Source organism: Mustela lutreola, chromosome 5 (assembly GCF_030435805.1).
Source record: "Mustela lutreola isolate mMusLut2 chromosome 5, mMusLut2.pri, whole genome shotgun sequence".
NCBI classification, from domain to species: domain Eukaryota; kingdom Metazoa; phylum Chordata; class Mammalia; order Carnivora; family Mustelidae; genus Mustela; species Mustela lutreola.
In genome coordinates, this window is record NC_081294.1 from 163,215,326 (window position 1) to 163,287,414 (window position 72,089).

At 36.8% G+C, this 72,089-nt stretch overlaps 1 pseudogene; it reads left to right on the top strand.

The window, feature by feature from the left end:
* The first annotated feature begins 8,009 nt into the window (after nucleotides 1-8,009).
* On the top strand, nucleotides 8,010-48,805 carry LOC131831254 (large ribosomal subunit protein uL16-like; annotated as a pseudogene).
* Nucleotides 48,806-72,089: the final 23,284 nt, after the last annotated feature.

The window sequence follows — 72,089 nt, forward strand, 5'->3', positions numbered from 1 at the left end:
TCTTTTTTTTATTTTAGTTTAGATTAGTCTAGTTTATTCCTTTTTTTCAATTTTTATTTTCTAATATTCACATAGAGTTAAAATTCAAGGTAATCCCCTTTCCCCAATCAATGCCACCCCCATAGGTAAACCAATTCCTAATCCCCCTTTATCTTAGGAAAGTTGAGTTCTTTAACAAAGATATCAAGATACATCCAGGAGGAATCAAAACAACCTTCCTCACCCACACTGAGAATTTACAACCACTCTCCCATCTTTTTCTCCCACCAATATTTCTGTGTTTTTGTGTTTGTCCTGATAGTATATAAATCTTATACTCGGGATTCTTTTTGATGAGGTTCTTCCTTTATTTGCAAATATATATGCAAAAAAAATAATAAATATATGAAATATATATATTTTTTTTTCTTTTTTTTTTTCTCTTTTCAATACATTTAGCAGTCTTTTTCTTTGTCTGTTTTTGTTTCTATACTTCATAAATCTTACTTTGGGTCCCATTTGGGCTGAACCTTCTTTTTTATCCTACCTTTCATTCCTATCTCTCTCCTTTTTTTTTTTCTTTTCCTTTTCTTTTTCCTCTCATTTGGGTGGGGAACCCTGATTGCTCAGAAGTGTTTCAGGGTGCACCTTGACTGCACCACAGTCAATACATCCAGCTACACCCGTTCAGACAACTCTCACCAAAATGACTAGGAGGAGGAATGCCCAACAGAAGAAAAATACAGAGGATGGACCTTCTGTAACAGAGCTAATGGCTATCAACATAGACAATATGTCGGAAAGAGAATTCAGGCTAACATTTTTCCAAGCAATAGCTAGTTTGGAGAAAGCCATGGGTGAACAATGGAATTGAATAGGACCGAACTGAAAATGACCAGAGATTATGTTTTCAATATTAGGGAAGAACTGAAAGCTACCAGGGATGACCCTCACAATGCTCTCAATGAGTTCCAATCTAATCTAAATTCTCGCAATGCTAGAGTAACTGAGACAGAAAATGTAATTAGTGATCTGGAGAACAAACAGAGAGAGAGAAAGGATCAGGAGGAAGCCTGGAACAAACAGCTTAGAAGCCACGAAAACAGAATCAGGGAAATAAATGATGCCATGAAATGTTCCAACATAAGAATTATTGGAATCCCTGCAGGGGAGGAGAAAGAAAGAAGTCTAGAGGATATAGTGCAACAAGTTCTTCATAAAAATTTTGCAAATCTCGTGAATGGACCCAGCGTTCATTTACTAGAGGCCAAACGGTTTCCCCCCAAGATTACAGAATCTCAAAAGTCCTCGAGACACCTAATAGTAAGAATGAAGAATTATAATTGTAGGCAGGACCTCTTGAAAGCAGTTAGGACAAAAACGATCCTTACCTACAAAGGAAAGCCCATCAGAATAATGTCAGACCTGTCCACAGAGACCTGGCAAGCCAGAAAGGGCTGACAAGATATATTCAGGGAACTGAATGAGAAGAATGCAGCCAAGAATACTTTATCCAGCAAGACTGACATTCAAAATGGATGGAGAGATAAAGAGTTTCCAAGACTGGCAAGGCTTAAAGACTATGCAACCACCAAGACAATCTACGGAAAGAAAGTATTCAAAGGTAACATGATATCAATAAAAACGTATCTATCAATAATCACCCTCAATGTGAATGGCCTAAATGCGCCCATAAAATGGTACAGGGTTGCAGACTGGATAAAATGATAGGACCCATCCATATTTTGCCTATAAGAGACCCATTTTGAACCTAAAGATAAACCCAGACTGAAAGTGAAGGCTGGAGAAGCATCTTTCATGCCAATGGGTCTCAAAAGAAGGCCAGGGTAGCAATTCTCATATCAGATAAATTAGATTTTAAATTCAAGACTGTAGTCAGAGATACAGAAGGACACTACATCATTCTTAAAGGGACTATCCACCAACATGATCTAAAAATTGTAAATATCTATGCCCCCAATATGGGAGCAGCCAATTACATAAGAAAACTGTTAATCAAGATAAAGAGTCATATTGATATAAATACACTAATCATTAGAAATCTTAATATACCTCTCTCAGAAATAGACAGATCATCAAAGCAGAAAATCAGTAAAGAAACAAGAGCATTGAATGACACATTGGACCAGATGGACCTCATAGATATATACAGAACATTCCACCCTAAAACAACAGAATACTCATTCTTCTCAGTGCACATGGAACCTTCTCAAGAATAGACCATATACTGGGTCACAAATCAGGACTCAACCGATACCAAAATACTGAGATTATTCCCTGCACGTTCTCAGATCACAATGCCTTGAAACTGGAGCTCAACCACAAGGAAAAGTTCAGAAGGAACTCAAACACTTGGAAGCTAAAGGCCACCTTGCTTAAGAATGCTTGGATCAACCAAGAGATCAAAGAAGAAGTGAAACAATTCATGGAAACCAATGAGAATGAAGACACTTTGATCCAAAACCTATGGTATACAGCAAAGATGGTCTTAAGGGGGAAACACATAGCCATCCAAGCTTCCCTCAGAAAAAATTGAAAAATCCAGAACACACCAGCTGTCTCAACACCTTAAAGAACTGGAGAATCAACAACAAATCAAACCAACTCCACACATAAGAAGGGAAATCATCAAGATTAGAGCTGAGATCGATGAGATAGAAACCAGAGATACAGTAGAACATATCAATGAAACTAGAAGCTGTTTTTTTGAAAGAATCAATAAGATCGATTGGCCACAATAATCCAAAAGAAAAAAGAGAAAGCTCAAATTCATAAAATTATGAATGAAAAGGGAGATATCACAACGAACACCAAGGAAGTAGAAACAATCATCAGAAGTTATTAAAAACAGTCATATGCCAATAAGCTAGGCAACCTAGATGAAATGGATGCATTCATGGAAAACTATAAACTCCCAAAATTTAACCAGGAAAAAACCCACAACCTGAATAGACCAATATCTAGTAACGAGATTGAAGCAGTGATCAAAAAACCTCCCAAAAGACAAGAGCCCAAGACGTGATAAATCCCTGGGGAATTCTAACAAACTTTCAAAGAAGAAATAAGACCTATTCTCCTGAAGCTGTTTCAAAAAAAACTGAAGCAGAAGGAAAACATCCTGACTCTTTCTATGAATCCAGCATTATCATGATCGCCAAACCAGGCAAAGACCCTACCGAAAAGAAGAATTTTAGACCAATATCACTGATGAATATGGATGCTAAGATTCTCAACAGGATCCTAGCCAACAGGATCCAATGGCACATTGAAAAGATTATCCACCATGACCAGGTGGGATTATCCCTGGGCTACAAGGATGGTTCAACATTTGCAAATCAATCAACATGATAGAACAAATTAATAAGAGAAAAGGACCACATGGTCCTCTCAATTGATGCAGAAAAAGCATTTGACAAAATCCAGCATCTGTTCCTGATTAAAAAGCTTCAAAGTATAGGGATAGAGGAAACATTCCTGAACTTCATCAAATCTATCTATGAAAGACCCACAGCAAATATCATCCTCAATGGCAAAAAGCTTTCAGCCTTCCCATTGAGATCTGGAACACGACAAGGATGCCCACTCTCACCATCTTGTTCAACATAGTATTAGAAGTCATAGCAACAGGAATCAGACAACAAAGAGTAATAAAAGGTATCCAAATTGGTAATGAAGAAGTCAAACTCTCTCTCTTTGCAGATGACATGATTCTTTATATGGAAAACACAAAAGACTCCACCACCAAAACTACTAGAACTCATACAGCAATTCAGCAACATGGCAGGATACAGAGTCAATGTACAGAAATCAGTGGCTTTCTTACACACTAATAATGAAAATACAGAAAGGAAAATTAGGGAATCGATTCAATTTACTCTAGCACCAAGAACCATAAGATACCTGGGAATACCTAACTAAAGTGTTCAAGGATCTGTACTTGAGGAACTACAGAACACTCATGAAAGAAATTGAAGAAGACACAAAAAGATGGAAGACCATTCCAGGCTCTTGGATCAGAAGAATAAACAATGTTAAAATGTCTATATTGCCTAGAGCAATCTATACTTTTAATGCCATTCTGATCAAAACTCCACCGGTATTCTTCAAAGAGCTGAAGCAAATAATCCAATAATGTGTATGGAATCAGAAGAGACCCCGAATCGCTAAGGAAATGTTGAAAAATGAAAATAAAATGGGGGGCATGATTTCAAGCTTTACTACAAAGCTGTGATCACCAAGACAGCATGGTACTGGCATAAAAACAGACACATAGACCAATGGAACACAGTAGAGATCCCAGATATGGGCCCTTAACTCTTTGGTCAAATAATCTTCAACAAAACAGGAAAAATTATACAGTGGAAAAAAGACAGTCTCTTCAATAAATGGTGCTGGGAAAACTGGGCAGCTATAAGTAGAAGAATGAAACTTGACCATTCTCTTACACCATCCACAAAGATAAACTCAAATTGGATAAAAGACGTCAATGTGAAACAGGAGTCCATCAGAATCTTAGAGGAGAACATAGGCAGTAATCTCTTCGATATCAGCCACAGCAACTTCTTTCAAGATATGTCTCCAAAGACAAAGGAAACAGAAGCAAAAATAAACTTTTGGGACTTCATCAAAATCAAAAGCTTCTCCACAGCAAAGGAAACAGTCAAGAAAACCAAGAGGCAACCCACGGAATGGGAGAAGATATTTGTAAATGACAGTACAGACAGAAGGTTGATATCCAGGATCTATAATGAACTCTTCAAACTCAACACACAGATAATCATATCACAAGATGGGCAGAAGGTATGAACAGATACTTCTCCAATGAAGACATACAAATGGCTATCAGACACATGAAAAAATGTTCATCATCACTAGCCCTCAGGGAGATTCAAATTAAAACCACATTGAGATATCACCTTATACCAGTTAGAATGGCCAAAATTAGCAAGACAGGAAACAACATGTGTTGGAGAGGATGTGAAGAAAGGGGAACCCGCTTACACTGTTGGTGGGAATGCAGGTTGGTGCAGCCTCTTTGTGGAACAGTGTGGAGATTCCTCAAGAAATTAAAAATAGAACTTCCCTACGACCCTGCCATTGCACTCCTGGGTATTTACCCCAAAGATACAGATGTCGTGAACAGAAGGGGCATCTGTACCCCAGTGTTTATAGCAGCAATGGCCACGGTCGCCAAACTGTGGAAAGAACCTAGATGCCCTTCAAAGGATGAATGGATAAGGAAGATGTGGTCCATATACACTATGGAGTATTATGCCTCCATCAGAAAGGACGAATATCCAACTTTTGTAGCAACATGGACGGGACTGGAAGAGATTACACTGAGTGAAATAAGTCAAGCAGAGACAGTCAATTATCATGGTTTCACTTATTTGTGGAGCATAATAAATAGCATGGAGGATATGGGGAGTTAGAGAGGAGAAGGGTGTTGGGGTAAATTGGTAGGGGTTGTGAACATGGAGACTATGGACTCTGAAAAACAATCTGAGGGTTTTGAAGTGGCAGGGGTTGGGAGGTTGGGGTACCAGGTGGTGGGTATTACAGAGGGCACGGATTGCATGGAGCACTGGGTGTCGTACAAAAACAATGAATACTGTTATGCTGAAAATAAATTAAAAAAATAAAAATAAATACCTTAAAATTATTCACAGCCCTAAAACAAATAATCCTAAAATTTGCATGTAGCCATAAAGGATCCCAAATAGCCAGGGCATTGTTGCACAAGAAAACCAAAGCTGGGTACATCACAATGCCTGAATTCAAGCTAGTTTACAAAGCTGTGATCAAGACAGCATGGTACTGGCACAAAAACACACCCATCCCTCAACGCAACAAAATAAGAGACCCAATAAATGGACCCTCATGTCTATGGTCAACTAATCATTCACAAAGCAGGAAAGAATATGCAATGGAAAAAAGGACAGTGTCTTCATTAAGTGGTGCTGGGAAAATTGGACATTCACATACAGAAGGTTGACACTGGACCTTCTCTTACACCATCTACAATGATAAATTCAAAATGGGTTAAATACCTCAATGTGAGACAGGAATCCTTCAAAATCCTAGAGGAGAACCCAGGCAGTAACCTCTTCAGCCTCAGTCACAGCAGCTTCTTGCAACATGTGTTTCTAAATGCAAGGTAAACAAAAGCAAAAATGAACTACTCTTTCTCAAGATAAAAATCATCTGCACAGCACTGGGACCAGTTAATAGAACTTCTGATTGGGAGAAGATATTTGCAAATGATATATCCAATAAGTGATTAATGTCCAAAATATAGAAAAAAACTTATATACGAGAAACATAATATTCAGAAAGTCTGAATAAACATATATGTTTACCCAATGAATTAACCTTTAACTCAACTATTAAAACAGCTACACAAAGTATCAGAACTCATTTCTAAACTTTGTCCTAGGGACTTGCTGAGCTATTGATATTTTCACCTTATTCATGTCTCTGTGGACATTCTCAAGTGAGTACACATATAAAACAACAGGTATTCTACTTAAGCCACAAAGATGTCTTGAACTCACAATGGCTATTAGGTTTTTATGGAGTTACCTAAAAAGGTTAGAGATGAGAGAAAAGTGTATGCACTGTAGAAAAATATTTGAAGAAGCCTATTCAGAAAAATGACTTCATAGGATGGTGGGAGGACCAATATCAGCTCTCCAAACCAGTGTTTGTTAATATGCAAGATTATAAATGGTGTATGTCTTATGGTATTTTTTTTGTTTTATTTATCATTTAAGGTTGATATGTTTCTCCAAATTCTTAAGATGACTTTAACTAGTATTAATAAAAAACTGTGTTAATGAAGTATTAGAATTAACCACTGGTACATTCCAGTATTTAATTAACTACAGAAATTCAAAGGAAACTCTTATTTTCAAAGTCAATTTAAGGATATATATTTTTTTTATGTTTCATACTTTCATATAAATACATAATGAAATGTTAAAAAGTCAGTCAATTACTTACATACCTGTGTGCTTTAAAAAATAAAAATAAAAAAAAAACAAAAACAAAAACACGAAGCTCTCTAAATTTAAAACCATGATAGAATTCTTGAAAGAATTTGTGTTGCACCTTCTAATCTCTTATAAAATTGTAGTAAATGTGCTGAAAGGGGTATTTGAATCAATAGTGATATCTACAAGCATCAGTGTACTTATTTTCTTAATTTATGGTAAATCAAACTAAGGTCTACACTAAATGATACTATATTCATGTAAATGTGATCACTTTAAAATACTAATAATTCTCTTTGATGAAATATGTAGTAAATAAAAGAAATAAAATGAAACTGCAAATATGAGAATTTGTCTGAACCAAGAGATTATTAGAAAAATAACTGATTTCAAAACAGACAGATTGTCCCTGACTGATACAGCTCACAGGAGGTAAATGAAAATTTCCTGTAAGTTAAATTAACTCCTAAGATCATGATCTTTTTAAAAATGTGGGTTTGATGATATGCATTTTCCCCCTTCCCTTCTTAATCAAGATCCATACTGTTTTAAGTCTCCCTCACAAAACACATCGTAAAACTTTTCTTTAAAAAAATAAAATAAAATAAAAATAGACTAAGCCTCGCCTGTCATTTCTAGTAGTGCATTATTTTTGGCACCCCTTGCTTTTGCCTCAGGTTCCATTACCAGCAGGTAAAGGCACCCCCTCTCCGGAGGCCTCCCAGCCAGGCTCCAATGAGGAGCTGAAGGCGAAGGGCAGCGCCCCGGCGGCGACCAGAGGAGCCCGCAGCTGCCTGGAGCTGGGCATTGAACCGCTGCACCCTCTGGGGCCCAGAAGGAAGAGCCGCCGCTGCGGCCCCGGAGGCCTGGCGCCCGACAGAGACAGAGACGCTCAGGGCGGCAAGGCCGCCAAGACGGGCTAGGCCCTGACCCCTGACGGGGAGACCGCCTTGGAGGCCTCCTCCTCCTCCCCTCCTCCCCCCCATCTCCCCAGAAGCCCAGGGACGGGACCCGGCCATGCGCTGGCCCAGCACGGAAACCCGGGGAAACAGGAAGAACAGCTTTTCCTTCCGGCAGTCTTTCCGGCGTAGCGGCTTCTCCTTCAGCAAGAGCGGGGAAGCTGAGGCTGCGGGAGAGCGGCGGGAGGCCGCGGGCGAGCCTGGAGCGTCCCCTGAAGGCAGGGATGACCGGGTGTCCAGGGGCTGCACTCCAGCTTCTGCAGAGATGGGCGGGGACTCGAGGGAGCTGGAGTAGGTCTGGGCGGGGAGGGGGGCCGCACGGGAGATGTGTGGTGCGGGAGGAGGGGCTGCGGGGGCAACCCCCAGGAGTCCCAGCTCCAGGTCAGCCTGGTCAGCCTACACAGCCCCCACACATGGGGCCCAGACAAGTGCAGTCCAGAAGCCCCCTGGCGGAGGCGGCAAGGAAAAGGGCCCAATTATTTAGATAATCCAAGAATTTTCTCCAAGTTTGTTGCAGGGGTGCCAGATACTGGTTTTTGAGAACTTGTCTACAACCAGGGATCCAGGGATTGATTTCAAAGATGTACTTTTTTTCTTTTTTCTTATTATTTTTTTCTTTTTTTTTTTTTTCCTATTTTTTAAGCAACAAATTTGGTTCCCCTTCCTTCCCCACAGACCCTATCCTAAATCACTCTGTTACCCCATTCCAGCAGGTCCAGGAGAGCTTAAACACCTTCCTCTGCTGTGGTTCTCAATTGTTTTTATATATTTCATCAGTATTAATGTTTTTTTTTTTGCGTACTTTGCATCTTTATTCAAAAATATAAACTTTGTCAATCTGTGGACATGCCCTTATATGAAGGAGTTGGGTGGGCCCAAAGTGATAGGATTATTTCTTAACACAAATTTTACCTAGTTGTACTGCTTTCTGTATTTAACTATAGTATTAAAAAAATGTCTTTGGGACTCCTGGGTGGCTAAGTTGGTTAAATTTCTGCCTTGGGCTCAGCTCATGATCCCAGGGTCCTGATAGTGAGCCTTGCATCTGGCTCCCTGGCTGGTGGGGTGCCTGCTTACCCCTCTCCTGCTCCCTTTGCTTGTGCTTTCTGACAAATACATAAATATGATCTTTTTTTAATGTTAATTTAAAAATACATAAAAATAGGGCGCCTGGGTGGCTCAGTGGGTTAAGCAGCTGCCTTCGGCTCAGGTCATGATCTCAGGGTCCTGGGATCGAGTCCCGCATCGGGCTCTCTGCTCAGCAGGGAGCCTGCTTTCTCCTCTCTCTCTCTCTCTGCCTGCCTCTCTGCCTACTTGTGATCTCTCTGTGTCAAATAAATAAATAAAATCTTTAAAAAAATAAAAATAAAAAAATAAAAATACATAAAAATAAAACAAGATATTCATAACAGCAAAGGTCACAATCACGAGACCGTGGAAAGATCGAAGATGCCCTTCAACAGATGCATGGCTAAAGGAGATATGGTCCATATATATATAATGGACTCCTACGTCTTTATCAGAAAAGATGAATACTCAAATCTTATGAATAATTTTTGACTTGTAGTCCACTTTCTTTCATATTACTACAACTTCATATTTTCTGACTATCCTTTGCATGGGTTATCTTTTATTCATATCCTTTTATTTTTCACAGTATTGAAACTTCATCAAGTTACATTGAATGTCTTATAGTGTGTGTATAACTATCTATATCTATATCAGCTATAACTATTCCATTCTGACAACGTATGGTGTAACTAGGATATTTAATCCATTTACATTTAAGATAATTTCTGATAAATATGGAATACATTTTGCTATTTTGCCATTTGTTTTCTATATGTCATACAATTTGTTTCTTAACTTCCCCAGTATTTTGTGTGTGTGTGTGTGCAGTTGACTTTATTTTGTAGTGGTGTGGTCAAATTCCCTTTCTTTTCCTTCTTATATAAAAGGGAAATGTGTTTATGACCTTGAAGTAGAAATGGTCTTATTAAATAAGGCATAGAGAATGAACAAAAAAGCAGCACCGGGGTGGCTCAGTCACTAAGCATCTGCCTTCAGCTCAGGTCATGATCCCATAGTCCTGGGATTGAGCCCCTCACAATACTCCCTGCTCAGTGGGAAGCCTGTTTCTCCCTATCCCACTCCCCCTGCTTGGGTCCATCTCTGGGGGGGCTCTCTGCCAAATAAATAAAATATTAAAATGGTGAACAAAATATATACCATATTGGTAATCATTATATTTATATTATATTGTATTTTTAAAAATATTTTATTTATTTATTTGACAGGCAGAGATTACAAGTAGGCAAAGAGGCAGGCAGAGAGAGAGGAGGAAGCAGGCTCCCTGCTGAGCAGAGCCCAATGCAGGGCTTGATCCCAGGACCCTGGGATCATGACCTGATCCAAAGGCAGAGGCTTTAACCCACTGAGCCACCCAGGCACCCCAATATATTGTATTTTTAATTTAAATTAAATTTAATTAAGATATGGTGTATTATTTGTTTCAGAGGTAGTGTTTTATAAAATATATAGTAGAGATGGGGTAACTGGGTGATGGGCCTTAAAGAGTGTGTGTGATATGATGAGCACAGGGTGATAGACTCAACTGATGAATCTTGGAACATCAAAAACTAATGAGGTACCAAATGTTGGCTAATTGAACATGATAATAACAACAAAAAAAGAGATTTTCTTTAAAGTTATAACGGAGATTAAATATAATATACTACAGATTTAAAATTTGAATTTTAATTGATACTTAAATTTTATTTGTTTTAAATATTTATTTGAGTTCTAGTTAGTTAACATATTGGACAATTTTGGTTTCAGGGGTAAATTTACTGATTCATCTCTTAGTGCTGATCACAAGTGCCCCTCTTAATTTCTGTCACTCATTGAGCCCAACCCTACCCACTTCTCCATCAACCCTCAGTTTATTAACTATAGTTAAGAATCTATTTTCTTTGCTTCCATCTCTCTCTTTCTTACCTTCCCCTGTATTCATCTGATTTGTTTCTTAAATTTAATCACATCTATAAACTCTACTGGTATACCTAATTTCTCCTCACTTTAGGTTTTAATTTCTTCCTCACAAACTAATTCTTCATTTTTCACATACGGATTATTATTCTCATACATATGTCTTCTAATCTCTTTAGGAAATTTAAATTAAGTTTACAAGTCCATATTACATCATTTTATTTCAACCTGAAATAAAATGTTCCTTTCACACTTCCTGAAGGAGAAGGTCTGGTAATAAAAACCTTTCACTGATTTTACGCATGTCTTAGTTTCTTTATTTTTGCTTTATTTTTTTTTTTGGAGGATAATTTTACAGTTACAATATTTTCAGTTAACAGTTTTTTTTTCTGCCATCACTTTGAATATATTTTCCCTATGCTCAGTTCTCAATTTCTGCTGAGAACTCAGAAGATAATTTTACTGATGTTCTCTTTCACATGACAAGTTGCATTTTTCTTGCTGCTTGCAATATCTTATTTCATATTTTTATATTTTGTGTCAAAGTATACTTTTGTGGATCTTTCTGAAGGTATCCAACTTGGATTTTGTTAACTTTCTTGGATTGTATAATCATATCTATCATCATTATTGAAATTTAGCCAGTTCTTTCATTTAGATGATCTCTCTGCCTCTTTCACTTTAATATCCTTCTGGGATTCCTGTAACACATATATTGTTCTACTTCATGATGACCCAGTTATACCATTGGCTATCTTCACATTTCCCTTGTCTTTTTGTCTTTTTGCTCTTTTGCTTTTTTAACTTTTTGCTCCTCAGAATCTACAAATATGGGCCTGCCTTCATTTTCATTAGTGATTTTTTTTTCTGACTGTTCAAATGTACAACTGTATCTCCTTAGTATCTTTTTCACTGTAGGTTTTGTAGTTTTCAACTTTAGAATTTCTGATTGCCTTTTGTTGTTGTTGTTTTGTTTTGTTTTAGAATTCATATCTCTTTGGTGATATTCTCATTTTATATTTACCTGATATTTGAAACAAAATTCCTTTTGTTATTTGTCTGTGTTTTTATTTACTCATTTGATCATATTCAAGTTATTATTTTTTTGATCTAGCAATTCTCATCTTTGTGACTCAACTTTCCTAAAGGACAGTTTCTATCAATATATGTTGTTTCAATATAAGGACTAGGTTTTCCTACTTCTTTGTGATCCTTGTGATTTTGTTCTTGTTGTTGTTATTGGCCAAAAAATAGGCATTAAAAATAAAATAATTGCCTTCTCTCCCATTTTTTGCAGACTTATGTCCATTATTGTAGTGCCATGCAAGTAGTTTTACTGCCTTCAAACTCCTCTGTGCTCTACCAATTTATTTCTCCCCAAAACATTATGCTGACAGCTACTAAACTTCCCGTGTCTTCATACTTATGCTGATTCCAGAATATATTGTAGTTGGAATTAGACAGTATATGGTGTTTTCAGATTGGCTTTCTTCACTTGAAAATATGCATATGAAGTTTCCTCCATGCCTTACCATGGACTGATGAGCTAACGTCTTGTTAGCTTCCAAGATTTTGCAATTATAAATAAATCTATGATAAACATCTATGTAATGATTTTTTAAAAGTATTTTATTTATTTGTCAGAGAGGGAGAGCACAAGCAGGGAGAGTAGCAGGTGGAGGGAGAAGCAGATTCTCCAATGTGCAATAAGCCAAATGCTGGGCTGGATTCTAGGATTCTGGGATCATTACTGGATCCAAAGTCAGATACCCAACATCTGAGCCACCCAGGCATCATAAAGTGTAGTTTTTATGTGGATATGCTTTCATGTGTTGTGGACTACTGGATTGGGATGGTTAAGATAAGTTTATTTTATTAAGAAACTGTCAAACTATCTTCCAAAGTGGTTGTGTCATTTTGCAATCCTGCCAGTAAAAAATGATGACTTTTGTTGTGCCACATCATCATCAGCATTTAGTCTTATTGTTGCCTGGACTTTGACCATTCAATAAATATGTAGTAATATCTTATTCATGTTTTAATTTGCATATAACTAATGACATGCAATGTGAAACATTGTCTGCTATGCTTATTTGCCATCTACCTTCTTTAGTGATGGGTCTTTGGGATTCCTCTGTTTTCTCTTCTTTGTTTTTTAAATTTATTTTTAAATTATTTTCAGCATAACAGTATTAACTGTTTTTGTACCACACCCAGTGCTCCAAAAATCCGTGCCCTCCCTAATACACACCACCTGGTTCCCCAAATTTCCCACCCCCACACCATTTAAAACCCCTTAGATTGTTTTTCAGAGTCCGTAGTCTCTCATGGTTCACCTCCCCTTCCAATTTCCCCCAACTCCCTTCTCCTAATTCCCCATGTCCACCACGCTATTTGTTATGCTCCACAAATAAGTGAAACCATGTGATAACTTATTCTCTATCCTTGACTTATTTCACTAAGCATAATATCCTCCAGTCCCATGATGTTGCTACAAAAGTTGGGTATTCGTCCTTTCTGATGGAGGCATAATATTCCATATTGTATATGGACCACATCTTCCTTATCCATTCGTCCATTGAATTACATCTTGGTTCTTCCCACAGTTTGGCGACCGTGGCCATTACTGCTATAAACATTGGGGTACAGATGGCCCTTCTTTTCACTACATTTGTATCTTTGGAGTAAATACCCAGTAGTACACTTGTGGGGTCATAGGGAAGCTCTCTTTTTAATTTCTTGAGGTATCTCCACATTGTTCTCCAAAGAGGCTACACCAACTTGCATTCCCACCAACAGTGTTAGAGGGCTCCCCTTTCTCCGCATCCACTACAGCACATGTTGTTTCCTGTCTTGCTAATTTTGGCCATTCTAACTGGTGTAAGGTGATATCTCAATGTGGTTTTAATTTGAATCTCCCTGATGAACATTTTTTCATGTGTCTGATAGCCATTTGTATGTCTTCACTGGAGAAGTGTCTGTAAATACCTTCTGCCCATTTTTTGATATGATTATCTGTTTTATGAGTGTTTTGTTTCAGGAGTTCTTTATAGATCCTGGATATCAACCTTTTGTCTGTACTGTCATTTGCAAATATCTTCTCCCATTCCGTGGGTTGCCTCTTGGTTTTCTTGACTGTTTCCTTTGCTGTGCAGATGTTCATTTTAATGAAGTCCCAAAAGTTTATTTTATCTTTTGTTTCCTTTGCCTTTGGAGACATATCTTGAAAGAAGTTGCTGTGGCTGATATGGAAGAGATTACTGCCTATGTTCTCCTCTAGGATTCTGATGGTCTACTGTCTCACGTTGAGGTCTTTTATCCATTTTGAGTTTATCTTTGTGGACGGTGTAAGAGAATGGGCGAGTTTCATTCTTCTACATATAGTTGCCCAGTTTTCCTGGTACCATTTATTGAAGAGACTGTCTTTTTTCCACTGTACATTTTTTTTTCTGTTTTGTCTAAGATTAATTGACCATAGAGTTGAGGGTCCATATCTGGGCTCTCTACTCTGTTCCACTGGTCTATGCCAGTGCTATGTTGTCTTAGAGATCACAGCTTTGTAGTAAAGCTTGAAATCAGGTAACATGATGCCCCCAGTTTTATTTTTATTTTTCAACATTTCCTTAGCAATTCGGGGTCTCTTCTGATTCCATACAAATTTTTTGATTATTTGCTCCAGCTCTTTGGAAAATACTGGTGGAATGTTTATCGGAATGGCATTAAAAGCATAAATTGCTCTAGGCAGTATAGACATTTTAACAATGTTTATTCTTCTGATCCAAGAGCATGGAATGGTCTTCCATCTTTTTGTGTCTTCTTCAATTTCTTTCATGAGTGTTCTGTAGTTCCTCAAGTACAGATCCTTTACCTCTTTAGTTAGGTTTATTCCCAGGTATATTATGGTTCTTGGTGCTACAGTAAATGGAATCAATTATTTAATTTTCCTTTCTGTATTTTCATTGTTAGTGTATAAAAAAGCCACTGATTTCTGTACATTGACTTTGTATCCTGCCACATTACTTAATTACTGGATGAGTTCTAGTGGTTTGGGGGTGGAGTGTTTTGGGTTTTCCATATACAGAATCATGTGATCTGCGAAGAGAGAGAGTTTTACTTCTTCATTACCAACTTGCATACTTTTTATTTCTCTTTGTTGTCTGATTGCTGTTGCTAGGACTTCTAAGAGTATGTTGAACAAGAATGGTGAGAGTGGGCATCCTTGTAGTGTTCCTGATCTCAAAGGGAAGGCTGCAAGCTTTTTCCAATTGAGGATGATATTTGCTGTGGGTCTTTCATAGATAGATTTGATGAAGTTCAGGAATGTTCCCTCTATCCTTATACTTTGAAGCTTTTTAATCAGGAACGGATGCTGGATTTTGTCAAATGCTTTTTCTGCATTGATTGAGAGGACCATGTGGTTCTTCTCTCTTTTCTTATTGATTTGTTCTATCACATTGATTGAATTGAAAATGTTGAACCATCTTTGTAGCCCAGGATGTCTGGTCATGGTGGATAATCCTTTTAATGTGCTGTTGTATCCTGTTGCTAGGATCTTGTTGAGAATCTTAGCATCCATATTCATAAGTGATATTAATATCCATATTCAGTATCAGTGATACTGAAATTCTACTTAATGGTAGGGTCTTTGCCTGGTTTGGGGATCAGGGTAATGCTGATTCATAGAAAGAGTCTGGATATTTTCCTTCTGCTTCAATTTTTTGAAACAGCTTCAGGAGAATAGGTGTTATTTCTTCTTTGAAAGTTTAGTGGAATTCCCCGGGGAATCTGTCAGGTCCTGGGCTCTTGTTTTTTGGGAGGTTTTTGATCACTGCTTCCATCTTGTTACTAGATATCAGTCTATTCAGGTTGTCAATTTCTTCCTGCTTCAATTTAGGGAGTTCATAGTTTTCCAGGAATGCATTCATTTCATCTAGGTTGCTTAGCTTATTGGCATATAACTGTTGATAATAACTTCTGATGATTGTTTCTAATTCCTTGGTGTTCATTGTGATCTCTCCCATTTCATTCATAATTTTATGAATTTGGGCTTTCTCTCTTTTCTCTTGGATTATTGTGGCCTATGGTTTATAGATCTTATTGATTCTTTCAAAAAACCAGCTTCTAGTTTCATTGATACATTCTACTGTATCTCTGATTTCTAACTCATTGATCTCTGTTCTAATCTTGATGATATCCCTTCCTATGTTTGGAGTTGGTTTGGTTTGTTGTTGATTATCTAGTTCCTTAAGGTGTTGAGACAGCTGGTGTGTTTTGGAGTTTTCAATTTTTTTGAGGGAGGCTTGGATGGCTACGTATTTCCCCCTTAGGACCGCCTTGGCTGTATCCCATAGGATTTGGACCAAAGTGTCTTCATTCTCATTGGTTTCCATGAATTGTTTCACTTCTTCTTTGATCTCCTGGTTGATCCAAGCATTCTTAAGCAAGGTGGCCTTTAGCTTCCAAGTGTTTGAGTTCCTTCTGAACTTTTCCTTGTGGTTGAGCTCCAGTTTCAAGGCATTGTGATCTGAGAACGTGCAGGGAATAATCTCAGTCTTTTGGTATCGGTTGAGTCCTGATTTGTGACCCAGTATGTGGTCTATTCTTGAGAAGGTTCCATGTGCATTGAGAAGAATGAGTATTCTGTTGTTTTAGGGTTGAATGTTCTGTATATATCTATGAGGTCCATCTGGTCCAATGTGTCATTAAATGCTCTTGTTTCTTTATTGATTTTCTGCTTCAATGATCTGTCTATTTCTGAGAGAGGCATGTTAAGATCTCCTACTATTAATGTATTCATATCAATATGACTCTTTACCTTGTTTAACAGTTTTCTTATGTAATTGGTTGCTCCCATATTGGAGGCATAGATATTTACAATTGTTATATCATCTTAATTGGTAGTCCCTTTAAAAATTATTTAGTGTCCTTCTGTATCTCTGACTACAGTCTTTAGTTTAAAATTTAATTTATCTGATATGAGAATCACTACCCCAGCCTTCTTTTGAGGCATATTGGCATAATAGATGTTTCTCAATCCCTCCCCTTTCGGTCTGGGTGTATCTTTAATTTAAAAATGGTTCTCTTGTAGACAGCATATGAATGGGTCCTGTAGTTTTATCCAATCTGCAACCCTGTGCTGTTTTATGGGTGCATTTATGCCATTCACATTGAGAGTGATTATTGATAGATATGTTCTTATTGACATCATGTTACCTTTGAAGTCTTTCTTTCTGTAGATTATCTCTGTATCTCTTTCTCTCAGTAGATTATCTCTGTATTTCTGTTTAATGCTATTCTAGGATTTTTACTCTTTTGTAGAACCCCCATTAATATTTCCTGCAGTTGGCTTGGTGGTTGCATAATCCTTTAAGCTTTGCTGTCTTGGAAACTCTTTATCTCTCCATACATTTTGAATGTCAGTCTTGCTGGATAAAGTATTCTTGGCTGCATGTTCTTCTCATTTAGTGTCCTGAATATATCTTGCTAGCCCTTTCTTGCTTTCCAGGTCTCTGTGGACAGGTGTGACATTATTCTGATGGGCTATCTTCTGTAAGTAAGGAGCCTCATTGTCCTACCAGTTTTCAAGAGATTATACCTACAATTATGATTCCTCAATTTGACTATCAGGTGCCTTGATGTCTTTCTGGAATATATAATCTTGGGTGGAAACTGTTCAGCCTCTAGTACATGAACACTGGTTCCATTCGCGAACTGGGAAAATTTTCATGAAGAACTTGTTTTACTCTATCTTCTAGACTTCTTTCTTTCTTCACCCCTTCAGGATTTCCAATAATTCTGACGTTGGAACCTTTCATGGCATCATTTATTTCCTGGATTCTGTTTTCATGCTTTCTAAGCTGGTTTTTTCCAGGCTTCCTCTTGATCCTTTCTCTCTATCTGTTTATCCTCCAGATCATTAATTCTATCATCTGTCTCAGTTACCCTAGCTTTGAGATAATTTAGATTAGATTGGAACTCATTGAAAGAATTGTGTACCTCATCTGTCATAGCTTTTAGTTCTGTCCTAACATTGTCAACATCCTGCCTGGTCGCTTTCTGCTCAGCCTTAATCAGTTCTCTTTGGTCATCAAATGGCTTTCTCCAACCTAGCTATTGCCTGGGTAATTGTTAGCCTGAATTCTTTTTCTGACATATTGTTTATGTTGATAGTCATTAGCTCTGTTGCAGAGGGTCCATCCTCTGTATTTTTCTTCTGTTGGGCATTCATTCTCCTACTAATTTTGTTGAGAGATGACTGAACAGATGTACCTGAATGTATCGACCATAGTGCAGTCAGGGTGCACCCTGGAACACTTCTGAGCAATCAAGATTTCCCACCCAAATGAGAGAAAAAAGGAAAGAAAAAGAAAAAAAAAAGAAAGAAAGAGAAAAAGAGACAGGAAAGAAAGTGAAGATGAAAGAGAAGGTTCAGCCCAAATGGGCCCAAGGTAAGATTTATGAGGTATACAAACTAAACCAGACAAACAAAAATACTGATAAATGTATATAACAAGAGAAAAAATGCATATATATAAGCAAACAAAGGAAGAACCTCATTGAAAAGAACCCCACGTGTAAGATTTATATAGTATCAGGACAAACACAAAAACAGAGAAACAGTGGTCGAAGAAAAAGATGGGAGAGTAGTTATAAATTCTCAGTGTGTGCTAGAAAGTTTGTTTTGATCCTTCCTGGATGTATCTTGATATCTTTGTTGAAGGACTCAACATTCCTAGGATAAAGGGGGATTAAAAATTGGTTTACCTATAGGGTTAGTATTGTTTGGGGAAAGGGGATTACGTTGAAGTTTAACTCTATATGAATATTAGAAAATAAAAATAAAAAGGAATAAACTAAACTAAACTAAAATTTTTAAAAAAATTTAAAAAATATAGAAATGCAAAAGAGAAACACAGAAACAAAAGAGAAGGTTATTATGGAATTTGATGTATTAGACAGCTCAATATGATGGTAAATAGGATTAAAAAAATTATCTATATAAAAAATGAGCCAGAATAGTGGGAACAATTAAAAATAAAAGTTGTCCTATGAAGTAGTGATGGTGGTTCTATTGTAGTTTTTTTTATTTTTTCTTTCCTGGTTGGTTTTTGGGGGATGCACCTTCCACGTGGGTTTTCAGTCAATGATGTTCCCTGAGTTAAGTCCTCCAGTCCCCCTCAAGGGGGTGGGCTCTGAGGAACCGTTTTTTTTGTTGTTGTTGTTGTTTGTTTGTTTGTTTGTTTTTCAACGATTTTTATTTATTTATTTGACAGAGAGAGATCACAGGTAGGAAGAGAGGCAGGCAGAGAGAGAGAGAAGGAAGCAAGCTCCCTGCCGAGCAGAGAGCCTGATGTGGGGCTCAATCCCAGGACCCTGAGATCATGACCTGAGCCAAAGGCAGCGGCTCAACCCACTGAGCCACCCAGGCGCCCCATCCTTGACCACTTTTGATGGTTTTTGTAGGTTTAGAGGAAAGCAAACTGCACCCTGACCTCCATCTCAGAGAGAAGCCTCAGTCTGTTCTTCTGTGGGTGTTGCAGAGCCCATATATATTTCCCCTTGGCTGCTGGCAGAGCAGGTTCCTAGTCACGGTCACTGAGGATGCAGAATCTTCTGCTTGTACCCAAAACCATGGCAGCGCCAGCTGTCTGGGAGTTCCAGACCACCAGAGAGGTTCCAAGCAGTGATCACACACTGAAATTTTCCCGCAGGCGCGGGCTGGGAGTGCCTGGTCTTTCTAGGTCTAAGAGCAACCGGCTTGCATGTACCTCTTTCAGGGGAGGCTGTGGGTCACACAATGGTTTCAGGCTCTGAGAATGGGGTGAAGGTCCAAAAGCACCAGGCTGGGCCTTCATGTACCCCTTTCAGGGGAGAGTTTGGGGCACGTGTCTTAGACTCTGAAACAATGGCATGTATCAAAGAATGCCGGCTGGACCTTTGTACCTCTCTCAGAGAAGGATGAGGGGCACGAGCATCTCAGGCTCTGTAGCAGGGCTCGCGTGTTCTGCCATCCGGCGTGGCTCCCATCCCCTCACAGGAGCCAGAACCCATGCAATCTCAGGTGCACTGGTGGCTCAGGGACCAAGTCCTGGTTTCTCCGCTGCACTCTCTCTGGCTCAGTGCCACAGGAGGCTGTCCTGGGACCAGGGACTTAAGCCCCTGTCCCTAGCCACGATGATTCCCAGAACCCCCCCCCCCATGATCCTTTGCTCTTTTGGAGTGCTTTCAACCAGTCTCCAAGTTAATGCTGGTCCTCAGACGCAGGACACTCTCATTCGTATTAGGGGTATTACTTTCCAACCAGTCACCTCTGGTGGCTCCCTCCCCCTTTTGTTTATCTTCCAATATTAGCCCACCTTTCCCATTCCATTTTACCTGCCCACTGGCGTCTTCTGCCACTGTAGAGATCCAGACGTGTATGATTCTGATCTCAGGCTGATTTCATGGGTTAATGGAGTTATTTGGTTGGTAATCAGCTCACTTTAGGGTACAGGTTTAAAAGGCGTCTCCTCTTACTTCCCCGCCATCTTGTCCCCCCCAGGATTCCTCTGTTTTCTTCAGTTATTTTCTCCAGTGTTGATTTGAAGAGTTTTCTGTATATTTAAAAAAATATATATCACATATATGTTTTAGGAAGTTATTCTTTCAAAATTCTCTGAATCTGGCGTTTCCTATTTGTTTTTAATATTTTTTAATAGAACATAAGATTTATTAAAAATATTATTATTAAATTATTAAATTACTAAAAATAAATCTTATGTTCTATTAAAAAAGAAAAAAATAAAATAAAGATTTAAATAAAAATTTAAATAAAATTAAAATAAAGATTTATTTTTATTTTATTTTTATTTTACTTTATTGTTTTATTTATTTTTTTTTGTTTTTTTTTAATATAATTTTTTATTTTTTATAAACATATATTTTTATCCCCAGGGGTACAGGTCTGTGAATCACCAGGTTTACACACTTCACAGCACTCACCAAAACACATAGCCTCCCCAATGTCCATAATACCACCCCCTTCTCCCAAACCCCCTCCCCCCAACAGCCCTCAGTTTGTTTTGTGAGATTAAGAGTCACTTATGGTTTGTTTCCCTCCCAATCCGATCTTGTTTCATTTATTCTTCTCGTACCCACTTAAGCCCCCATGTTGCATCACCACTTCCTCCTATCAGGGAGATCATATGATAGTTGTCTTTCTCCGCTTGACTTATTTCGCTAAGCATGATACGCTCTAGTTCCATCCATGTTGTCGCAAATGGCAAGATTTCATTTCTTTTGATGTCTGCATAGTATTCCATTCTGTATATATACCACGTCTTCTTGATCCATTCATCTGTTGATGGACATCTAGGTTCTTTCCATAGTTTGGCTATTGTGGACATTGTTGCTATAAACATTCGAGTACACGTGCCCCTTTGGATCACTACGTTTGTATCTTTAGGGTAAATGCCCAATAGTGCAATTGCTGGGTCATAGGGCAGTTCTATTTTCAACATTTTGAGGAACCTCCATGCTGTTTTCCAGAGAAGTTGCACCAGCTTGCATTCCCACCAACAGTGTAGGAGGGTTCCCCTTTCTCCGCATCCTCGCCAGCATCTGTCATTTCCTGACTTGTTGATTTTAGCCATTCTGACTGGTGTGAGGTGATATCGCATTGTGGTTTTGATTTGTATTTCCCTGATGCCGAGTGATATGGAGCACTTTTTCATGTGTCTGTTGGCCATCTGGATGTCTTCTTTGCAGAAATGTCTGTTCATGTCCTCTGCCCATTTCTTGATTGGATTATTTGTTCTTTGGGTGTTGAGTTTGCTAAGTTCTTTATAGATTCTGGACACTAGTCCTTTATCTGATATGTCGTTTGCAAATATCTTCTCCCATTCTGTCAGTTGTCTTTTGATTTTGTGAACTGTTTCCTTTGCTGTGCAAAAGCTTTTAATCTTGATGAAATCCCAATAGTTCATTTTTGCCCTTGCTTCCCTTGCCTTTTATGATGTTCCTAGGAAGATGTTGCTGCGGCTGAGGTCAAAGAGGTTGCTGCCTGTGTTCTCCTCAAGGATTTTGACGGATTCCTTTCGCACATTGAGGTCCTTCATCCATTTTGAGTCTATTTTTGTGTGTGGTGTAAGGAAATAGTCCAATTTCATTTTTCTGCATGTGGCTGTCCAATTTTCCCAGCACCATTTATTGAAGAGGCTGTCTTTTTTCCATTGGACATTCTTTCCTGCTTTGTCGAAGATTAGTTGACCATAGAGTTGAGAGTCTATTTCTGGGCTCTCTATTCTGTTCCATTGATCTATGGGTCTGTTTTTGTGCCAGTACCATGCTGTCTTGATGATGACAGCTTTGTAATAGAGCTTGAAGTCCCGGATTGTGATGCCACCAACGTTGGCTTTCTTTTTCAATATCCCTTTAGCTATTCGAGGTCTTTTCTGGTTCCATATAAATTTTAGAATTATTTGTTCCATTTCTTTGAAAAAGATGGATGGTACTTTGATAGGAATTGCATTAAATGTGTAGATTGCTTTAGGTAGCATAGACATTTTCACAATATTTATTCTTCCAATCCAGGAGCATGGAACATTTTTCCATTTCTTTGTGTCTTCCTCAATTTCTTTCATGAGTACTTTATAGTTTTCTGAGTATAGATTCTGTGTCTCTTTGGTTAGGTTTATTCCTAGGTATCTTATGGTTTTGGGTGCAATTGTAAATGTGATTGACTCCTTAATTTCCCTTTCTTCTGTCTTGCTGTTGGTGTAGATAAATGCAACTGATTTCTGTGCATTGATTTTATATCCTGACACTTTACTGAATTCCTGTATAAGTTCTAGCAGTTTTGGAGTGGAGTCTTTTGGGTTTTCCACATATAGTATCATATCATCTGCGAAGAGTGATAATTTGACTTCTTCTTTGCCCATTTGGATGCCTTTAATTTCCTTTTGTTGTCTGATTGCTGAGGCTAGGACCTCTAGTACTATGTTGAATAGCAGTGGTGATAATGGACATCCCTGCCGTGTTCCTGACCTTAGTGGAAAAGCTTTCAGTTTTTCTCCATTGAGAATGATATTTGCGGTGGGTTTTTCATAGATGGCTTTGATGATATTGAGGTATGTGCCCTCTATCCCTACACTTTGAAGAGTTTTGATCAGGAAGGGATGCTGTACTTTGTCAAATGCTTTTTCAGCATCTATTGAGAGTATCATATGGTTCTTGTTCTTTCTTTTATTGATGTGTTGTATCACATTGACTGATTTGCGGATGTTGAACCAACCTTGCAGCCCTGGAATAAATCCCACTTGGTCGTGGTGAATAATCTTTTTAATGTACTGTTAAATCCTATTGGCTAGTATTTTGTTGAGTATTTTCGCATCTGTGTTCATCAAGGATATTGGTCTATAGCTCTCTTTTTTGGTGGGATCCTTGTCTGGTTTTGGGATCAAGGTGATGCTGGCCTCATAAAATGAGTTTGGAAGTTTTCCTTCCATTTCTATTTTTTGGAACAGTTTTAGAAGATAGGAATTAGTTCTTCTTTAAATGTTTGGTAGAATTCCCCCGGGAAGCCATCTGGCCCTGGGCTTTTGTTTGTTTGGAGATTTTTAATGACTGTTTCAATCTCCTTACAGGTTATGGGTCTGTTCAGGCTTTCTATTTCTTCCTGGTTCAGTTGTGGTAGTTTATATGTTTCTAGGAATGCATCCATTTCTTCCAGATTGTCAAATTTATTGCCGTAGAGTTGCTCATAGTATGTTCTTATAATAGTTTGTATTTCTTTGGTGTTAGTTGTGATCTCTCCTCTTTCATTCATGATTTTATTTATTTGGGTCCTTTCTCTTCTTTTTGATAAGTCTTGCCAGGGGGTTATCAATTTTATTAATTCTTTCAAAGAACCAGCTCCTACTTTCGTTGATTTGTTCTATTGTTTTTTTGGTTTCTATTTCATTGATTTCTACTCTGATCTTTATGATTTCTCTTCTCCTGCTAGGCTTAGGGTTTCTTTCTTGTTCTTTCTCCAGCTCCTTTAGGTGTAGGGTTAGATTGTGTACCTGAGACCTTTCTTGTTTCTTGAGAAAGGCTTGTACCACTATATATTTTCCTCTCAGGACTGCCTTTGTTGTGTCCCACAGATTTTTGAACCGTTGTATTTTCATTATCATTTGTTTCCATGATTTTTTTCAAATCTTCTTTAATTTCCCGGTTGACCCATTCATTCTTTAGAAGCATACTGTTTAGTCTCCATGTATTTTGGTTCTTTTCAAACTTCCTTTTGTGGTTGAGTTCTAGCTTTAGAGCATTGTGGTCTGAAAATATGCAGGGAATGATGCCAATCTTTTGATACCTCTTGAGTCCTGATTTAGGACCGAGGATGTGATCAATTCTGGAGAATGTTCCATGTGCACTAGAGAAGAATGTGTATTCTGTTGCTTTGGGATGAAATGTTCTGAATATATCTGTGATGTCCATCTGGTCCCGTGTGTCATTTAAGCCCTTTATTTCCTTGCTGATCTTTTGCTTGGATGATCTGTCCATTTCAGTGAGGGGAGTGTTAAAGTCCCCTACTATTATTGTATTATTGTTGATGTGTTTCTTTGATTTTGTTATTAATTGGTTTATATAGTTGGCTGCTCCCACGTTGGGGGCATAGATATTTAAAATTGTTAAATCTTCTTGTTGGACAGAGCCTTTGAGTATGATATAGTGTCCTTCCTCATCTCTTATTATAGTCTTTGGCTTAAAATCTAATTGATCTGATATAAGGATTGCCACTCCAGCTTTCTTCTGATGTCCATTAGCATGGTAAATTCTTTTCCACCTCCTCACTTTAAATCTGGAGGTGTCTTCGGGCTTAAAATGAGTTTCTTGGAGGCAACATATAGATGGGTTTTGTTTTTTTATCCATTCTGATAGCCTGTGTCTTTTGACAGGGGCATTTAGCCCATTTACATTCAGGGTAACTATTGAGAGATATGAATTTAGTGCCATTGTATTGCCTGTAAGGAGACTGTTACTGTATATGGTCTCTGTTCCTTTCTAATCTACCACTTGTAGGCTCTCTCTTTGCTTAGAGGACCCCTTTCAATATTTCCTGTAGAGCTGGTTTGGTGTTTGCAAATTCTTTCAGTTGTTGTTTGTCCTGAAAGCATTTAATCTCTCCTTCTATTTTCAATGATAGCCTAGCTGGATATAGTATTCTGGGCTGCATGTTTTTCTCATTTAGTGCTCCTAAAATATCATGCCAGCTCTTTCTGGCCTGCCAGGTCTCTGTGGATAAGTCAGCTGCCAATCTAATATTTTTACCATTGTATGTTACAGACTTCTTTTCCCGGGCTGCGTTCAGGATTTTCTCTGTCACTGAGACTTGTAAATTTTACTATTAGGTGACGGGGTGTGGGCCTATTCTTATTGATTTTGAGTTGTGTTCTCTGAACCTCCTGAATTTTGATGCTCGTTCCCTTTGCCATATTGGGGAAATTCTCCCCAATAATTCTCTCTAGTATACCTTCTGCTCCCCTCTCTCTTTCTTCTTCTTCTGGAATCCCAATTATTCTAATGTGGTTTCGTCTTATGGTGTCACTTATCTCTCGAATTCTCCCCTCGTGGTCCAGTAGCTGTTTGTCCCTCCTTTGCTCAGTTTCTTTATTCTCTGTCATTTGGTCTTCTAGATCACTAATTCTTTCTTCTGCCTCATTTATCCTAGCAGTGAGAGCCTCCATTTTTTATTGCACTTCATTAATAGCTTTTTTGATTTCAACTTGGTTAGATTTTAGTTCTTTTATTTCTCCAGAAAGGGCTTTTATATCTCTCGAGAGGGTTTCTCTAATATCATCCATGCCTTTTTCGAGCCTGGCTAGAACCTTGAGAATTGTCATTCTGAACTCTAGATCTGACATATTACCAATGTCTGTATTGATTAGGTCCCTAGCCTTCGGTACTGCCTCTTGTTCTTTTTTTTGTGTTAAATTTTTCCGTCTTGTCATTTTGTCCAGAGAAGAGTATATGAGGGGGCAAGTAAAATACTAAAAGGGTGGCAACAACCCCAGGAAAATATGTTTTAACCAAATTAGAAGAGATCCAAAATCGTGAGGGGGGAGAAAGGGGATAAAAAGAGGTCAAAAGGAATAAAGAAAAAAAAGAAAAAAAAAAGAAAAGAATTAAAAAAGAAAAACACCTAAGAAAAATATAAAAAAGAAAAAATATATGTATTAGATAAACTAGTAAAAAATCGTTAAAAAAGAAAAAGGTAACAGTTAAAAAAAAAAATTTACCCGAAGGCGAGAAAAAAAAAACAAAAAATGAAAAAGAAAAAAATTAAATTAACCACAAGACTAAAAAAAATCACAGCGCAAAATCCATGAGTTCCGTGCTTTGCTTTCTCCTCCTCTAGAATTCTGCTGCTCTCCTTGGTATTGAAACCGCACTATTTGGTATGTGAACTTGGTCTGGGCTGGATTTCTTGTTGATCTTCTGGGGGAGGGGCCTGTTGTAGTGATTCTCAAGTGTCTTTGCCCCAGGCGGAATTGCACCGCCCTTACCTGGGGCCGGGGTGAGTAATCCGCTTGGGTTTGCTTTCAGGAGCTTTTGTTCTCTAAGCGCTTTCTGTAGAGTTCGGGAGGACGGGAATACAAATGGCCCGGAGGAGCCGAGAGCCCAGGGCCGCACTCCTCAGTCCAGTGCTCAGAGAACCGCGCCCAGTTACTCCCGTCTGCCTGACCTCAGGCCGCACTCCGAGCTCACCGAGCCTGCGACCGGTTCAAGGTCACCCCGAGCTGCGTGCTTACTGTTGGCTCTGTCTCTGTAGCCGGCTTTCCCGTTCCAATACCCGCAAGCTCTGCGACACTCAGACACCCCCGATCCTTCTGTGACCCTGCGGGACCTGAGGCCACGCTGACCCCGTGTGGGCTTTGCCCCGGTAGCCTCTGGAGCGATGTCCCTCAGTGGAACAGACTTTTAAAAGTCCTGATTTTGTGCGCGGTTGCTCCGCCGCTTGCCGGGAGCTGGCCCCTCCCCCTGGGGTCTATCTTCCCGTCGCTTTGGATTCACTTCTCCGCCGGTCCTACCTTTCAGAAAGTGGTTGTTTTCTGTTTCCAGAATTGCTGTTCTTCTTCTCTTCGATCTGCCGATGGATTTTCAGGTGTTTGCAATCTTTAGATAAGCTATCTACCTGATCTCCGGCTAGCTGAAGTAGTCTCGGCCTGCTACTTCTCCGCCATCTTGACTCTTGTTTTATTTATTTTTAATAAATGCAGTATATGGATTTTTTTTTAATAAGTTATGCCTTGTGACCTATGCTATCTCAATCAGTGAAGTACATGGCACTTGATTTCAGGGTTTTAAATTTGAGCCCCATATTGGGTGTAGTGATTTCTTTAAAAATTAAGTTATGTGTTGTCATTGTATCTAAAATGATCATTTTCACACTCGACATCATCTAGGTTTCTCCTGTGTTATTGTCTACAAACATTGTAGTTTTACAATTAGTTCTACTGTAAACCTTTTTCAGTTCATGTGTTTTTCTAGATTTTTTTTTATTTGCAACAGGACATTGTCATTCCAGTATCATTTTTAAAAGACAGTATTTGCTTCATCATGTTGTATTTGTTTTTTGACAAAATTCAGTTAACTATACTTATGTTGGTTTTCTTCTAGTCTTTTTTCTTCTGTTGATATCTTCAACTAGTCTCCCACCAAACTACCAGTCATGATTTCTCCAACTTTGTATAAATTCTTCAATTTGGACATCATCCATCTTTCTACATTCTTCCTTTTCAATATAATATTGGCTATTCTAGGCTTATATTTTCCTCTCACATAAAGTTTATAATCAATTTGTCAATGTCCACAAAATAACTTGATGTAATTTTGACTTGGATTTCATTAAATCTATAAATCTAAATTAGCAAAATCAATATATTCACAACTTTAAATCTCCTATCCATGAAACTGGATCATCTAAACATTTATTTACTTCTAACTCCATTCATCAGAATTTTGTGGCATATTCCTTAGATGTATGATACACATTTTATTTTATTTTATTTGTACCTAAATTTTTTTCCCTTTCTTTCCCTCTTTCCTTTTCTTTCATTCTTCTTTGTTTCCTGGTGCTAAGATTAATGATATTGTTTTTAATATTTCATATTACATTTGTTCATTGATGCAATATGGCATAGGGCAAGGTTGCAGTTTGTATATTAAAATTTTTCCTTGCAAATTTGCTAAATTTCTTATTATTTCAAGAGAGCTTTTGTCTACTCTTGGATTTTCTACCCAATAAATAGATCATGTATGAAAAAAAGTGTTTTTAATTTTTCCTTTTCAATTTATATACATTGTATTTCTTTTGCTTTTCTAATTGAATTTCCTAATACTTTCTGCACAATGTTGAAAAGGACTAATGAGAGGGAACATACTTGTATTCTTCCCAATCTTAGTGTGATAAATTCTAACTTCCCACTATTAACTATAAATTTCACAGTAGGTTTCTTGTGGATATTTTTTGTCACGATGAACTGTTACCTCTATTTCTAGTATATTAAGAGGTTTAATTGTGAGTGAGTATCATATATTGTACAATGCTTTTTAAGTATTTATTAATATGGGAGGTGATTATTTTCTTATTTATTCTTTTGATATAATGAACTGAATTAACTGATTTTAGAATGTTCAATCTCACATAATTGCAATATATGTACTTAACTGTGCTATATAATTCTTTTATTCATTATTGTAATCAATTTGTAGCATTTTTGAGGATGTTTGTAACTATGTTAATAAGAGAAACTTATGTGTCTTTTTTATATCATTGTTACAATTATAATAGGGTAATGATGATACCATAGAAGGAATCAGAAGTATTCTAATTGCTTTTATGTCCTGAAAGTAATTGTAGGTAATTAATTTAATCTGTTCTTTCAATGTTTAATTAAATTCACCAGTGAACCCACCTGGGCCTGTAGTTTCTGTTTTGGAAGGTTATTAATGATTATTCAATTTATTCAATAGACAAAGTCCTCTTCATTCTGTCTATTTCTTCTTAATGAGTTTTAGCAAACTGTGTCTTTCAAAAATTTCTAGGTTTCCACTAAGTTATAAAACTTGTCACCTTTGAGTTACTCAGAGTATACCTTTCCAATTATTTTAATTTCAGTGGTATCAGTATTCATATTCCCTCTTTCATTTCTGATATTAATCAATGTGTCTCCTCCCTCTCTTATTATTTCATTAGCCTGATTAGAGTTTTATCAGTTTCATTAATCATTTTATTTAATTTAAATTCCACTTAGTTAAGATACAGCATAATATTAGTTTCTGGTGTATAATATAGTGATTCAATACTTTTCAACTTTTCAACACTTTTTTCAACACTTTTATACATCACCTAGTGCTCATCACCAAACAAGTGCATTTTTTAATCAAATCACCTAATTTTGAATTATTTTTTCTTTTTCTTGATTTTTCTCTATTGATTTAACTGATTTTGCTCTAGTATTTATTATTCCTATCATTTCTTTTTCTTTTTGTTACATTGTCATTGTTTTTGTTGCATTGTATTTATTGATCTAGTATTTCTAATTCCTGAGAAATGAATGTAAATTATTGATATTAGGCTTTTCTTTCTTAATATATGCATTCAACATAACACATTTCCATGTAAGCTGTATGTCTCTGCATTCAGTAAAATTCATTAAGTATTTTCTCTTTTTTATGTATTTCAACACTTGAGGGGAAACTGGGTCGCTCACTTAGAAGAGCATGTGGCTTTTGACATTGGGGTCATGAGTCCAACCTCTCATCTGGTTGTAGAGATTATAAGTAAGTAAACCTTAAAAAATACAATTTTCTTGAGATTTATGTGTTTGCCCATGCTATTTAAATGTGTGTTGTTTAATTTTACATGTTGAAATGTTTACTTTGGGTTTCAACATTGATTTCTTTTTTTACATTTTTGTTTATTTTTTTTAAATTTCTTTTCAGTGAATTCATTGTTTTTGCACCATACCCAGTACTCCATTTCTAGTTGCATTGCACTATATTCTGAGGACAGACATTATATGACTTCTATTAACATTTGTAAAGGTGTATTTTGCAGCTCAGAATGTGATCTATTTTGGTTTATAGTCCATATAAGTATGAAATAATATGTGTGCTAATGATATTGGAATATGTCTATACATGTTCATTCTGTGGAATTTTTTTAGTTATTATTCCAAATATTTATTTAAATTCTAGTTAGGTAATATATATGGTGAAATTGACTTCAGGTGTAGAATTTAATGCTTTATCACTTATACATATCACCCAGAGCTCATCACAACACATATATTCCTTAACACCCATTACCCACATAACACATACCCCTCCAACTTCCTCCATCAACTCTCAGTCTCTTTTCTACATTTGGGAGTTCCTTATGGCTTGCTTCCCTTTTGTTGTTGTTGGTGGTGTTTAATATCCCTATTTTTATCTGTTTTGTTTTTAAATTCCACATATGAGTGACATCATATGATACTTGCTTTTCTGGGACTACACAATCTCATTATCATAACAAACACTTGCTGTGTCAATGTCATGGGAAATGGCAAGATTTCATTCTTTTGGGTGGGTATGTAATATATGTGTGTGTGTTTATATTACACACACACATATTTTTTTCTATAATTTAACTACTGTTGATAATGCTACTAAATGATAATGATAATAAACATTGAGATGTATGTACCTCTATGAACAGTATTTTTCTGTCCTTAAGGTAAATACCTAGCACTGTGATTGCTGTGTCATTGGGTAGTTCAATTTTTAACTGCAGTCAAACATACATACTCTTTTCCAGAGAGACTATACAAGTTTGCATAACCACAAAGCAAGACAGAGGCTTCTTGTAGCTCCACATCATCACTGAAATTTGTCATTTTCTGTTTTGTTAATTTTAGTATTCTGATAGTTGTGAGGTGGTATCTCATCCTGGTTTTTATTTGCATTTACATGATTTTGAATAATGTTGAGAATATTTTCCTCTGTCTGTTAGTCTTCTGTTTGTCTTCCTTGGGAAAAACAAACAAACAAACAAATATCTATTCATATATTCTACCCATGTCTGAAGTGGAATATTAAATTTTGGCATGTTGAGTTTGATACATTCTTTATGGAATTTAAGAATTATTTAGGATATCAGAGTCTTTTGTAGTTCTTTATAAAGTTTAGGATCTAGTTCTGCTAAAAGTGCGCATGGTTTTCTATATGGACTGCATTAAATGGGTAGATTGGTTTTGGTAGTATAGACATTTTAACAATATTTATTCTTCCCATCCATTAGCATGGAGTGTTTTTCCATTTCTTTGTGTACTCTACAATTTCTTTACATGGTCTATAGTTTTCAATGTAGAGAACTTTTCCTCTTTCATTAGTTTTATTCTTAGGTATCTTGTGTTTGGTTCCACTGTGAATGAGACTGACTCCTTGATTTCCCTTTCTGCTGCTTCATTGTTGAAAATGCAACAGATGTGTCTGTATGCTGATTTTATATCCTGCAGCACTGCTGAATACACATATCAGTCCATTAATTTTATGGTGGAGTCTTTTATGTTTTCTCCATAGAGTATCATGTCATCTGCATACACTGAAGTTTGGACTTGGTCCTTGTTAATTTGGATGTTTTACTTTGTACTTTTTCTTTTCTTTTCGTTGCCTGACTGCTAAGTCTGGGACTTCCAGTACTATGTTAAATAACATTTTTGACAGTGTCTTATTCCTCACTCTAAGGGTGAAGCAGTTTTTCTGCCTTGAAGATTATATTGACTGTGGGTCTTTACATATGCCTTTTACCATGTTGGTTTATATTCTTTCCATAACAACAGTGTTGAGGGATTTTTATTTAATTCATATTTTTATTGACTATAATGCATTATTTGTTTCAGGGGTATAGATCTTTGATTCATCAGTCTTACACAATTCACAGAACTCTCCATAGCATATACCCTCCACACTGTCCATTATCCAGCCACCTCCCCCCTCACTCTTCTAAGACACTCACTCTTATCATGTTGTTTTCAATCAGTTTCTTTATGTGACTTATTGCTTATATATCTGGATGTTTACATGTTTGTAGCAAAAATATTTACAGTTGTCAGATCTTCTTGTTGGAGAGACTCATTAATTAGGAAATAGTGTCCTCATTCATCTTTCATTACAATCCTTGGTTTAAAATATATTTATTCTGATATAAATATGGTTACTCTAATTTTCTTTTCACATTCATTATCATGGTGGATTTTCTCTATCCAGTCACTTTCAGTCTGGTGGTATCTTTACATCTAAAATGAGTCTATTATAAGAAGTATATAGATCTTTTTTTTTTTTAAATCTATTCTGATACCAGTGCATTTTTATTATAACATTTATTCCATTTACATTCAAAGTAATATTTGATATAGAAGAATTTAATGCCATCATGGGGCCCCTGAGTGACTCAGTTAAGTGTCTGACTTTAGTTCAGGTCATGATCTCAGGGTCCTGATTTGAGCCCCACTTGAGCTCTCTGTTCAGCACAGAGTCTGCTTCTTCCTTTCTCTCTCCCCTCCCCTTGTTCCTGCTCTCTCTCTCAAATAAATTAATAAAATTTAAAAATAAAAGTAAATAGTGCCATCACATTGCCTCTAATTTAGTGTTTCTGGGGATTTTCTCTGTTCCTTTTCTAGTCTTTGATGTTCTTGGTCTTCCCCTCTCAAAGAGTCCCCCATATTATCTCTTACAGGGCTGGAGTAGTCATGAACTTCTTTAATTTTGTTTTCTGGGACTTTTTTTTGTCAGTCCTATTCTACATGACAGCTTTTCTGGATAAAGTATTCTTGGCTGAATAATATTCCCATTCTGCATGTTGAATATATCATGTCACTTTCTTCTGGCCTATCATAATTCTGTGGACATCTCTGCTATAGACCTGGTTTGGTTGTCTTTGCAGACTTTTTGTTTGTTTGTTTGTTTTCACTTGCTACTTTCAGGATTCCTTCCTTATTTATGCCACTTGAAATTTGATGTTTATGTCTTCCCAAGATTGAGAACATTTCCAGTTACAGTTTTATCAAATAAACCTTCTGTTCCTTTCTTCATATTCTTGGATCCCTATTAAATGAATGTTATAGCATTTTGTGAATTGCCTGAGTTTCCTAATTCCACATTGGTGAGGCAATACTTTACTTTCCTTCTTCTTTTCAGATTTCTTATTTTCCATAATTTTATCTTCATGTCAATGATTCATTCCTGTTTCATACACCCTCAGTGTCATTACATCCAGTTGGTTTTGTGTCTTAATTATAAAATTCTTTTTCATTTTAGCATGATTTGTACTTAGTTCATTGATCTCATCAGTAAGGCATTGTTTAGGTCTTACTAACATTTTTTAAAGCCCAGCTAGTATCCTTAAAATTGCTGATTTAGGAGCGCTGGGTTGCTCAGTGGGTAAAGTCTCTGCCTTCAGCTTAGGTCATGATCTTGGGGACCTGCGATCAAGCCCTTCATAGGGTTCTCTCTCAACAGGGAGCCTGCTTCCCCCCCACTCTCTCTGCCTGCCTCTCCACATACTTGTGATTTCTCTCTCTCTCTCAAATAAATAAATCAAATCTTTTTAAAAAAATGTTGTTTTAAATTCTGGCTCATGCATACTACTGATTTCTGTTTTAATTATGAACCTAGCCATGATTTCTCTTCCTCCTCCCCCTCTCCCTCCTCCTCCTCCTTGCCATGCTCCTCTTCCTCCTCCTCCTCCTCTTCCTTCTTCTTTATCTTCTTCTTCCCCCTTTTTAGCTATATTCCTACAACTTTCCTTCCCCCACCCGAGGTCTTGTGGAATTTTGTTGTGAGTGTTCATTTGTGTGTTATGAAAGACTGCTAAATCTCCTGCTCCTGGGAATAATGACTATATGAGAATAAGTCATATATATTGCAGGGAATGGCACTTCAGAAAATGCTTCAGAGTGTCCATTCACCTGTTGTTTCTCAGCAGTTCTTTCCTTCAGGTGAGTTCTCTATAGAATTTCTCCATTCTGGACTGGCATAATAAATTCCAACTGCCAAAAGGGAAAAAAATCTACAGCCAAGAGTACTCTATCCAGCAAGGTTTTCATTTAGAATAGATGGAGATACAGATTTTCACAGAAAAACAAAGTTAAAAGCAAAACCAGCCGTGTCCCTGTCACCCACCCATGATCAGCCTGTGGATACAAAATTCACAGTCCAGCTACCCTCCAGCCCAAGTGAGCATGCATGGCCTGCCAATTGCTCAATGCCAATTCAACACACCTTTCTCTTAGATTGCCAAGGACTCAAACTGACACACTTCTCCTCAAATTCACTTTGTGCACAAAAGTGGCCATAATTATGACAGCAGAATGGAACAGCCCATACAGTGACACTAATTCTGTGGAATATAGAATGGGTAAAAGCAGAATGCTTCCATGAGAACATCTCCAACAGGCACATCAAAGAACTATACATATAGTATGATTCTGTTTAGTGAAAGGAACAAACCTAGGAAAAATAAAACAAGAAGAAATTAGAGAGAGAGACAAACCATAAGAGACTCTTAATCAAAGGAAACAAATTAAGGGTTGCCCAAGGGGAGGGAAATATGGGCCTGGGTTAACTGGGTGATGGGCATTAGGTGGGCTACTTGATGGAATGAGCACTGGGTGTTATTTGCAACTGATGAATCACAGAGCTCTATCTCTAAAACTAATAATACACTGTAGGTCAGTTAATTAAATATGAATGGAAAATGTAATCCCCCTCAAAAAAATTATCCTTCCTTGCAATGGGGAATGCATGGATCTTGACCATGTGTAGTGTTTTAATTAGGTTTGCTTTGGAAAATAATCCTATTTCCACTAGACCTGAAGCTTTGCAACAGTCAAGATCAGTAGACTTGGTCAGTTGTGGTGGTGAGGTGGTGTTCTTGTCTCTGAGAGAGGGGCCCATTGCACTGGATTCTTAGGCTGAAATGCTCTACTAAGTCAGTGCACCTGAAGGCCACAGTCGGGCTGGGGTGGGTGTAAGTGGCTGCTGTACTGCTCACTAAATTCTTTGTTGATGGACAGGATGAAAAATGGCATTACTCCATTCTTTTATCCCTGGAGTCGGGAGATCCCAGCACTTCTTTTCAGAAATCCCTCATAAAGAGAAAACAATCTCACTTCTTTTGTCCTATACTTCCATCAGAATCCAGCTTTCACTTTCTCTGTGCATGAGCCGTCTGCCTTGTTGGTGGTGTGATAGCCTTCTGCTTTAAATAAGATATTTGACTGGGATTTTTAAAAAGATACTTGAAAACAGGGACCTGGTTTGGAGTAGATGCACACTGATACCCCAGGAAAGGGTCTTGCTATGCTATGGTTGGTGATGTTTGTCTCAGAAAAGCAGTTGTCTGGCCACACAGGGGCTCAGAGTTTATGTTGAAGCTCACCCTAAAGCTGGCCTCCAGTTTAGCTGCCTTCAGCAGGTCCTTCTGTTGCTATGGTAGTGAAACCAAGAATGAGACACTTAAATTACTGTGCCACTCAATTACCCGTCTTCTAGGATTTTTATAGTTTCAGGTCTCAAATATAAGACTTTAATCCCTTTGAATTTATGGTTGTGTATGAAGTAAATGAGGGGTACATATTCTTTAACATGTAGCTGAACAGCTTTCCTAGCACCATTTGTTGGAGAGATATATTTCCCCTTGGATATTCTTTCCTGCTTTGGTCTTTTTCCAAACATAAACGACCATATTATTATGAATTAATTTCTGGGTTTTCAATCTATTCCATTCATCTGTGTATCTATTTTGTGCCAGAACCAAAATGTTTTGTTTAGGAAAGCTTTGCAATATAACTTGATGTCTGTTACTGTTATACATTTAGGTTTTCCAGTGTCAAAATTTCTTAGGCTATTAGTGGTCTATTTTATTTTTTTATAATTTATTTATTTTCAGAAAAACAGTATTTATTATTTTTTTCACCAAACCCAGTGCTCTATGCAATCCGTGCCCTCTATAATACCCTCCACCTGGTACCCCAAACCTCCCACCCCCCTGCAAATTCAAACCCCTCAGATTGTTTTTTAGAGTCCATAGTCTCTCATGATTCACGTCCCCTTCCAATTTACCCCAACTCCCTTCTCCTCTCTAACACCCCTTGTCCTCCATGGTACTTGTTATGCTCCACAAATAAGTGAAACCATATGATAATTGCCTCTCTCTGTTGGACTTATTTCACTCAGCATAATCTCTTCCAGTCCCATCCATGTTGCTACAAAAGTTGGGTATTCGTCGTTTCTGATGGAGGAATACTACTCCCTAGTGTATATGGACCACATCTTCTTTATCCATTTGTCCGTTGAAGGGCATCTGGATTCTTTCCATAGTTTGGCGACCGTGGCCATTGCTGCTATAAATATTGGGGTACAGATGGCCCTTCTTTGAACGACATCTGTATCCTTGGGGTAAATACACAAGAGTGCAATTGCAGGGTCATAGGGAAGCTCTATTTTTAATTTCTTGAGGAATCCCTAACTGTTCTCCAAAGAGGCTGCACCAACTTGCATTCTCACCAACAGTGGAAGAGGGTTCCCCTTTCTCCACATCCTCTCCAACACATGTTGTTTCCTCTTTTGTTAATTTTGGCCATTCTAACTGGTGTAAGGTGATATCTAAATGTGGTTTTAATTTGACTCTCCCAGAGGGCTAATGATGATGAATATTTTTTCATGTGTCTGATAGCCATTTGTATGTCTTGATTGGAGAAGTGTCTGTTCATATCTTCTTCCCATTTTTTGATATGTCTGCCTGTTTTGTGTGTATTGACTTTGAGGAGTTCATTATAGATCCTGGATATCAACCTTTTGTCTGTACTGTCATTTGCAAATATCTTCTCCCATTCCGTGGGTTGCCTCTTTGTTTTCTTGACAGTTTCCTTTGCTGTGCAGAAGCTTTTGATTTTGATGAAGTCCCAAAAGTTTACTTTTGCTTTTGTTTCCTTTGCCTTTGGAGACATATCTTGAAAGAAGTTGCTGTGGCTGATATCGAAGAGATTACTGCCTATGTTCTCCTCTAGGATTCTGATGGATTCCTGTCTCACCTTGAGGTCTTTTATCCATTTTGATTTGATCTTTGAGAACGATGTAAGAGAATGGTCGCATTTCATTCTTCTACATGTAGCTGTCCAGTTTTCCCAGCAGCATTTATTGAAGAGAGTGTCTTTTTTTCACTGTTAATTTTTTCCTGTTTTGTCGAAGATTAATTGACCAAGGGTTGAAGCTCAATATCTGGACTCTCTACTCTGTTCTACTGGTCTATGTGTCTGTTTTTATGCCAGTACCATGTTCTCTTGGTGATCACAGCTTTGTAATAAAGCTTGAAATCAGGTAATGTGATGCCCCCAGCTTTATTTTTGTTTTTCAACATTTCCTTAGCGATTCGGGGTCTCTTGTGATTCCATACAAATTTTAGGATTATTTGCTCCAGCTCTTTGAAGAATACTGGTGGAATATTGTTCAGAATGGCATTAAAAGTATATATTGCTCTAGGAAGTATAGACATTTTAACAATGTTTATTCTTCCGCTCCAAGAGCATGGAATGGTCTTCCATATATTTGTGTCTTCTTCAATTTCTTTAATGAGTGTTCTGTAGTTCCTCGAGTACAGATCTTTTACCTCTTTGGTTAGGTTTATTCCCAGGTATCTTATGGTTCTTGGTGCTATAGTGAATGGAATCGATTCTCTAATTTCCCTTTCTGTATTTTCATTGTTAGTGTATAATAAAGCCACTGATTTCTGCACATTGACTTTGTATCCTGCCACGTTGCTGAATTGCTGTATGAATTCTATTAGTTTGGGGGTGGAGTCTTTTGGGTTTTCCATATAAATAATAATGTCATCTGTGAAGAGAGAGAGTTTGACTTCTTCATAACCAATTTGGATACCTTTTATTTCTCTTTGTTGTCTGATTGCTGTTGTTAGGACTTCTAATACTATGTTGAACAAGAGTGGTAAGAGTGGGCATACTTGTCTTGTTCCTGATCTCAACGGGAAGGCTGCCAGCTTTTTCGCATTGAGGATGATATTTGCTGTGGGTCTTTCATAGATAGATTTGATGAGGTTCAAGAATGTTCCCTCTATCCCTATACTTCGCAACGTTTTAATCAGGAATGGATGCTGGATTTTGTCAAATGCTTTTTCTGCATCAATTGAGAGTACCATGTGGTTCTTCTTTCTTCTCATATTGATTTGTTGTATCACATTGATTGATTTGCAAATGTTGAACCATTCTTGTAGCCCAGGGATGAATCCCACCTGGTCATGGTGGATAATCTTTTTAATGTGCTGTTGGATCCTGTTGGCTAGGATCTTGTTGAGAATCTTAGCATCCATATTCATCCATGATATTGGTCTAAAATTATCCTTTTTGGTAGGGTCTTTGCCTGGTTTGGGGATCAGGGTAATGCTGGCTTCATAGAAAGAGTGGAAGTTTTCCATCTGCTTCAATTTCTTGAAACAGCTTCAGGAGAATTGGTGTTATTTCTTCTTTGAAAGTTTGGTATACTTCCCCAGGGAATCCGTCAGGTCCTGGGCTCTTGTTTTTTGGGAGGTTTTTGATCACTGCTTCAATATCGTTATTAGATATCTGTCTATTCAGGTTGTCAATTTCTTCATGGTTCAATTTTGGGAGTTTATATTTTTCCAGGAATGCATCCATTTCATCCTTATTGGCATATAACTGTTGATAATAACCTCTGATTATTGTTTCTACTTCCTTGGTGTTTGTTGTGATCTCTCCCTTTTCATTCATACTTTTATGAATTTGGGTTTTTTCTCTTTTCTTTTGGATTAGTGTGGCCAATGGTTTATTGATCTGATTGATATGTCCTAAAAACCAGCTTCTAGTTTCATTGATACATTCTACTGTATCTCTGGTTTCTACCTCATAGATATCAGCTCTAATCTTGATGATTCCCTTCTTATGTGTGGAGTTGGTTTGATTTGTTGTTGATTCTCCAGTTCTTTAAGGTGTAGAGACAGCTGCTGTGTTGTGGAGTTTTCAATTTATTTGAGGGAGGCTTGGATGGCTATGTATTTTCCCCTTTGGACTGTCTTTGCTGTATCCCAAGGTTTTGGACCGAAATATCTTCATGCTCATTGGTTTCCATGAATTGTTTAAGTTCTTCTTTGATCTCCTGGTTGATCCAAGCATTCTTAAGCAAGGTGTCCTTTAGCTTCCAAATATTTGAGTTCCTTCTGAACTTTTCCTTGTGATTGAGTTCCATTTTCAAAGCATTGTGATCTGAGAATATAAATAAAATATATTTATAATATAATATATTAATATATATAATATGTAATATAATCTTTTTATATATAATTTTTATAAATAAATAAATAAAATATTTTTTTATTAATTTTTTTCAGTGTAACAGATTTCATTGTGTATAAAATCTTTTTAAAAAGTATTTTATTTATTTTTTTATTAGAGAGCCATCACAAGTAGGCAGAGAGGCAGGCAGTGAGGGGGGGGGAATCCGGCTCCCTGCCAAACACAAATCCTGATGCAGGGCTCCATCCCTGGACCCTGGGACCATGTCCTGAGCCAAAGGCAGAGGCTCAACACACTGAGCTACCCAGGTGACCCATAATGAGTCTTAAAAAAAGAAAATAAAATGAAACAACAAGAAGAAGAACAACAACAAAGCCTGCAATGAGATATTACTTCACAGCTGTCATGATGGTTAAAATCAACAACACAAAAACCAACCAGTGTTGGAATAGATGTCGAAAAAGGGGAAACTTCTTACATTTTTGTGAAAATAAAAACTGCTCTGGCCAGTCTGTAAGACACTATGGAGGGTCTGCAGAAAGTTAAGAAATAGAAGTCACATATGATCCAATATTGCACTACTATCTAATTTCCCAAAGAATTAAAAAAAAATATGTGCCCCAATATTTATAGCAACATTATCTAAAATAGACAAGCTGTTGTCAGTTGATTAATGGATAAGTTGTGTACACACACACACACAAGAACATTGCTCAGAAAAAAAGAATGCAGTCTTTCCATTTAGAACATCATGGATGGAGCTAGAGTCCCTTGTGCTACATGAAATAAATCAGAGAAAGACAAATATGTAAGAATTACACTCACGTGGATTTAGGAAACAAACAAAAAAACAAAGAAACAGATGGAAACCAAGAAATAGACTTTTAACTATAGAGAACAAACTGGTCATCACCAGTGGGGAGATGGGTGTAGTGTTGGGTTAAACATATAATGTTCATTAAGGAAGGCAGTTACTGTGAAGTGGACAGGGTGTTGTGTGTAAGTGTTTAATTACTAAATTATAAACCTAAAACCAATATTATACTGTGTGCTAACTGGAATTTAAATCAACACTTCAATGGCAAACTAAGGAAGAATAAAAACATAAAAATGGATTTTGTTGAGATGGAGAAATTGTTCAATATTCAGGTAAATCGGAAGATTGGTGGAAAGCCTTCAAGTGATGTTCTGGCAATGGTGTAGAAGTGGCTTTGGTCCTTTTCCCTACTGCTGTTTCTGTTACAGCAAATCAAATGTGCCTCCTATAAAATGGAAGAGTTGATAATAAGAGAGACTATAAGGGGAAATGGACATAGAAAGCTTGGTAAAACCCCCATATTTCCTGCATTTCTGAAGCTACCGCAGAAGCATGATCAACACAATCACATTAGCCTAGAGAAGAATGGGATGAAACTTATAAAGAGCATGCACATTCAGAGAAGAAGAGATGTTCAGTTTGCCATGGATGCAATGAATGGCTAGAGCCATCAAGATGCAGTCAAGTTTGTGGCTACTTGTTTTAGTATCACAAGATCAGGAAAATTAATTGCACACTTTGACTGAAGTTCATCCAGGGTGACTGTTGGCTGATGTCTCTTCCCTCTCCCTACACCTTTTCTGGTGTGTTCATTTGTCAGGAAAACATGATAAAAGCAGGGACCCAGGTATGGAAAAGGAAAGTGTCCAATCCCATGAGCTCCGATATACATTTAAAACATTGAGAACACTTATGGCCTAATGTACCTGTTCATGACTTGAATATGGGTTCCTTTAAAAGGAAATTGAAGTTCAAAATATTTTCTAAGATTGTCTGTGGAAAGGTAAATATATAATTATAAATCTCTGCATTCCTTCCTTGTGAATATTTGTATATCCTATATGATGAATTATTACTCCTATCAAAATATTTTTGTAAACAATATTAAATGTTATTACAGTTAACAGGATCCCCACTAAAATCAGAACTAAAGATGATGATTATCATTCAAATCTGCTCTGGACAATATCCTGGATATTAAATAATATATATGAATATTAAAAAGCAGAAAAATAAATTTTTTTTAAAGATTTTGTTTATTTATTTGACAGAGAGAGATCACGAGTAGGCAGAGAGAGAGAGAGGAGGAAGCAGGCTCCCTGCTGAGCAGAGAGCCCGATGTGGGACTCGATCCCAGGACCCTGAGATCATGACCTGAGCCGAAGGCAGCGGCTTAACCCACTGAGCCACCCAGGCGCCCCAGAAAAAATAAATTTTTAAATGAGTTTCTATTCAATAAAATGCATCTGATGTATTCAAAATAATCATGGTCAATATATATAATAAACATATATTTATTAAAATTATGAATAATTTTATCCAAATCATTTAGTAAAATAAGCAACAAGGACAGTTAGTCTGCTGAATAGTTGGAAATGGCTTAATGACATATGAAAACATAATTCAACCTCTCTCCAGAGCAAAATCTTGAACCACCCCTTGTTTTTTGGTTTTTGTTTTTGTTTGTTTTGTTTTGTTTTGAATCAGTGGATTTTAACATACAACCTTGATATTTGAAGGTTTTTCAGAGCAGGTTGAGGATGAAAGTACTATAATTATTCCTGAGAAGATGATGACACTCTTCATAGGGGAAAAATGTCCTCTGCCACTTTTTTTTTTTTTTTTTTTTTTTTTTTTTTTTTTTTTTTGCTATTGCCTGGGAAGTGATTCGGCTGTCCATGAATTTCCCAATTTTCACCCACTTAGTTTACCTCTTTTCTGAAGGTTTACTTCATCTGGCTTATTTTCTGAATCCCCACAGGATGTGCCTAAAAACGCAGGATTTTGTTATTTTATATTTATTGTCTATAAATATATAAACTCATTCCTCGAGGCTATGAAGGAGGACTGGATTTATATTTCAGAAAATTAAAATTATAGGGGTATCTGAGTGGCATAGTCGGTTAAATATTCAACTCCTGGGTTTGGCTCAGGTTGTGATCTCAGTGTCACGAAATAAAGCCCCATGTCAGGCTCTCTGCTGAGTGTGGAGTCTGATTGAGATTCTCTCTCTTTCTCCCTCTGCCCTTCCCAGTTGTGCAATCTCCCTCTCTCTCAAAATAAATAACTCTTTAAAAATAAAATCATAGTGAAATATAATTTTTGCTTCAGAGAGCCACTTATTACTCAAAGACATTAGGTTTACTCTCCTTGCTTTGAATTTCACTCCTATATTTTCTCTCCTAACAAGCATTCACCCTAAAATTTGAACCCACTCAACTCTTAACCCCAGGAATCTGATTACACTTTGTACATTCCTTACATATTTACACACTTCATTTCATATAATACCTTTCTATTATTAGTAGTTTGTTGGGGGGGCATCTGGGTGTCTCAGTCCTTAAGCATCTTCCTTCGGCTCATTTCATGATCCCAGCATCCTGGGATCAGCCACGGATGGGGCTCCCTGCTCTGTGGGAAGTCTGCTTCTCCCTCTCACACTCCCCCTGCTATGTTCCTTGCTGTATATCTCTCTGTCAAATAAATAAATAAAATCTTTTAAAAAATAATTTGTTGGAATTCTGGACAAATGGTGACATTGACTTGCTGAAAGAGATGATAACACTTTGGAAGGATTCATCAGGACATCTATCTAGGCAGGCAAGGGAACTTAAGGGCTGTCTGTGCTCATGAAGGTCAGGCCTTCGGTGCTCAAGAAATGGAAAAACTTAACAAAAAAAATTTGCTGCACTTTTGCTTTCATATGGAATGTTGCATGATATTCTAAATGTTCTGGGTTGCACTGATGATTCAAATAATTCAACAGCAAGTCCATATGGAGAATACACTATTACATCTGGCTTTCTGTTAAGGATGTCTATTTCAAAGATTCCATTTCCACCAGAGTATCCAGGACATGATGTTACTTTCAAGTACACATAAACATGCATATCCCAAAAAGTCAACAATAGTTTCCTTTAAAATTTAGTATGTATATAATATCAAAAATAGAATGTGTTGTTTTTATAATCAGAAAACAAAACAAAATTTGTGTGTGTGTGTGTGTGTGTGTTTGTGTGCATGTAAACCACTTGTGAATTCACAGTGTGGAGTTAAGGCAGTCTCGTGAGTTAAATCATTTTGCTCCCTTCTTTTTTTTTGGGGGGGGTGGATAGTGTTAGGAAATAATAAGATGGACCAAGTAGACAGCCCTGAATATATTCAACAGTTTTTATGATATATATTCTCAAGGAAGTAAGTTTATAGGAAACATAGTAAACAAAATAAAGCCATATGTGATAAGCATATCACTAATATCGTACTCAATGGGTAAAAGCTGAAAACTTTCTTGGGTGAATGACTTGCATCTTTAAAAATATGTTTCTTTTGTTCAGACTCCCTAAGCTTTGTTCTAGAAATTAATATTTGATTTACCAACCTCAGAGTCAAAGGTCAAGAGTGGGCTTTCATTTATTTTCTAACTAATTACTCCTACTTGATCAGAAAGCTAGGGAGCAGTGTCTTAAATACCCATGAGTGCCAAGAAATATAATAAAATAATTAGAAAGTCAAGACAATATTACTAATAAAAATGTTGATATACCACCACATAGAGGCACCATAAGCAACTATAATTCTATGAGAATATTGGGATAACTGCTGAGAGAGAACATGTAACAGACTGCTCTATACTTTGTGTAGCTGTGTCAATGGTGATATGCTTCTGAATTCTTGGCCACTAAATAAACCTTCAAATTAATGCAAACCAAATGAAACCAAACAATTATCATTATGTGGTTTGTGGGTTTTTTCCTAGCTTTATTAAGATATAATTTTCCCATAAAAATATGTAAGGTTAAATTACATAATATAATGATTTAAGCTACACATATATTGCAATGGGATGGTCAGCAAGGTTAGCCAACACTGCCACTGTATCACATAATTACATTTTTTGTTTGTTTTATTGTGTCTGTGTGTGTGTATGAAGATATTTAAGATCCAGGCCCTTAACAACTTTCAATCATATCATCTAGGATTACTAACTACAGTCACCATGCAGTGCCTTAGACATCCTCCCACACATTATCACTTTGGTTTACCACCCATGAATGGAATTATCATCTACTTTTCATATCCTATCCTTATTTTATGATAATAGATTAAACATTGAATAATGTTACTTTGTAGGCATTGAATTCCCTATGTCTTATAAATCTGAGGTTCTTTACTTAGCCTGCTGCAAATCTCAAGGTAGCATTTGGTACTCTCCAGAGCATAGTTTCTATTTATTCTCCCAAAATATGTTTATCTTATGTTTTGAAAGTATGAATATATGGAAAATGCACCTTGCTACCCAGGACACAGACATACATATCTAGCAAGTAAAGGGTATTTTGTTACCTTGTTACTTTAAGTGGATCCATACAGTGAGAGCACCAGCTTTGGCATGAACAGGGGATTTTGGAAAAGCAGAGTCTCAGGACATATTCTGATCTGATAAGCAAAAAGCTCCCCACTTGAGTTGTCATCACATAAAATATAATTTTTTACCTACATGATTATGTGGTATACTATTCTTAGGAAAGTCTAAATAAAATTAAATTTACATGCAAAACAACATTATATGGAGTATGTATACATCTCTTGAAACAACACATGGGAATATGTGTTAGTCAGTCCCAAGGGGAATATTTTCAGCAAGAGAGCTTCGTACATTCTTCAGGAGTATAAACAAAATGTATTACTTTTACCAGAGATGGTGCCTGGGGACTATCTGAGCAAATCTTCAAAAGCCCAACTCTTCACAAATGTCCCTTATCACTCAAATTCTGGAGCTACTCAATATAAAACCAATCTTATCAACACTGGAGATCCACAGCTCTTTTATGACCTTTCCTTGCATACATAGTACACCAGTTCCTTCATGTCGACAGCAAAGAATTTCCTGAAATCTGACCCTTGGGTTTTCTGAAATTAAGTCAAATGCTTTCCTTAAGGTATGCTGAGATATAAATTACACACACACACACACACACACACACACTATTCTTGTGTTTTGAAGAAACATATATATGCCATATATGTATGTATATATATATATATATATATATATATATATATATATATACAATTTACCATGTACTGATCCCATTGTTAAGAATTAAGTAATAGTTACATAAGCAATTAAAATGTCTAGCTTTTTAAGAAAATAATAACATGTCACTATCTTATAAATGATATGAAATAAGTAAAATGATAAATTATATTTTGTCAAAGTTTTGTTAATTTAGACTTACTATTAAAACAATAAACTGGTGATGCTAAATACCCATTACTTCAACAATTAAGTATATATCATCTATTTCTTGTTAGACATTGAGCTAGCTTTGAGAAAATAAAATTTTAATGCTGAGAGTTTAATGTACAAATATATGCTTCACAGAGGGTATTTTCCTCAAAGTAGGTCATGCTGGGGAAACAAAAAAAATACCAGAAATTGTAATTTTAATCAACAGAAACAATAGTTCATAGTTCTACTTAAGAAAGCTTAGAGATGAATCAACAAACAAACATGCCCAATCTTTAAAAGCTGTATAAACAGTGCTGAATTCCAGGAAGGAAGTGAGCAGAGTGTAAGTTACACGTCAGAATCAGTTGCATCAATAATGAGAATGATGGATGGTCAGATCCAAAAAAGGATTTCAAGAATATACATGATCCTGCCTTTGTAAAATGTTTCATATAAAAAATAATAATAATTAGGATCTTTCTAAGAAAACAAATGCCAAGAAGGAGGAAGAACATTTAGGTAATGCAAAGTACTAAAGGTTTTGGACTATCAGAGAAATATGCAAGTTTATTACATTTTTAAAGAGCTTTTTAAAAAAAAAGACATCCCTGAACATTTAATGTATAGAATTTGATGCACTTGGTCTTATGCCCATGCCCATGATATCATCACTGCAATTAAGATAATAAACATATCCATCAACTCCAAGAGTTTCCTGATGCCCCCTTTTGTCCCAGTAGTATTTGTGAACTATCATGTCAACAGAAATATAAATGCACAGTGGTGCACTCTTAGCTGTCATACAGCAAATCTCTAGATTTTATTCTCCTTGTATAACAGAAATGTTACAGATCATTAAACTATTTAGATCATGGGGATTTCTTAAACTCTTTTAAACTGTAACTTTCTTACCTGTAAAATGGAAGCAGTACAATTAATCCATAGAACGAATTCAAGATAAAATAACTTACACAAACTTTTCAGTCCAGTGAGTGGGAGAACAAGTAATGCTGCTTGAATTATCATTTGTGCACTCTCCCATGATTCCTCTACACCCTCTGATGAGACTGGGAAATTGAGCAAGGAGCTCCAGGACGAGGTCAATGTTTAGCTATGAGGCATTGAGGTGAAGGATCAAGATGAGCATTTACCATTCTGGAATCAGTACTATCCCATTTTGAGGGACAATGGATGCTGCAACCAGGTGATTATGGCTTCTGGAAGAATGCTGGTGTATAGCATAATGATGAGAACTGGAGAGTGATGGTTTAGGGACAAGTATGACTGCCAATTACATCAGGTTGAAGATTTGGAAAAAAAAAAAAAAAAAAAACAAGAAAAAAAAAAACAAACAAAACAAAACACCAAACACTGAACATCTGTAACCAAATAGGGAATATTAGAGATGGTTTGGGTGAAAAAAAATATGATGGCCAGTTTTCAGAATTATTTTCAGTGTAAAAAAATATGACCAGATATAGCTAGAAGGCTGACTATTCCAAATTCTAGAAAACTTCAATTTGAGCAAATGACAGGATCTCTGACATAATTAACAGTAACAATAATGATATACCAGGATTTAATGTGATTGTCCCATCAATATGGCCACAAAACTTCACTAATAATAACAATTTCATCTGCAAGTATAATAACATTTCATCCAAAATGTAAAAATAACATTGCTTATTAATGAATCTGGTTTAAAATCAGTAACTCCAAAATGTCAGATGTAAGTGTTGAGCTACAGATTTTAACTCATTCTGGCTTGGATATATAGCTCAACTTACAACATGATTTTTTCCCTTGACCAAATTGTGGAGAAAATACCAGAAAACAATGAAGGCACATAAGCACTAAAGTTTAGATCAATTGTTAAAGCCAAACAACAACAAAAACAACATAAAAGCAGGCTAAATATCATCTCTACTTTTTTCTTCCTCAATACTCAGTACTACATTGAATAGGAGCACTGTAAATGGGCATCCCTCTCCTGTACCTAGTCTTACAAGAAATATTTTCAATGTTTATCCATTGAGAATAATGTTAGCTGTGGTTTTGTTGTATATGATCTTTTTCATTTTGAGCTATGTTTCTTCTATACCCACTCTGATAAGGGATTTTAGACAAAAGAATTATTTATTGTGTCAAACTTTATTTTTCTGGATCTATTGAGGTGTACATGTGATTTTTCTCTTTTATTATATTGATGTGATATGTTATATTTTATTGGATTTATATATTGCACTATCCTTGTATCCTAGGGATAAATGGCACTTAGTCATTAAAGTATAATATACATTAAAGTATAATACTTTAATGTGTTCTTGAAATTTGTTTACAAAATTGTGTTCAGAACTTTTGCACCTGCACTCCTCAGGTATGTAGGTTGGTAGTTTTCTTTTTCTTTTTATATCCTTGTCTGATTTTTATATTGAAGTAATGTTGGCTCCCTATAATGACTCCTTCTATGTATTTTTCAAGATTTTGAGAAAGAATGGTACTAATTCTACTTTAAATGTTTGAAAGAAGTCTCCAATGAAGATGTCTGCTGTGGAATTTTGTGACTTGATTACTGATTAAATCTCTAGCTTTTTTCCATGGTGCACCACTGAAGATCCTGGTGTACATCTGGATCACCATCCTGCCTGGTGTTACCAGTATTGTAATAGCAAGCCATATTCAAAGTCTTGCTTCGGCAGTTTTTTTTTTTAATGCCAAAAATCTGCATCTTTGACCTGGAGTGGAAGAAGGCAGAAGTAGATGTGTTCCCACTATGTGGCTACAGATGTCAGAGGAATATGAGAAGCTCTCTTCTGAAACCCTGGAGGCTGTCTGTATTTGTGCAATCAAGTACATGATGAAAAGCTGTGGCAAAGATGGTCTTCACATCTTAGTGCAACCCCACCCCTTCCATGTCATCTGTAGCAATAAGATATCCAATGCTGTGGTTGATAGGCTGATAATCTAACAGATATGTGGGGTGCCTTTAGAAAATCCCAGAGCACAGTGACCAGTGTTCACATAAACCATGTCATCATGTCCATCTGTAGGAAGCTGGAGAACAAGGTGCATGTGACTGAGCCCTACACAAGGCTAAGTTCAAGTTCCCTGGCTTCCAGAAGATCCACATTTCCAAAAAGGTGGGGTTGTACTAAGTTTAATGAAGATAAATTTGAATACATGATGGCTGAAAAGTAGCTCATCCCACATGGCTATGGGGTCAAATATGTTCTTAATTGTGACCCCTGGACAAATGGTGAACTCTGAGCTCATAACAGCTTCTGCAGTCCCTCTACTTCTTCATGTGCACCAATAACTCCTATTTCCTGTCAGAAAAGAACCTCTTTATTATTGGTTTGTTCAGATGTTTTATTTCTTCCTGATTCAGTTCTGGTAAGTTGTATATCTTTAGAAATGTATCTATATATTTCACGTTAAGTACTTTGCTGGTAAAAAATTGTTCATGGTAATCTCTTATGATTATATATAATTCCATAAAGTGAATTTTAATGTCTCCTCTTTCATTTCCAATTTTATTTGAGTTTACTTTTTTTCTTAATCTAACTTTTTTTTTTGAAGAAACAATCTTGCTTTCATTGATCCTTTCCATTGTTTCTATGGTCTCTATTTCATTTATTTCTGTTCTGATATTTATTATTATCTTCCTGCTGCTAAATTTGAGCTTAATTTTGTTCTAGCTTTTCAAGTTACTTGAGATGTAAGGTTTTTTTTTTTTTTATTTGAGATCCAATTTTTTTAACATGCAGTAATTGCAATAAAACTTCTTCTCAAAACTGACCACTTTATCATTAAATAATGTTCTTTGCCTTTTGTTGCCATTTTTTTACTTAAAGTCTATTTTGCATGGCTATCCTTTTCTTTTATAGTCTTCATACATTTATTTTCTATTCTATTTGCTTGAAATGTCATGTTCTATTTTTTTTTTTGAACCTATGTGTGTCTTTGTGGCTGAGATATGCCTCCTATGGGCAGCACATAATGGGATTATTCTTCCCTCAGCCATTCTATGCTTTGTGACTAGAAAGTTTAATATATTTGTAATTTATGCAATTATTAATATGTACTACAACTATTACTATCACTTTATCTTTTGTCTTTTGTTTATTTTTTGGTCCCAATTGTTTCTTTTTCTCTCACTGCTTTTTAAAGATAATAGCCTTCCATGGCGATTTACTCAGTTTCACATGTTTGTTTAAGTTTTGCATCCAATCTAGGTATTTGCTCTGTGGTTACCATAAAGTTTACACAATCATGTTTATAGATAAAATAGTTTCATTGTTTTTGCTGATAGCAATTTATCTTTCCTTGCCTGTAGAGGTCTCATCCTTTTATTATTCTCCTTTTATATTTTAGTGTCACAATTTATCTGTTTTAATTTTTTTTTATCTTTATTTTATTTTTTCAGTGTTCCAAGATTCATTTTTTAATGCACCACATCCAGTGCTCCATGCAATACATGCCCTCCTTAGTACCCACAACCAAGCTCACCCATTCCCTCACCTCTCCCTTCCAAAATACTCAGTTTGTTTGTCAGAGTCCACAGTCTCTCATGGTTTGTCTCCCCCTCTGATTTTCCCCAATTCAATTTGAATACATGATGGCTGAAAAGTAGCTCATCCCACATGGATATGGGGTCAAATATGTCCTTAATTGTGGCAAATTACAGAAATATGTCCTTAATTTCCCTTTCCTTCTCCTAAGTCCTCCATGTTACTCCTTATGCTTGAACAAGTAAGTGAAACATAGGAAAATTGACTCTCTCTGCTTGACATATTTCACTCAGCATAGTCTCCTACAGTTCCATCCATGTCTTTTATTTTTTTTTTTAACTTGAGTATTGTTGGCACACAATGTTATATTACTTTCAGGTATATAACACAGTATTCAACATTTCTATGTTATGCTAAGCTAACCATGGATGTAGCTATCATTTCTCACGATACAATATTAGTATATTATTGACTATATTCCTTATGTTATGCCTTTCATTCCCATGATTTATTTATTCCATAACTGGAAATCTGTTTTCCCCATTCTTCACATTCTTATTTCAGAGATTCCTTTTATTTAAATTTACTTATTTATTTTTTTAATTTATTTTCACCATAAGAGTATTCATTATTTTTTCACCAAACCCAGTGCTCCATCCAATCCGTGCCCTCTACAATACCCACAACTTAGTACCCCAACATCCCACCCGCCTGCCAATTCAAACCACTCAGATTGTTTTTTAGAGTCCATAGTCTCTCATGGTTCACCTCCCCTTCCAATTTCTCCCAACTCCATTCTCCTCTCTAACTCCATATGTCCTCCATGCTATTTGTTATGCTCCACAAATAAGTTAAACCATATGATAATAGACTCTCTCTGCTTGACTGATTTCATTCAGCATAATCTCTTCCAGTCCCGTCAATGTTGCTACAAAAGTTGGGTATTCATCCTTTCTGATGAAGGCATAATACTCCATAGTCTATATGGACCACATTTTCCTTATCAATTCGTCCGTTGAATGGTATATTGGTTCTTTCCACAGTTTGGCGACCGTGGCCATTGCTGCTATAACCATTGGGGTATAGATGGTTCTTCTTTTCACTACATCTTTATCTTTGGGGTAAATACCCAGGAGTGCAATTGCAGAGTCATAGGCAAGTTCTATTTTTTAATCTCTTGAGGAATCCCTAACTCTTCTCCAAAGAGGTTGCAAAAACTTGCATTCCCACTAAGAGTGGAAGAAGGTTCCCCTTTCTCCACATCCCCTCCAACACATTGTTTCCTGCCTTGTTAATTTTGGCCATTCTAACTGGTGTAAGGTGATATATCAATGTGGTTTTAATTAGAAACTCCCTGATGGCTAGTGATGTTGAACATTTTTTCATGTGTCTGAGCCATTTGTATGTCTTCATTGGAGAAGTCTCTGTTCATATCTTATGCCCATTTTTGATATGCTTGTCTGTTTTGTGTGTGTTGAGTTTGAAAAGTTCGATATAGATGCTAGATATCAACCTTTTGTCTGTACTGTCATTTGCAAATATCTTCTCCTATTCTGTGGGTTGCCTCTTTCTTTTCTTGACTTTGCTGTGAAGAAGCTTTTGATTTTGATGAAGTCCCAAAAGTTTATTTTCACTTTTGTTTCCTTTGCCTTTGGAGACATATCTTGAAAGAAGTTGCTGTGGCTGATATTGAAGAGATTACTGCCTATGTTCTCATCTAGGATTCTGATGGATTCCTGTCTCAGGTTGAGGTCTTTTATCCATTTTGAGTTTATATTTGTGTACTGTGTAAGAGAATGGTCGAGTTTCATTCTTCTAAATATAGCTTCCCAGTTTCCCCAGCACCATTTATTGAAAAGACTATTTTTTTTCCACTGTATACTTTTTCCTACTTTGCCGAAGATTATTTGCCCATAGAGTTGAGGGTCCAAATCTGGGCTCTCTACTCTGTTCCACTGGTCTATGTGTCTGTTTTAATGCCAGTACTAGGCTGTCTTGGTGATCACAGCTTTGTAACAAAGCTTGAATCAGGTAACGTGATGCCCCCAGCTTTATTTTTGTTTTTCAACATTTCCTTAGCGATTCGGGGTCTCTTCTGATTCCATACAAATTTTAGGATTATTTGCTCCAGCTCTTTGAAGAATACCGGTGAAATTTTGATCTGAATGGCATTAAAAGTATATATTGCTCTAGGCAGTATAGATATTTTAACAATGTTTATTCTTCCGATCCAAGAGCATGCAATGGTCTTCCATCTTTTTGTGTATTCTTTGAATTATTTCATGAGTATTCTGTAGTTCTTCAAGTACAGATAATTTACCACTTTGGTTAGATTTATTCCCAGGTATCCTATGGTTTTTGGTGCTATAGTAAATGGAATCAATTCTCTAATTTCTCTTTCTGTATTTTCATTGTTAGTGGATAAGAAAGTCACTGATTTCTGCACATTGACTTTGTATCCTGCCACATTGCTGAATTTCTGTATGACTTCTAGTAGTTTGGGGGTGGAGTCTTTTGGGTTTTCCAATAAAGAATCATGTCATCTGCGAAGAGAGAGAGGTTGACTTCTTCACTACCAATTTGGATACCTTTTATTTCCCTTTGTTGTCTGATTGCTGTTGCTAGGACTTCTGATACTATGTTTTTTTAAGATTTTATTTATTTATTTGACAGACAGAGATCACAAGTAGGCAGAGAGGCAGGCAGAGAGTGAGAGAGAGGAGGAAGCAGGCTCCCCGCGGAGCAGAGAGCCTGATGCGGGGCTCGATCCCAGGACCCTGGGATCATGACCTGAGCCGAAGGCAGAGGCTTTAACCCACTGAGCCACCCAGGCGCCCCCTTCTAATACTATGTTGAACAAGAGTGGTTAAAGTGAGCATCCTTGTCTTGTTCCTGATCTCAACGGGAAGGCTGCAAGCTTTTTCCCATTGAGGATGATATTTGCTGTGGGTCTTTCATAGATAGATTTGATGAGATTCAGGAATGTTCTCTCTATCCCTATACTTTGAAGACTTTTAATCAGGAATGGATGCTGGATTTTGTCAAATTCTTTCTCTGCATCAATTGAGAGAACTCTTCTCATTTTAATTTGTTGTATCACATTGATTGGTTTGCAAAACTTGAACCATCCTTGTAGCCCAGGGATGAATCTCACCTGGCCATGGTGGATAATCTTTTTAGTGTGCTGTTGGATCCTGTTGGCTAAGATCTTGTTGAGAATCTTAGCATGCATATTCATCAGTGATAATGGTCTGAAATTCTCCTTTTTGGTAGGGTCTTTGAATGGTATTGGGTTTAGGGTAATGCTGGCTTCATAGAAAGAGTCTGGAAGTTTTCCCTCTGCTTCAATTTTTTGAAACAGCTTCAGGAGAATAGGTGTTATTTCTTCTTTGGAAATTTAGTAGAATTCTGAAGGGCATCTGTCAGGTCCTGGGCTCTTGTTTTTTGCAAGGCTTTTGATCACTGCTTCAATCTCGTTACTAGATATGGGTCTATTCAGGTTGTCAATTTCTTCCTGGTTCAATTTTGGGAGTTTACAGTTTTCCAGGAATGCATCCATTTCATCTAGGTTGCTAAGCTTATTGGCATATAACTTTTGTTAATAACTTCTGATGATTGTTTCTACATCTTTGGTGTTGATTGTGCTCTCTCCTTTTTCATTCATAATTTTATGAATTTGGGCTTTCTCTCTTTTCTTATGGTTTATCGATCTTATTGATTCTTTCAAAAAACGAGCTTATAGTTTCATTGATACCTTCTAGTGTATCTCTGGTTTCTACCTCATTGATGTCAGCTCTAATCTTGATGATTTCCCTTCTTATGTGTGGAGATGATTTGATTTGTTGTTGATTCTCCAGTTCTTTAAGGTGTAGAGACAGCTGGTGTATTGTGGATTTTTCAATTTTTATGAGGGAGGCTTGGATGGCTATGTATTTCCCCCTTAGGACAGCCTACTGTATCCCATAGGTTTTGGACAAAAGTGTCTTCATTCTCATTGGTTTCCATAAATTGTTTCAGTTCTTCTTTGATTTCCTGGTTGATCCAAGCATTCTTAAGCAAGGTGGTCTTTAGCTTCCATGTGTTTGAGTTCCTTCTGAACTTTTCCTTTTGAGGGAGCTCCAGTTTCAAAGCATTGTGATGTGAGAATATTCAGGGAATCATCTCATTCTTTTGGTATCTGTTGAGTCCTGATTGGTGACCCAGTATGTGGTCTATTCTGGAGAAAGTTCCGTGTGCACTTGAGAAAAATGAGTATTCTGTTGTTTTAGGGTTGAATGTTCTGTATATATCTTTGAGGTCCATCTGGTCCAATGTGTCATTCAATGCTTTTGTTTCCTTATTGATTTTCTGCTTCAATGATCTGTCTATTTTGAGAGAGGAATGTTAAGATCTCCTATGTTTATTGTATTCATATCAATATGACTCTTTATCTTGATTAACAGTTTTCTTAAGTAATTGGCTGTTCCCATATTGGGATCATAGATATTTACAACTGTTAGATAATATTTGTGGATATTCCCGTTAAGAATTATGTAGGGTCCTTCTGTATCTCTGACTACAGTCTTTAGTTTGATATCTAATTTATCTGATATGAGAATCGCTACCCCAGCCTTCTATTGAAGCCCATTGGCAGGAAAAATGCTTCTCCATCCCTTCACTTTCACTCTGTGTGTATCTTTAGGTTCAAAATGAGTTTCTTGTAAATAACATATAGATGGGTCCTGTCGTTTTATCCAATCTGCAACCCTGTGCCATTTTATGGGTGCATTTAGGCTATTCACATTGAGAGTGATTATTGATAGATACGTTTTTATTGACATTGAGTTACCTTTGAAGTCTTTCTTTCTGTAGACTATCTCTGTATTTCTGTTCAATGCTATTCTTGGCATTTTTTCTCTTTTATAGAACCCCCCTTAATATTTCTTGCAGTGTCGGCTTTATGGTGCATAGTCTTTTAAGCCTTGCTGGTCTTGAAAACTCTTTATCTCTCCATCCATTTTGAATGTCCGTATTGCTGGATAAAGTATTCTTGGCTGCATGTTATTCTCATTTAGTGCCCTGAATATGTCTTGCCAGCCTCTTCTGGCTTGCAGGTCTCTGTGGACATGTCTGATGTTATTCTGATGGGCTTCCCTCTCTAGTAAGGAGCCTCTTTGCCCTGGCGGCTTTCAAGAGATTATACCTACAATTATAATTCCTCAATTTGTCTATCAGGTGTTGTGATGTTCTTTTGGAATGTATAATCTTGGGTGGAGACCGTTCCGCCTCTAGTACATGAACGCTGGTTCCATTTGTGAGATTGGGAATATTTTCATGAAGGACTTGTTCCACTATATATTCTAGACTTCTTTCTTTCTCCTCCCCTTCAGGGATTCCAATAATTCTGACGTTGGAACACTTCAGGGCATCATTTATTTCCCTGATTCTGTTTTCATGGTTTCTAAGCTGTTTGTTCCAGTCTTCCTCCTGATCCTTTCTCTCTATCTGTCTTCCAGATCACTAATTCTATCTTCTTTCTCAGTTACCCTAGCTTTGAGAGATTTTAGATTAGATTGGAACTCATTGAGAGCATTGTGAACCTCCTCCCTGGTAGCTTTAAGCTCCATCCTAACATTGTGAACATCCTGTCTGGCCGCTTTCAGTTCGGCCCTAATCAATTCCATTTGGTCATCCATGGCTTTCTCCAACCTAGATATTGCCTGGATAATTGTTAGCCTGAATTCTCTTTCCGACATATTGTCTATGTTGATAGCCATTAGCTCTGTTGCAGAAGGTCCATCCTCTGTATTTTTCTTTTGTTGGGCATTCCTCTTCCTAATCATTTTGGTGGGAGATGACTGAACAGATGTAGCTGGATGTATCAACTGTGGTGCAGTCAAGGTGCACCCTGGAACACTTCTAAGCAATCAGCATTCCCCACCCAAACGAGAGACAAAAGAAAAGAAAAAGAAAAAAAAAAAAGAAAAGAAGAAAAAAGAAAAAAAAAAGGAGAGAGAGAGAGAGAGAGAGAGGAAAGAAAGGGAAGATTAAAAAGAAGGTTCAGCCTAGATGGGCCCCAAGGTAAGATTTATGAAGTAGACAAACAAAAAGAGATAAAAAGATAGATACAAGTATATGACAAGAGAAAAAAAATATGCAAATAAACAAAGAACCTCATCAAAAAGAACCTCAAGTGTATGATTTATATGCTATCAGGACAAACACAAAAAAAACACAGAAAGTTGGAGAAGAAAATTGGAGTGTTCTTATAAATTCTCAGTGTGGGCAAGGAAGGTTGTTTTGATTCTTCCTGGATGTATCTTTATATCTTTGTTAAAGGACTCAACTATCCTAAGATAAAGGGGATTAAAAATTGGTTTACCTATAGGCGTAGTATCCATTGGGGAAAGGGGATTACTTTGAAGTTTAACTCCATATGAATATTTAGGATAAAATTAAAAAGGAATAAACTTGACTCAACTAAACTAAAATTAAAAAAAGGAATTCAAAAAATAAAAATGCAAAAGAAAAGCATAGGTGTATGTATCAAAAAGTTTAGGTTCGAAAGGTATTATGGAATTTGATGTACTATACAGCTCGCTGTGATGGCAAATAGGTTTAAAAAAATTACCTATGTGTAAAAAAAAAAAAAAAAAAAAAAAAAAAAAAAAAAAAAAAAAAAGAAAGAAATGAACCGGAATAGTGGGAACGAATGAACAAATCAAGTTTTCCTATGAATTAGTAGTTGTTCTCTTGTAGTCTTTTTTTTTTTTTCATCTTTTTTTTTTCTTCTTTCTTGGTTTGTTTTCTGGGGAGGGGCCTGCCATGTGGGCTGTCAGTCAATGATGTTTCCTGAGTTAAGCTCTCCTGTCCTCCTCAAGGTGGTGGACTCTGAGGAAACTTTTTTTTTTTTTCAGGCTTTTGTTCTTTGGTGGTTTTTATGTTTGTTCACTTTTTTTTTCTCTCATCTTGACCGCTTTTGATGGTTTTTGTAGTTTTAGAGGAATACAAACCACACGCTGTTCTCCCTCTCAGAAAGAAGCCTCAGTCTGGGTGCAGAGCCTAAAGAAGTTCCCCCTTGGCCGCTGGCAGAGCATGTTCCAAGTTACAGACCCTGGGGATGCAGGATCTTTTGCTTGTACCCCAAGCAGAGGCAGTGGTGGCTGTCTGGGAGCTCCAGACCACTAGAGAGGTTCCAAGCAGCAATCACATACTGAGATTTTCCTGCTTGCCCAGGCTGGGAGTGCCTGGTCTAAGGGTGCCCAGCTTGAGCGCACCTCTTTCAGAGGCGGCTATTGGTCGCCCGCATGTCTCAGGCACTGAGAACGTGGAGCAGGTCTGAAAGCACCAGGCTGGGCTTTTGCGCACCTCTGTCAGGAGAGAGATCAGGACGCACATCTTAGGCTCTGAAAAATTGGCGCGGGTAGGCCGCCGTCTGGGGACCAGCATTAACTTGGAGACTGGTTGAAAGCACTCCAAAAGAGCAAAGGATTGCGGGGGGGGAAATTGTGGGAATCGGGGCAGCTAGGGACAGCTAGTCCCCAGTTCCAGACAGCCTCCCAGGCGCTGAGGCAGAGAGAGTTCAGCGGAGAAACCAGCTCTTGGTCCCTAAGCCACCAGCGCGCCCAAGAATTCGTGGGTTCTAGCTCCTGTGAGGGCATGGGAGCCACGCCAGTCTGCAGAACACGCGAGCCCTACCACAAAGTTTGAGATATTTGCGCATGTCCGTCATGCAACCCTGAGTTACAAAGGCACGGCTGGCCATCTTTGACCCACACCATTGTTTCAAAGCCTAAGCCACGTGCCCCAAACTCTGCCCTGACTGTGTTGCGCAAAAGCCCAGCCTGGTGTTAACGGACTTGCGCCCCATTCTCTGTGCCTGAGACGTGTGCACAACCCATAGCCACCTCTGAAAGAGGTGCGCGCAAGCCGGGTACTCCCAGCCCTGGACAGCAGCAAAATCTCAGTGGGCGATCTCTGCTTGGAACCTCTCTGGTGGTCAGGAGCTCCCAGACAGCTGACACTGCCTTGGCTTTGGGTACTACGCCTATAGGTAAACCAATTTTTAATCCCCTTTATCTTAGGATAGTTGAGTCCTTTAACAAAGATATAAAGATACATCCAGGAAGAATCAAAACAACCTTCCTTGCCCACACTGAGAATTTATAAGAACACTCCAATTTTCTTCTCCAACTTTCTGTGTTTTTTTTGTGTTTGTCCTGATAGCATATAAATCATACACTTGAGGTTCTTTTTGATGAGGTTCTTTGTTTATTTGCATATTTTTTTTCTCTTGTCATATACTTGTATCTATCTTTTTATCTCTTTTTGTTTGTCTACTTCATAAATCTTACCTTGGGGCCCATCTAGGCTGAACCTTCTTTTTAATCTTCCCTTTCTTTCCTCTCTCTCTCTCTCTCTCTCTCCTTTTTTTTTTCTTTTTTCTTCTTTTCTTTTTTTTTTTTCTTTTTCTTTTCTTTTGTCTCTCGTTTGGGTGGGGAATGCTGATTGCTTAGAAGTGTTCCAGGGTGCACCTTGACTGCACCACAGTTGATACATCCAGCTACATCTGTTCAGTCATCTCCCACCAAAATGATTAGGAAGAGGAATGCCCAACAAAAGAAAAATACAGAGGATGGACCTTCTGCAACAGAGCTAATGGCTATCAACATAGACAATATGTCGGAAAGAGAATTCAGGCTAACAATTATCCAGGCAATATCTAGGTTGGAGAAAGCCATGGATGACCAAATGGAATTGATTAGGGCCGAACTGAAAGCAGCCAGACAGGATGTTCACAATGTTAGGATGGAGCTTAAAGCTACCAGGGAGGAGGTTCACAATGCTCTCAATGAGTTCCAATCTAATCTAAAATCTCTCAAAGCTAGGGTAACTGAGAAAGAAGATAGAATTAGTGATCTGGAAGACAGATAGAGAGAAAGGATCAGGAGGAAGACTGGAACAAACAGCTTAGAAACCATGAAAACAGAATCAGGGAAATAAATGATGCCCTGAAGTGTTCCAACGTCAGAATTATTGGAATCCCTGAAGGGGAGGAGAAAGAAAGAAGTCTAGAATATATAGTGGAACAAGTCCTTCATGAAAATATTCCCAATCTCACAAATGGAACCAGCGTTCATGTACTAGAGGCGGAACGGTCTCCACCCAAGATTATACATTCCAAAAGAACATCACAACACCTGATAGACAAATTGAGGAATTATAATTGTAGGTATAATCTCTTGAAAGCCGCCAGGGCAAAGAGGCTCCTTACTAGAGAGGGAAGCCCATCAGAATAACATCAGACATGTCCACAGAGACCTGCAAGCCAGAAGAGGCTGGCAAGACATATTCAGGGCACTAAATGAGAATAACATGCAGCCAAGAATACTTTATCCAGCAATACGGACATTCAAAATGGATGGAGAGATAAAGAGTTTTCAAGACCAGCAAGGCTTAAAAGACTATGCACCATAAAGCCGACACTGCAAGAAATATTAAGGGGGGTTCTATAAAAGAGAAAAAATGCCAAGAATAGCATTGAACAGAAATACAGAGATAGTCTACAGAAAGAAAGACTTCAAAGGTAACTCAATGTCAATAAAAACGTATCTATCAATAATCACTCTCAATGTGAATAGCCTAAATGCACCCATAAAATGGCACAGGGTTGCAGATTGGATAAAACGACAGGACCCATCTATATGTTATTTACAAGAAACTCATTTTGAACCTAAAGATACACACAGAGTGAAAGTGAAGGGATGGAGAAGCATTTTTCCTGCCAATGGGCTTCAATAGAAGGCTGGGGTAGCGATTCTCATATCAGATAAATTAGATATCAAACTAAAGACTGTAGTCAGAGATACAGAAGGACCCTACATAATTCTTAACGGGAATATCCACAAATATTATCTAACAGTTGTAAATATCTATGATCCCAATATGGGAACAGCCAATTACTTAAGAAAACTGTTAATCAAGATAAAGAGTCATATTGATATGAATACAATAAACATAGGAGATCTTAACATTCCTCTCTCAAAATAGACAGATCATTGAAGCAGAAAATCAATAAGGAAACAAAAGCATTGAATGACACATTGGACCAGATGGACCTCAAAGATATATACAGAACATTCAACCCTAAAACAACAGAATACTCATTTTTCTCAAGTGCACACGGAACTTTCTCCAGAATAGACCACATACTGGGTCACCAATCAGGACTCAACAGATACCAAAAGAATGAGATGATTCCCTGAATATTCTCACATCACAATGCTTTGAAACTGGAGCTCCCTCAAAAGGAAAAGTTCAGAAGGAACTCAAACACATGGAAGCTAAAGACCACCTTGCTTAAGAATGCTTGGATCAACCAGGAAATCAAAGAAGAACTGAAACAATTTATGGAAACCAATGAGAATGAAGACACTTTTGTCCAAAACCTATGGGATACAGTAGGCTGTCCTAAGGGGGAAATACATAGCCATCCAAGCCTTCCTCATAAAAATTGAAAAATCCAGAATACACCAGCTGTCTCTACACCTTAAAGAACTGGAGAATCAACAACAAATCAAATCATCTCCACACATAAGAAGGGAAATCATCAAGATTAGAGCTGACATCAATGAGGTAGAAACCAGAGATACACTAGAAGGTATCAATGAAACTATAAGCTCGTTTTTTGAAAGAATCAATAAGATCGATAAACCATAAGAAAAGAGAGAAAGCCCAAATTCATAAAATTATGAATGAAAAAGGAGAGAGCACAATCAACACCAAAGATGTAGAAACAATCATCAGAAGTTATTAACAAAAGTTATATGCCAATAAGCTTAGCAACCTAGATGAAATGGATGCATTCCTGGAAAACTGTAAACTCCCAAAATTGAACCAGGAAGATATCGACAACCTTAATTGAACCATATCTAATAATGAGATTGAAGCAGTGATCAAAAGCCTTGCAAAAAACAAGAGCCGAACCAGACTGATTCCCTGGTGAAGTCTACCAAATTTTAAAGAAGAAATAACACCTATTCTCCTGAAGCTGTTTCAAATAATTCAAGAAGAAGGAAAACTTCCAGACTCTTTCTATGAAGCCAGCATTACCCTGATCCCCAAACCAGGCAAAGACCCTACCAAAAAGGAGAATTCAAGACCAATATCACTGATGAACATGGATGCTAAGATTCTCAACAAGATCTTAGCCAACAGGATCCAACAGCACATTAAAAAGATTATCTACCATCATCAGGTGGGATTCATCCCTGGTCTACAAGGATGGTTCAACATTCGCAAATCAATCAATGTAATACAAGAAATTAATATTAGAAGAGAGAAGAACCACATGGTCCTCTCAATTGATGCAGCAAAAGCATTTGACAAAATACAGCATCCGTTCCTGATTAAAAGGCTTCAAAGTATAAGGATAGAGAGAATATTCCTGAACCTCATCAAATCTATCTATGAAAGACCCATAGCAAATATCATCCTCAATGGGAAAAGCTTGCAGCCTTCCCATTGAGATCAGGAATGCGACAAGGATGCCCACTTTCACCACTCTTGTTCAACATAGTATTGGAAATCCTAGCAACAGCAATCAGACAACAAAGAGAAATAAAAGGTATCCAAATTGGTAATAAAGAAGTCAAACTTTCTCTCTTTACAGGTGACATGCTTCTTTATATGGAAAACCCTAAATACTCCACCCCCAAACTCCTAGAACTCATACAGCAATTCAGCAACGTGGCAGGATAGAAAGTCAATGTGCAGAAATCGGTGGCTTTCTTATACACTAACAATGAAAATACAGAAAGGGAAATTAGCGAATCGATTCCATTTACTATATCACCAAGAAACATAAGATACCTGGGAATAAACCTAACCAAAGTGATAAAGGATCTGTACTCGAGGAACTACAGAACACTCATGAAAGAAATTGAAGAAGACACAAATAGATGGAAGACCATTCCATGCTCTTGGATCGGAAGAATAAACATTGTTAAAATGTCTATACTGCATAGATCAATATATTCTTTTAATTCCATTCCGATCAAAATTCCACCGGTATTCTTCAAAGAGCTGGTGCAAATAATCCTAAAATTTGTATGGTATCAGAAGAGACCCCGAATTGCTAAGGAAATGTTGAAAAACAAAAATAAAGCTGGGGTGCATCAGGTTACCTGATTTCAAGCTTTACTACAAAGCTGTGATCACCAAGACAGCATGGTATTGGCATAAAAACAGACACATAGACCAGTGAAACAGACTAGAGAGTCCAGATATGGACCCTCAACCATATGGTCAATTAATCTTCGACAAAACAGGAAAAAATATACAGTGTTAAAAAAAAAGTCTCTTCAATAAATGGTGCTGGGAAAATTGGACAGCTATATGTAGAAGAATGAAACTCGACCATTCTCTTACACCGTACACAAAGATCAACTCAAACAGGATAAAATACCTCAATGTGAGACAGGAATCCATCAGAACCCTAGAGGAGAATATAGGCAGTAATCTCTTCAATATCAGCCACAGAAACTTCTTTCAAGATATGTCTCCAAAGGCAAAGGAAACAAAAGCGAAAATAAACTTTTTGGACTTCATCAAATTCAAAAGCTTCTGCACAGCAAAGGAAACAGTCAAAAAAACAAAGAGGCAACCCACGGAATGGGAGAAGATATTTGCAAATGACAGTACAGACAAAAGGTTGATATCCAGGATCTATAATGAACTCCTCAAACTCAACACATATGAAACAGGCAAACATATCAAAAAAAAAATGGGAAGAACATATGAACAGACACTTCTCCCATCAAGACATACAAATGACTATCAGACACATGAAAAAATGTTCATCATCATTAGCCCTCAGGTAGATTCAAATTAAAACCACATTAGGATATCACCTTACACCAGATAGAATGGCCAAAATTAACAAAACAGGAAACAACAAGTGTTGGAGAGGATGTGGAGAAAGGGGAACCCTCTTCCACTGTTGGTGGGAATGCAAGTTGGTGCATCCTCTTTGGAGAACAGTGTGGAGATTCCTCAAGAAATTAAAAATAGAGCTTCCCTAAAACACTGCCATTGCACTCCTGGTTATTTACCCCAAAGATACAGATGTCATGAAAAGAAGGGCCATCTGTACCCTAATGTTTATAGCAGCAATGGCCACGGTCGCCAAACTATGGAAAGAATCAAGATGCCCTTCAACGGGCGAATGGATAAGGAAGATGTGGTCCATATACACTGTGGAGTATTATGCCTTCATCAGAAAGGATGAATACCCAACTTTTGTAGCAACATGGACGGGACTGGAAGAGATTATGCTGAGTGAAATAAGTCAAGCAGAGAGAGTCAATTTTCATATGGTTTCACTTATTTGTGGAGCATAACAAGTACCATGGAGGACAAGGGTGTTATGGATGATAAGGGAGTTGGGGTAAATTGGAAGGGGAGGTGAATCATGAGAGACTATGGACTCTGAAATACAATCTGAGGGTTTTGAAGTGGCGGGGGTGTGGAGGTCGGGGTACCAGGTCGTGGGTATTATAGAGGGCATAGATTGCATGGAGCACAGGGTGTGGTGAAAGAAATAATGGATACTGGTTTTTGAAAATAAATAAATTGAAAAAATTTTTTTAAAAAAGTGGCTGCATTAACTTGCATTTCCACCAACAGTCTTAAGAAAGTTCTATTTTATCTACATCTTCTCCAACATTTGTTCTTTCTTGCCTTGTTAATTTTTGCCATTCTAACTGATATAAGGTGGTATTCCAATGTGGTTTTGATTTTAATCTCCCTCATGGCTAATGAGGAAGGACGTTTTTTCTTGTGTCTGTTAGCCATATGTATGTTTTCTCTGGAGAACTATCTGTTCATGTCTTTTGCCCATTTTTTTACTTGATTATTTGTTTTTTGGTATTGAGTTAGAGAAGGTCCTTCTAGATCTTGAAGAACATAAATTTGAAAAGATAATGTCCCAAAAGTTCATTTTCGCTTTTCTTTCCTCTGTCTTTGGATACATATCTTAAAGAAGTTGCTGTGGCCGATGTCAAAGTGGTTACTGCTTATGATCTCCTCTAGGATTCTGATGGATTCCTGCCTCATGTTGAGGTCTTTTATCCATTTCGAGTTTATCTTTGTGTATGGTGTAAGAGAATGGTCGAGTTTCATTCTTCTACACATAGATGTCCAGTTTTCCCAGCACCATTTATTGAAGACACTTTTCTTTTTCCACTGTATATTTTGCCTCTTGTGTCGAAGATTAGTTGACCATAAAATTAAGAGATACATGCACCCATATGTTTATTTCAGCATTATTTACAGTAACCGAGATATGGAAGCAACCTAAGTGTCTATCAATAGACAAATGAATAATGAAGTTGTTGTTTCTTTATAATATGCCCATAAATTGATCTCAATTTAGATACCCAGGTCCACTGTAACTTCAGTTTCCTGGTGGAGTTTGGGAGTGGTATGTCCACGTTCTTTTTACATGGAGTTTCTCTGATTTTTATTCTCACAGACCCTGAGAAACCACACAGTATTTGACCTCTGTTGCACAAAGTGTATTAAACATCCAAAAACAGAAGCAAATCTAAAATCTATCATGTCCTCTCTTTTTAAACAAATAAAGTAACAATTATTACAGTTCACCTGGATTAAGAAATTGAAGCATCTTACAATTTTACAGAGGTAGATTTTCCCATCAAATATGCCATGTTGTATATGTTTTATATATATATATATATATATATATATATATATATATAATTTAATGGATTTGTAATGTGATATGTATACTTCAGTTAGAAAAGTGAAGTTTGCAGAAGTGGTGAAAATAAGTCCAAGCTTTGTCTGGAAACTGAAAATCACTAAAACCAATAGAATAATGAAAAAGCAGGCCAGATGGAATCAAATTACAAAGTGATTGGCACAACAAATACAATTTGCAGTAGCCGTTGTTTTTATTGTCTTAGATGTATATGTATATATATATTATATTTATAAGAATATAATAATATATAAGAATATTATAAGAATATAATATCATGTAATATAAATATATTAAATATATAGAATCATTAATAATTTATAAATATAACTACTTTATAAATATATATTATTTAGATACAAAGAAACATAAGTTATAAAATAAAATAACATAAAATAGATATAAAAAATTAATACATTTGACACACAATAATTCTGACAAATTAAATTCAAAAAGGAAAAAGAAAAGTAGCTGGATTTTCTATGCATTTCATCACTTTACTTCTTTTTCATGTTTTATTTAAATTCCAGTGTCTTAAAATACACTGCAATATTCAGGAATAGAATTTAGTGATTCATCATTTATATATAGCATCCAGTGCTCATCACAAGTGCCCTCCTTAATACCTACCATGTATTTAAACTGTCACAGAATGAACTTCCCCTCCTTAGTTTGTTCTTTACAGTTAAAAGTCTTCTTTATGGCTTGCTTCTCTTTTTTCCCCCTCTATATTCATTTATTATAATTCTTAAATTCCACATATGTATCTAATAATTTTTTAATTTAAATAACTTTTTAAATTTTATTATTAATATTATTATTATTATTTTGACTTAGCAAACATAGTACATCTTTAGCATTCCACCATTTTATTTACTCTTTATGACAAAAGCTTGCCTCTTAGCAAAAGCCCTTTAATCTTTCCTCACCAAAATCTAACGAAGTAATGCCAAAATCAGCTCTTTATTGTCTTTTTAAATCATGCTCCCTTTACAAGATTACTTATGTACATTTTACTTTTCCTTTTAATTGATTCTTTTTCATTTTAAGGAATCACAGCTTTCTGAAAGTGGACATGAATTTAACATTTCAAAATTTCTAAAATCACTTAAAATAAAGCCCTGTTGGCATCCAAAATGTCAGGCTTATGCAACACTAACATATTTGTAAGAAAGCTTTTTTAGCAAAAGATGTCAAGAGGCTCCGCCCCATAATAGGTTATTATAGACACTGATACGAGCAAGTCTGATGTGGCCAGAATAGAAGTAGTCTTTTATGATGATGCTGCTCAAAGGGGATGCAGTTTCAGCCTGTTGAGAGACATCATTTTTATGTGGGTAGGTCACATTAATCTCTTAATAGTAATTTGTTTATGAATTTTGAGCTCCAGAAAATCTGCAGTAATCTTACACACTCTGTACAGTTTTACAGGGAAATTTTACTCTGTTATTTATCCTACAATATGAAGAACTTAAATAAATGCTAGCCAAAATAGATTAACAATCTTATATTAGTCTGTGAATTTGATCAAATAAATGATTTAGTTGTTACTATTTTATTTTGCACATAAGAAACTGATTAACCTTTTCAGTATTCTGGGGAAGATTTAGCATTTTAATACTGAGAGTGACAGGAGTCTGTAAAATATAGAAAGTAAAATTATAGACACTCTCCTAAATATTCTGTGATAATAAGAAAAAGGATAGGATATATTTGTGTCTTCTAATAGTACTACAGAAGAGATAACTATGTAATTTAAAGATATTGCAATTTCAGCATTCTAAATGGAATATAAATACTCACACTCATTTTATTTGACAAATTTAGTTGATTTTTTCATCAAATAATCTAACTCCTTTGGGCACTCTAACTACTCAGTAGTAATATGGTGACTGTTTTCACCTAAAAAGAAATGCATAGTTATCTCTTATATACCTTGAAAAGTTAAGAGTTAATTATTTCATATTTAAGAGTACACTTAACCACAATTTAAAAAATCATAATAATAAAAATGCATTTTAACTTGGAAATTCAGGAAAGTTGTAATTACTCTCAAAAAGCACAAGCACTTATATTGTATAATGTAAGCTAAAATTTAGTGCAAATTATTATATTTTATGGTATATATATGCTTACCTACTCAAAAAAAAAAATAATGAGCATGTTACTAAAAAATCACATTAAATACTTATTTAAGTGTATACCTGGAGTGGAAGTAACAGAAATGTCCATAGATGGAATGAGTTAATAAGTAAAATGTGGTATATGTATATAAAGGCATATTATTCAACCTTAAAATGGAAGCATAATCTGATATATGTTGCAGTATGGATGAACATTGAGGATATTATGTTGTATGACATAAGTTGATATATAATAGTCTTGTTTCACTTTTCTGTATGTAGTTGACCAAGTTTCCCTGCACCATTTTATTGAAGAGATGGTCTTTTTTGCATTGGATAGTTTTCCCTGATTTGTCACAGAGCAGATGATAGAGTTGAGGATCTGCTTGTGGAGTCTCCATTATCTTCTATTGATCTATGTGTCTGTTTTTGTACCAATAACATGCTACCTTGGTGATCACAGCCTTGTAATACAGCTTGAAATCAGGCATTGTGATGCCACCAGCTCTGGTTTTCTTTTTCAACATTCCCCTGGCTATTCAGGGTCTTTTCTCAAACCACACAAATTTTAGGATTTTTTTTTTCCAACTCTGAAAGACTTGATGGAATTTTGATGGGGATTGCATTGAATGTGTGGATGCTCTGGGAAGATCATTTTCCCAATGTTTACTCCACTAAAACATGATTATGGAAAGCTTTGTCATCCCTTTGTGTTTTCCTCAATTTTTTTCATAAGTGTTCTTTAGCTCCTAGAGAGTAGGTGCTTCACCTCTTTGGTTAGATTTATTCCCACGTATCTTATGATTGTTGGTGCAATTGTAAATGAGATCAATACCTTATTTTCTCTTTCTTCAGTTACATTTTCAGTGTATAGAAGTACTACTGATTTCTGTGCCTTGATTTTGTATCCTGCAAGGTTGCTGAATTATTTTATGAGTTCTGACAATTGTTTGACAGATTTCTGGGTTTTCCACAGAATAGTATCATGCCATCTCTGAAGATAAAGTTTGACTCATTCCCTGTAAATTTGAATGCCTTTTTTCTTTTTTTCTGTTGAGACATCGAGCACTATTCTGAACAATAATGGTGAAAGTAGATATCCCTGTAATATTCCTGATCTTAAGGAAAATCTCTCAACTTTCCACCATTGAAAATGATATTTATTCTAGGCTTTTCATATTTGGTTTTTATGATATTGGGAATTTTCCCTCTATCCTTACACTCTGAAGAGATTTAATAAGAAAAGAATGCTGTATTTTGTCAAATGCTTTTTCTGCACCAATTGAGAGTATCATATGGTTCTTGTCTTATGTTTTATTAATGTGTTCTATCACATTGATTTGTGAATGTTTAACCACCCTTGCATCCCAGGAATGAACCCCACTTGGCTGTGATGGATAATCCTTTTAATGTACTGCTTGATCCTATTGAACTGTATGATATTTTGAGTATTTTGCCATCCATGTTCTTCAGGGATATGGATCTGTAATTTTACTTTTTGTTGGGGTCTTTGCCTGGTTTTGGGATCAGGGTGATGTTTGCCTCCTAAAATTACTTTTGAAATTTTCCTTCTTTTGCTATTTTTATTTTTTTTAGAAACAGCTACAGTAGAATGGTCATTATTCCTTTTAAATTCTTTAAGTTCTTGGTAGAATTCCCCTGGGAGGCCATATGGCCCTGGACTCTCATGTTTTGGAAGGTTTTGAATTATTGATTCAATTTCATTACTGGCTATTGGTCTATTCAGATTGTCGATTTCTTCCTCTTTCAGACTAGGTAGTTTTTAAGTTTCCAGGAAGGCATTTATTTCTTCCAGGTTGCTTAATTTATTGGTATACAGTTGATGGAATTTTTTTGAGGTAATTGTTTCTAATAATTCTTTCTCTTCCCTTGGTGTTATTCATGATCTCTCCCATTTCATTTATGATTTTATTAATTTGGGTCCTTTCCCTTTTCTTTTGGATAAGTTTAGCCAGTGGCTTATCCATCTTATTAATTCTTTCAAATAACCAGCTTCTATTTTTGTTGATATTTTCTACTGTTTTTCTGGTTTCTGTTTCATTGATCTCTGTTCTAATATTTTATTTCATTTCTGCTGCTTGGTTGAGGTTTTTTTTTCTGTTCTTTTTGTGGATCCTTTAGGTGTAAGTTTAGCTTATTCATTTGGGACTTTTTTTCTATTTTTTCAGAGAGGCTTGGATGACTATGTATTTACCTCCTACCACCTTTGAGTATTCCATATGTTTTGGACCAATGTGTTCTCATTCTCATTAGTTTCCATGAATTGTTTAAATTCTTCTTTAATTTTCTGGTTGACCCAATCATTCTTTAACAGGATGCTCTTTAAAGTGTTTGAATTCCTTCCTTTGTGTGTGTGTGTGTGTGTGTGTGTGTGTGTGTGTGTGTGTGAGATTAGGTCAGTTTCAAAGCATTGTGATCTGATAACATGCAAGAGATAATCTCAGTCTTTTGGTATTGGCTGAGACCTGACTTGTGACCCAGTATGTTGTGTATTCTTGAGGAAGTTCTGTGTGCAAGTGAGAAGAATAGGTATTCTGTTGCTTTAGGGTAGAATGTTCTCTATATATCTACAAAGTCCATCTGGTCCAATGTGTCATTTAAAGCTCTTGTTTTCTTCGGTAATCTTCTGCCTAGATGATCTGTCCATTGCTGAGAGAGGAGTGTTGAGGTCTCCTCCTATCAGTGTATTATTATGAATATGATTCTTTATTTTCATTAACAGTCAGTTTATGTAGTTGACTGCTCCCACGTGGGGGCATAGATATTTACAATTATTATATTTTCTTTTTGGATAGACACCTTAAGTATGATAGTGTGTCCCTCTACATCTGTTACTACAGTATTTTGTTTAAAATCTAACTTGCCTGATATGAGAATTGGTACTCCAACTTTCTTTAGAGGGCCACTACCATGAAACATCATTCTCCAGCCCCTCACTTTCAATATGGAGGTGGCCTTAGGTTCAAAATGAGTTTTTTGTAGACAGAATATATATGGGCACTGTCTTTTTATCCAATCTGAAACCCAGCGCCATTTCACAAGAGCATTTAGGCCATTCATGTTGAGAATAACTATTGGAAGATATGGATTTATTGCCATCATATTCCCTGCAATGTCCCTGTTTCTACAGATTGCTTCTGTAAAGTTCTGATCTATATTACTCTTGGGGGTCTTTCTTCCTTTATAGAATCCCCCTTAATATTTTTGGCAAGGCTGGCTAGGTGACAGATATTCTTTCAGTTTCTGCTGGTCCTGGAAGCTCCTTGTTTCTCCATCTGTTCTGAATGATAGCCTTGCTAGATAAAGTATACTTGGCTACATGTTCTCATTTAGTGCCAGGTCTCTGTGGACAGGTATGGTATTATTCTGATTTTCCTTTATCTGCATGTAATAAACCTCTTCACCCTTGGTGTTTTCAGGATAGCTACATTGGCCCAAAGATTTGCAAGTTTTACTATTATATCCCATGTGTTGGTCTATTTTTATTGATCTTAGGAGGAATCCTCTCTGCTTCTTGGACATGAATGCTTGTTTCCTTCCCCATATTAGGCAAGTTCTCAGCTATTATTTGTTCAAATATACCTCCTAGTCCTCTCTATCTTTACCCTTTCAAGGATCTCAGTAATTCAGACATTGGAATGTTTCAAGGCATTATTGATCTCTCTAAGTCTGTCTAATGGGCTTCTAGGCCATAGGGCATTTGGTGTGTATTTTGGTCTGTTTGTTAGAGAATACTTCTTCCCAAAATTACACGAAAGTAAAACTTGTATATATAAAGGTAATATTGAATGGGGGGAAAGGCTACAATAAAACATATATCCAGAAAAGACAGAGGTGTGTAAAAGTAGAAGTTAAGAAGCTACTGAGAAATACAAGTTGATATACTAAACATCTTGTTGAAATGATAAAAAGAAAGAAAAAAAGACCTAGGAGAAGCATAAAAGAAAGAATAAAAATAAAAGAGAATTGTATCTGAAAAATAAATAGTCCATGAGGCAATGCCTAGAGCTCAATATAAAATTTTCCACTGATGTTGGGATTTTACAGTATTATTGGGTCCATAGGGTTGTCAGCCTCTTGTTCTTTCAGCCTGTGTTCTGGGGGAGAAACCTGTGGTACTATTTCTCAGGCAATCCTGCTTGGGCTCATTTGGGGGATGAGCTCCATCAAAACTTGTCTTTTTTTCTTTATTAAAATCCTTCACATATTTATTACAGTATAGCTTATATTAACAAAAAAAAAAAAAAAAGAAAGAAAAAGAAAGGAATACAAACTCCTGAAAGCCCATCATTAAGATAAAGGTTAAATAAAGTATGGCATATCCACAAACTAGAATAAGAGGCATATTTAAGAGTGGAATTGATATGTGCTTACAGATAACAAAACATATACAAGAAGCTAGGAAAGTTACTAACCAATATAGTATAATCTTATTTTAGTAAGAAGTTCTGGAAGCCACTTAGGTAACTGTCAGCAGTCATTAGTTATAGTTATTAGAAATGAAGTGAGAGGGACTTTCAGATTTGTATCCTTTCATACTGTCTGTAGTTTTATTAACATATCCTTAATTGTGCTTATGTATTTTTTAAATTAATTTATTTATTTTCAGCATAACAGTATTCACTATTTTTTCACCACACCCAGTGCTCCATGCAATCTGTTTCCTCTATAATACCCACTGCCTGGTACCCCAACCTCCTACCCCCACCGTCACTTCAAACCCCTCAGATTGTTTTTCAGAGTCCATAGTCTCTAATGATTCACCTCCCCTTCTAATTTCCCCAACTCCCTTCTCCTCTCTAACTCCCCATGTCTTCCATGTTATTTGTTATGCTCCCAAAATAAGTGAAACCATATGATAATTGATTCTCTCTGCTTGACTTATTTCATTTTGTTCTCTACCAGCTTTCTCTGACACTTCTGAGGGTCAAAGCAAAAATGGCCACACCCAAACCTCTGTCCCAGAGCAGAAAAATCAGTCTTCTCTTTTCACTAAATTCTCCAGGGCAAAAAGCGTCTGTTTTTGTATGCACCACTGAAAACTGCAGCCTCCTGCAATGCATGCTCACAGTGACTTTCTCAGAGATTGTCCTAGGGACCCTGGCATATCCCTATCCTTTGTAATTCT